The following is a 72,089-nucleotide window of genomic DNA, read 5'->3' as shown; positions in this document are numbered from 1 at the left end:
TGAATGCCAAGAAATGTAAGGTTGATAATGATAGTCCCACATACTTGTGGCACTGCCTCTTTGGTCACATTGGTGTCAAGCGCATGAAGAAACTCCATGCAGATGGACTTTTGGAGTCTCTTGATTATGAATCATTTGACACGTGTGAACCATGCCTTATGGGCAAAATGACCAAGACTCCGTTCTCCAGAACAATGGAGCAAGCAACCAACTTGTTGGAAATAATACATACTGATGTATGCGGTCCAATGAGCGTTGAGGCTCGCGATGGCTATCGTTATGTTCTCACCTTCACTGATGATGTAAGTAGATATGTGTATTTCTACTTGATGAAACACAAGTCTGAGACCTTTGAAAAGTTCAAGGAATTTCAGAATGAGGTAGAGAATCAACGTGACAGGAAAATAAAATTCTTGCGATTAGATCGTGAGGGAGAATATTTGAGTCACAAGTTTGGCACACACTTAAGGAAATGTGGAATTGTTTCACAACTCACGCCGCTTGGAACACCTTAGCGTAATGGTGTGTCCAAACATCGTAATCGCACTTTGTTAGATATGGTGCGATCTATGATATCTCTTACCGATTTACCGCTATCTTTTTGGGGCTATGCTTTAGAGATTGCTGCATTCACTTTAAAAAGGGCACCTTCTAAATCTGTTGCGACGACACCGTATGAATTATGGTTTGGGAAGAAACCTAAGCTGTCGTTTCTAAAAGTTTGGGGATGCGATGCTTATGTCAAGAAACTTCAACAAGAAAAGCTCGAACCCAAATCAGAAAAATGCGTCTTCATAGGATACCCTAAGGAAACTATTGGGTATACCTTCTACCTCAGATCCGAAGGAAAGATCTTTGTTTCCAAGAATGGATCCTTTCTCGAGAAAGAGTTTCTCTCGAAAGAAGTAAGTGGGAGGAAAGTAGAACTTGATGAGTTACCCCCTCTTCAACCGGAAAGTTGCGCAACTCAGGAAGATGTTTCTGTGGTGCCTGCGCCGACCAGAGAGGAAGTTAATGATGATGATCATGAAACTTCGGATCAAGTTGCTACTGAACTTCGTAGGTCCACAAGGACATGTTCCGCACCAGAGTGTGATATGTCTCCAATGTATCTATAATTTTTTATTGTTCCATGCTATTATCTATTCTGTTTTGGAAGTTTAACGAGCTTTATTATACACTTTTATATTACTTTTGGGACTAACCTATTAACCAGAGGCCCACCCCAAATGGCTATTTTTTGCCTATTTCAGTGTTTCACAGAAAAGGAATATCAAACGGAGTCCAAACGGAATTAAACCTTCGAGAACGTGATTTTCGGAACAAACGTGATCCAGGAGACTTGGAGTGGACGTCAACAAAGAACCGAGGAGGCCACGAGGCAGGGGGGCACGCCCACCTCCCCCAGGCGCGCCCTCCACCCTCGTGGGCCCCTCGTGGATCCACCGACCTACTTCTTCCTCCTATATATACTCATATACCCCGGAACCAATAGAACAGGAGCCAAAACCCTATTTCCACCGCCGCAACCTTCTGTACCCGTGAGATCCCATCTTGGGGCCTTTTTCGGCGCTCCGCCGGAGGGGGCATTGATCACGGAGGGCTTCTACATCAACACCATAGCCTCTCCGATGATGTGTGAGTAGTTTATCTCAGACCTTCGGGTCCATAGTTATTAGCTAGATGGCTTCTTCTCTCTCTTTGGATCTCAATACAAAGTTATCCTCGTTTCTCTTGGATATCCATTCAATGTAATCTTCTTTTGCGGTGTGTTTGTCGAGATTCGATGAATTGTGGGTTTATGATGAAGATTATCTATGAACAATATTTGAATCTCCTATGAATTCTTTTATGTATGATTGGTTATCTTTGCAAGTCTCTTCGAATTATCAGTTTTGTTTGGCCTACTAGATTGATCTTTCTTGCAATGGGAGAAGTGCTTAGCTTTGGGTTCAATCTTGCGGTGCTCGATCCCAGTGACAGAAAGGGAAATGTCACGCATTATATTGTTTCCATCGAGGATAAAAACATGGGGTTTACATCATATTGCATGAGTTTATTCCTCTACATCATGTCATCTTGCTAAAAGCGTTACTCTGTTCTTACGAACTTAATACTCTAGATGCATAATCGCTTCAGTCGACATGTGGAGTAATAGTAGTAGATGCAAAATCATTTCGGTCTACTTGTCTCGGACGTGATGCCTATATACATGATCATACCTAGATATTCTCATAACTATGCTCAATTCTATCAATTGCTCGACATTAATTTGTTTACCCACCGTAATACTTATGCTATCTTGAGAGAAGCCACTAGTGAAACCTATGGCCCCCGGGTCTATTTTCCATCATATAAGTTTCCGATCTATTTACTTTGCAATCTTTACTTTCAATCTATATTATAAAATTACCAAAAATATTATCTTATCATCTCTATTAGATCTTACTTTTGCAAGTGGACGTGAAGGGATTGGCAACCCCTTTATCGCGTTGGTTGCAAGGTTCTTATTTGTTTGTGTAGGTGCGTGGGACTTGAGCGTGCTCTCCTACTAGATCGATACCTTGGTTCTCAAAATTGACGGAAATACTTACGCTACTTTACTGCATCACCCTTTCCTCTTCAAGGGAAAACCAACGCAGTGCTCAAGAGGTAGCAAGAAGGATTTCTGGCGCCGTTGCCGGGGAGTCTATGCACAAGTTAAGACATACCAAGTACCCATCATAAACTCTTATCCCTCGCATTACATTATTTGCCATTTGCCTCTCATTTTCCTCTCCCCCACTTCACCCTTGCCGTTTTATTCACCCTCTCTTCCGTTCGCCTCTTTTTTGCTTGCTTCGTCGTTATGGCTAGTCCTTTATCCGCTCCTTTGTCCCCCGAGTTTGAAGTTCTTCACTTCAAACAAAAATTGGGAGAAAATCTAAAAGTTGCTTGTTATATAATGATAGAATCCTATCGTGGTTGCACCATAGAGGGAGATTTCAAGGTTTTACTTTGCAATTTTTATGTTGGGCTAACCGTATCCCATAGACAACTCCTTGATTTTGCCGCCAAAGGGAATTTTATTGATACTGATCCTAGTTTTGCTTATGATATTATAGAATGGATAGTAGGAATACTTCCCCCACAAAAGGGACCAACTCTTACTCAAGAGGGAACCCAAATCTTAAAAAAACTATGTGAATTGCAAAAGTCTCTTGAACCTCTTAAAAATGTTGGAGGAAACCTTAATCGCATGAATACTCTTTGCAACAAACGGCTGGATGCTCTAGATCTAAGAATCTCTGAGTATGAAGGGAAACATAAAGGACCTCCCGGATTCGAGCATAACTCCATTAAAAAGATAAATACCAAAGATGGCAATACCTAGATCTATCCTTGCTTTTATGCCTAGCTAGGGGCGTTAAACGATAGCGCTTGTTGGGAGGCAACCCAATTTTATTTTAGTTTTTTTGCTTTTTGGTCCTGTTTAGTAATAATTAGTACATCATGCTACTGCTATGATTGTGTTTTTTATGTTTTAATAAGTGTTTGTGCCAAGTAGGACCGTTAGGATAACCTACAGTGATAGTTGTTTGATCTTGCTGTAAAAAACAGAAACTTTGTGCGCACGAGATTAATTTACATAAATCACAGAAACATGCTTATCAGTTGATTTTTTTCTAGTAGATCAATTAAAAATTATCTGGGACTTACTAATTTGGTAGAATTTTTTAGGCTCCAGAAGTTTGCGTTTAATTCAGATTACTACAGACTGTTCTGTTTTTGATAGATTCTGTGTTTCGTGTGTTGTTTGCTTATTTTGATGAATCTATGGCTAGTAAAAGATCTTATAAACCATAGATAAGTTGGAATATAGTAGGCTTAACACCAATATAAATAAATAATGAGTTCATTACAGTACCTTAACGTGTGTTTTGTTTTATTATGCTAATGGAGCTTATGAGATTTTCTGATGAGTTTTGTGTTGTGAAGTTTTCAAGTTTTGGGTAAAGATTTGATGGATTATGGAACAAGTAGTGGCAAGAGCCTAAGCTTGGGGATGCCCAAGGAACCCCAAGGTAAAATTCAAGGACAACCAAAATCCTAAGCTTGGGGATGCCCCGGAAGGCATCCCCTCTTTCGTCTTCGTCTATCGGTAACTTTACTTGGGGCTATATTTTTATTCACCACATAATATGTGTTTTGCTTGGAGCGTCTTGTATGATTTGAGTCTTTATTTTTTTAGTTTACCACAATCATCGTTTCTGTACACACTTTTTGAGAGAGACACACATGATTCGGAATTTATTAAAATACTCTATGTGCTTCACTTATATCTTTTGAGCTATATAGTTTTTGCTCTAGTGCTTCACTTATATCTTTTATAGCACGGTGGTGGTTTATTTTATAGAAATCTTTGATATCTCATGCTTCACTTATATTGTTTTGAGAGTCTTGAATAGCATGGTAATTTGCTTAAATAGCGAAATTAGTCCTAATATGATAGGCATCCAAGTTGGGTATAAAGAAAAAAGGTGCATTAAACACTATGATCAATTTGATGCTTGATAATTGTTTTGAGATATAAAGGTGGTAATGTTAGAGTCATGCTAGTTGGGTAATTATGAAATTGAGAAATACTTGTGTTGAAGTTGGCAAGTCCCGTAGCATGCACGTATGGTAAAAGTTATGTAACAAATTTGTTGCATGGGGTGCTCTTTTGATTGCCTTCCTTATGTGTGGAGGTCGGGATCACGTGATGGTTAACTCCTACCAACCCTTCCCCTAGGAGCATGCGTAATAGTACTTTGCTTCGAGGGCTAGTAAACTTTTGCAATAAGTATATGAGTTCTTTATGACTAATGTGAGTCCATGGATTATACGCACTCTCACCCTTCCACCAATTCTAGCCCCTATTGTGCCGTGCAGCTTTCGCCGGTATCGTACACCCACCATTTACCTTCCTCAAAACAGCCACCATACCTACCTACTATGGCATTTCCATAGCCATCCTGAGATATATTTCCATGCAACTTTCCACCATCTCATTTATTATGACATGCTCCATCATTATCATATTGCTTTGCATGATCATGTAGTTGACATTGTATTTGTGGAAAAGCCACCATTCATAATTTTTTTCATACATGTCACTCTTGGTTCATTGCATATCCTGGTACACCGCCGGAGGCATTCACATAGTCATATTTTGTTCTAAGTATTGAGTTGTAATTCTTGAGTTGTAAGTAATAAAAGTGTGATGATCATCATTATTAGAGCATTGTCCCATGTGAGGAAAGGATGATGGAGACTATGATTCCCCCACAAGTCGGGATGAGATTCCGGACTAAATAAAAAAAGAGAGAAAAAAGAGGCCAAAGAAAAAAAGGCCCAAAAAGAAAAAAAATGAATGAGAGAAAAAGAGAGAAGGGACAATGTTACTATCCTTTTTCCACACTTGTGCTTCAAAGTAGCACCATGATCTTTATGATAGAGAGTCTCCTATGTTGTCACTTTCATATACTAGTGAGAATTTTTCATTATAGAACTTGGCTTGTATATTCCAATGATGGGCTTCCTCAAAATGCCCTAGGTCTTCGTGAGGAAGCAAGTTGGATGCACACCCACTTAGTTTCTTTTGTTGAGCTTTCATACATTTATAGCTCTAGTGCATCTGTTGCATGGCAATCCCTACTCACTCACATTGATATCTATTAACGGGCATCTCCAAGCCCATTGATACGCCTAGTTGATGTGAGATTATCTTCTCCCTTTTTGTCCTCTTCACAACCACCATGCTATTCCACATATAGTGCTATATCCATGGCTTGCACTCATGTATTGTGTAAGAGTTGAAAACGCTGAAGAGCGTTAAAAAGTATGAACCAATTGCTTGTCTGAAACCGGGGTTGTGTATGATGGGAGTATCTTGTGTGATGAAAATGAAGCATAGCCTAACTATATGATTTGGTAGGGATAAGGTTTCTTTGGCTATGTTATTTTGATAAGACATGATTACTCATTGGTATGCTTGAAGTATTACTATTTTTATGTCAATATGAACTTTTATTTTGAATCATTTGGATCAGAATATTCTGGCCACAATAAAGAGAATTACATTGAGAATTATGCTAAGTAGCATTCCACATCAAAAATTCTGTTTTTATCATTTACCTACTCGAGGACGAGTAGGAATTAAGCTTGGGGAAGCTTGATACGTCTCCAACGTATCTATAATTTTTGATTGTTCCATGCTATTATATATTCTGTTTTGCATGTTTAACGAGATTTACTATACACTTTTATATTATTTTTGGGACTAACCTATTAACCAGAGGCCCAACCCAAATTGCTATTATTTTGCCTATTTTAGTGGTTCGCAGAAAGGGAATATCAAATGGAGTGGACGTCAAGAAAGAACCGAGGAGGCCACGAGGCAGGGGATCGCGCTCACCTCCCCCAGGCGCGCCCTCCACCCTGGTGGGCCCCTCGTGGCTCCACCGACCTACTTCTTCCTCCTATATATACTCATATACCCTGGAACCAACAGAACAGGAGCCACAACCCTATTTCCACCGCCGCAACCTTCTGTACCCGTGAGATCCCATCTTGGGGCCTTTTCCGGCGCTCTGCCGGAGGGGGCATTGATCATGGAGGGCTTCTACACCAACACCATAGCCTCTCCGATGATGTGTGAGTAGTTTATCTCAGACCTTCGAGTCCATAGTTATTAGCTAGATGGCTTCTTCTCTCTCTTTGGATCTCAATACAAAGTTCTCCTCGTTTCTCTTGAAGATCTATTCGATGTAATATTATTTTGCGGTGTGTTTGTCGAGATCCGATGAATTGTGGGTTTATGATCAAGATTATCTATGAACAATTTTTGAATCTCCACTGAATTCTTATATGTATGATTGGTTATCTTTGCAAGTCTCTTCGAATTATCAGTTTGGTTTGGCCTACTAGATTAATCTTTCTTGCAATGGGAGAAGTGCTTAGCTTTGGGTTCAATCGTGCGGTGCTTGATAACCCATAAGTATAGGGGATCAATTGTAGCCTCTTTCAATAAGTAAGAGTGTCGAACACAACGAGGAGCTAAAGGTAGAACAAATATTCCCTCAAGTTCTATCTACCACCGATACAACTCTACGCACGCTTAACGTTCGCTTTAACTAGAACAAGTATGAAACTAGAAGTACTTTGTAGGTGTTTTTGGATAAGTTTGCACCATAATGAAGAGCGCGTAAATAAAAAGTAGGGGATGTTTAGATAAAGACACAACTAAATTAGTTTTAGTAGAGATCTTTTTGTCACGAGAAAGTTATTTGTCCCTAGGCAATCTATAACTAGACCGGTAATCATTATTGCAATTTTATTTGAGGGAGAGGCATAAGCTAACATACTTTCTCTACTTGGATCATATGCACTTATAATTGGAACTCTAGCAAGCGTACGCAACTACTAAAGATCATTAAGGTAAAACCCAACCATAGCATTATAAGGCATCAAGTCCTCTTTACTCCCATACACAAACAACCTACTTACTCGGGTATGTGCTTCTGTCACTCACGCCACCCACCATAAGCAAATCATGAACATATTGCAAACCCTACAGAGGGGATCCCTCATGCTTGCGCGACACAGAGAGCACCATAGGACAGCACCAATAATAAAACATGCAACTCAAACCAATCACGATCATCAATTAACCCATAGGACAAAACGGATCTACTCAAACATCATAGGATAGCCACACATCATTGGGAAATAATATATAGCGTTGAGCACCATGTTTAAGTAGAGATTACAGCGAGTAAAAGAAGGGATACACCACTGCATAGAGGGGGGAAGAGTTGGTGATGACGGCGGTGAAGTTGTTTGTGAAGATTGCGATGACGATGATGGCCCCGGCGGTGTTCCGGCGCCACCAGAAGCGAGGGGGAGAGAGCCCCCCTCCTTATCCTTCTTCCTTGGACTTCTCCCTAGGTGGGAGAAGGGTTCTCCCTCTGGTCCTTGGTCTCCATGGCATGGGAGGGGTGAGAGCCCCTCCGAGATTGGATATGTCTCTCTGTCTCTCTCTGTTTCTGCGCTCCTGGTTATGGCCCTTCACTGTTTCTTAAATTCCCGGAGATCCGTAACTTCGATTGGGCTGAATTTTGGACACGATCTCTATCCGGAAATTAGCTTTCTTGCGGCGAAAGAACGGCACCAACCGCCCTACGGGGTGTCCACGAGGGCCCAGGGCGCGCCTGACCCCCTGGGGCGCCCCCCTGCCTCGTGGCCCCCTCGGGCATCGTCTCGCGTTGATTCTTCTTCCCAAAAATCATAAATATTACAAAAAATCTCCGTCAGTTTTTATCCCGTTTGGACTCTGTTTGATATGGATTTTCTGCGAAACAAAAAACATGCAACAAACAAGAACTGGCACTGGGCACTGGATCAATATGTTAGTCCCAAAAATAGTATAAAAAGTTGCCAAAAGTATATGAAAGTTGTATAATATTGGCATGGAACAGTCAAAAATTATAGATATGACGGAGACGTATCAGCATCCCCAAGCTTAATTCTTGCTCGTCCTCGAGTAGGTAAATGATAAGAAAGATAATTTTTGATGTGGAATGCTACCTAGCATAATCTTGATCATATATCTAATCCTGGCATGAATATTAAGACACGAGTGATTCAAAGTAATAGTCTATCATTTGACATAAAAACAATAATAGTCAGGCATCCCAACAAACAATCATGTCTTTCAAAATATCAATGCTAAAGAATGCTATCCCTACAAAATCATATAGTCTTGTATGCTCCCTTTTCTTAACACATGGTACCCCTCATGCCTATCCCGGTTTTAGCCAAGCAATTGGTTCATACTTTTTAATGCGCTTTAGCTTTTTCAACCCTCACGCAATACATGAGCGCAAGCCATGGATATAACACTATAGGTGGAAAAGAGTATGATGGTGGAGGTTGTGTGGAGAAGACAAAAAGGGAGAAAGTCTCACATCAACGCGGCTAATCAATGGGCTATGGAGATGCCCGTCAATTGATGTCAATGCGAGGAGTAGGGATTGCCATGTAACAGATGCACTAGAGCTATAAGTGTATGGAAGCTCAAACTGAAACTAAGTGGGTGTGCATCCAACTTGCTTGCTCATGAAGACCTAGGGCATTTGAGGAAGCCCATCGTTGGAATATACAAACCAAGTTCTATAATGAAAATTCCCACTAGTATATGAAAGTGATAACTCAAGAGACTCTCTATATGAAGAACATGGTGCTACTCTGAAGCACGAGTGTGGTAAAAGGATAGTAACATTGTCCCTTCTCTCTTTTCTCTCATTTTTTTGCAGGCTTCTTTGGCCTCTCTCTTTTTTGGGGGGCTTCTTTGGCCACTTTTATTTTGATAACCTCACATGGGACAATGTTCTAATAATGATGATCATCACACTTTTATTTACTTACAACTCAATATTACAACTCGATAATAGAACAAAGATGTGACTCTATATGAATGCCTCCGGCGGTGTACCGGGATGTGCAATGATCTAGCGTAGCAATGACATCAAAAAACGGACAAGCCATGAAAACATCATGCTAGCTGTCTTATGATCATGCAAAGCAATATGACAATGAATGCTCAAGTCATGTATATGATGATGATGATGATGATGATGGAAGTTGCATGGCAATATATCTCGGAATGACTATGGAAATGCCATGATAGGTAGGTATGGTGGCTGTTTTGAGGAAGATATAAGGAGGCTTATGTGTGATAAAGCGTATCGTATCACGAGGTTTGGATGCACCGGCGAAGTTTGCGACAACTCTCGAGGTGAGGAAGGGCAATGCACGGTACCGAAGAGGCTAGCAATGATGGAAGGGTGAGAGTGCGTATAATCCATGGACTCACATTAGTCATAAAGAACTCATATAATTATTGCAAAAGTTTATTAGCCCTCGAAGCAAAGTACTACTACGCATGCTCCTAGGGGGGGAAGTTGGTAGGAGTTAACCATCGTGCGCCCCCGACCTTCACGCAAAGATAAACAATCAAAATACAATGCGCGCCAACACTACAAAAAAATACACTTCCGTGATGATACGTGTTTGTCACAGTAAGTAGCATTTTTTTCATGCATGTACATCCATGACAAATTTATGACAGAATCAAGATAGTCATACCTGTGTTGTTGTAGAAGTGTTCCATGAAATTACCAAAATTATCATCATGGAAGTGTCCACTTCCATGACGATAAATCGAGCGTCATAGAAGTGCTTTCGTCAAGGGTGACCGACACGTGGCATCCACCGTAGCGGAACACCGTTAAGCTATCGGGTCGGATTTTGGATCCGATAACCCGTTAACAGTCCTGACCAATGGGAAATTTCCACATGTAAAATTCTGATTGGCCGAAGGGAACACCTGTCAGCTCGTCAGTGGGCCAGATGTCGCCCGTCCATTGGAGGAGACATGCCTATGATACGTCGACACGTGGTTGGGCCCAACAGAGGTCCATATAGGTTAAAAAGGCCGGCCCAGTTGTAACACCCCAAACGACACAGTGCTTGGAATATTACCACATAACACCTCGCAACAATATAGATGGGCTATCATCCCCAATTGATTTGGTTAATCAAAGGAACTAACAAAGAGAAGGTCCAGTCTGGGTGTCAATACCAAATAGCTAAAAGCATGGAGATCACCAACGAATTTGCAAATTGGTTTAGGAATCCCTCTCCAAATCCCGAATCTAATTATAAACTATCAACTGCTACCCAAATCCCTAATTATGACCTAGGAGGTGCCATAGAAAAGGAGAACTGGGACGTACTGCTAGCGACACAACGCCCAGCAGCCACCCCTGCTCTGCAATGACCACGGAGAGGAGATGCGTCGGGGAGAGCAGCAACCTCGCGGCTCACGGCGGCGGCAACCACCACCAGCAGCAGCGACGGCAGCAGCCTCTGTCGGGAAGACCAGAGGAAGGCTTTGGTGAGGGGTAACATGAGAGAAACTGGATTTGGGCGCAGCGTACAGCGGCGCAAGGAGCGACCGATGGCTACGCCAAGTCTGACTGGGCCTTGAGCCCATATAGGATTTTCTTTCCTCTCGTTTTATAGAAGGCTTAAAGAGCTAAAATATGCTATTTTTAGTCAAAAGCACCACATAGGCCAACTGATATTCATCCTACTACTGAGAGGTCCAAGGTTCAAATGCCAGCACGCCTCTTCCATTTATTTCCCATAGTCTCTCTCTCTCTCTCTCTCTCTCTCTCTCTCTCTCTCTCATTTTCCTTTTCCTATTTTATATCATGGTCTACAAATATTGACTTTACCTTATTCATCTATATATTTAAGCATATTGACACAATCAATTAGCAAAAGAAATCTGGGGCATTACATTATCACCCCCTTAAACAGAATCGACCTCGAATTCTTCACCACATTACTACTCAGAAAGCAGGCATAACTGATAACTAAGAAATGGAATGAAAACCATACACCACGTACCGGTCTCGAACAATTCCGGATACTTTTCCTGCATGCGCGACTCAAGCTCCCAAGTCGCCTCATGCTCGGATTGTTGCGACCAGAGAACCTTCACATACTTGAGCATCTTATTCCTCAACACTCTCTCAGACTCTTCCAATATACTCATAGGGCGAACCTCAAAGGTAAGATCTTGCTCAATTGTAATTGGCTCCACAGTCAATTGTCGTTCGGGAACTCGGAAGTACTTACGTAGCATGGATACATGGAATATGTTATGCACACCTTTCATTGACTCGTGCAACTCAAGACGATAGGCTAGTTTCCCTACTCGTGCCACTATTAAGAAGGGTCCAATGTACCGTGGGCTAAGCTTTCCTTTGATATTGAACCTAATAACACCCTTGGTTGGTGAGACTCTCAGAAGTAACTCTTCTCCTTCCTGAAACTCCACATTCCGCCTCTTGGGGTCGGTGACGGTGTCCTAGACTAGGGGGTACTCAATGCATCGTCTCCCGATCAGTTGGATTGGGTCGAGGACCCCAATGGCCGTATACTCATGGGCCAGTCCGGACAGCTGCTGCATACAAGGAAGAATCAACAAGACTTGGCGATCAAGACAAGGACTCCTCCCCCCACCGGCGTATTCGGCTAGGACTCTTGTTATCCTAGGCCTCTCGTGCATTATATAAACCGGGGCCAGGCTAGTCGATAGAGATATATACAACAACAATCATACCATAGGCTAGCTTCTAGGGTTTAGCCTCCTTGATCTCATGGTAGATCAACTCTTGTACTACCCATATCATCAATATCAATCAAGCAGGAGTAGGGTTTCACCTCCATCGAGAGGGCCCGAACCTGGGTAAAAACATCGTGTCCCTTGTCTCCTGTTACCATTGATCCTAAGACGCACTGCTTGGGACCCCCTACCCGAGATCCACCGGTTTTGACACTGACATTGGTGCTTTCATTGAGAGTTCTGCTGTGTGATCGGCGAAAGGATCAATGGCTCGACTGCAGGTCAACTGCGACGTCAGCTTCTTCGTCACCAGCTTGACTGGTCACCTTGGCTTGACCGAGGACTGTGCCCTACCTCCGATCGTCATGTTCAGATGAGGGACTTCATCAACACCAACTCCGATCTCTATCAAGATCATGGAGGAGTCATCCATGGAGCTCGGGGGCTCAACGTCAACATTGCCCTTAGGCGACCGTGCTGTTTTTCTGGACAGCAAACTTGTATCCGTCGCCACCGCCTCCTCGAGTGTCGCCTAAACGATTACTTCGGTAGATTATGCGGAATTAAGTCTACAACAACCCTGCAAAAATTTCATCGAGTTCCGATGGAGGAATCTCCGGCAATCTCCGATATACCGGAGCCCTGTTGAATCTGGACGAGAATCCGGACGAGTTTAGGGCGTGGTATCCAGCATCTAGCTCGGATGTCCTTTGGAAGATCCAACCATTGATTTTCTGCGGAATTACCATATCTACCACCTGCCAAAAATTTGGCTCGATCCGACCGTCCAAACTCTGGGAAACTTCCGATTAGTGCATCACATTTTGGATCTGTTTTCTGCGCGAGAACGAATCCGACCCAAATTCATCTTCTTTATGAACGGGATCTTGGACATCCTTTTTGAAGGAAGTTTTCGTATGGGGTGTTGTGTTTTATTCTCAAACACATCCCAGTAGTATTAAAAGTATTCTTACAATACAAACTTCACCATCGCGCCGGTGTCAAACCAGCCCGACAACATCACTCCACGGCGGCCTACCTACGTTAGACACGTCGTCGCTTTGTTAAGCCGAGCTCAATTTCTTCGGATCGTCATCTCGGCCAGCCGAACAATAGTTCGACATCGTGAAGGATAAATCGTCACCAACATCGCCGCCCCACGGATTACACGGAGCGGACACACCTGCATCGACCACGTCACGACCTGCATCGCTGGACCGGGGGCTTCATCATCTCTTCATCAACCTACTCCGGAGACTTTGGCGTTGCTGGCTGACCAGCTCCGTCACGTTAGCTGGACCGAGGGCTTTGCCTCGGCGAGCCAACCTTTGCCAGCATCGCCATGCCATTGCTTTATCGCCCATCAGGCGATAGGTGTGCAGATCGAGTCCCAATTTTGGGAATCACCTTTCTTCAGATTGCTGCAACAAATAAGCCAGGTGCTATTAATCCTAGTATTTTTTGCTTGTTAGGGTTCATTTTTCCCAATGAATTATTACTCTGGTTTGTCCATCATATGTACGCAGGTCTATCAAATGGTGGCCGCATTAACGATGGTCGCATGGTGGTTCGGTCAGTTTCCGTACATAGTCCGGCGAACGCCGCATCCGGAACTCGAACCGACCTGTGAATTCAGGCCTTCCCATGCCTTTACCGCATCACGCCGCCGCCCTGCATCGACATTGACTTCGGCGCCAGGCCATATTTCTTTTATTACTCACTTTGCATAAATTATTTGTTATGCAACAATTTTTTTATTTTTATTATTATTACTATTATCTCCGGTTTGCACTATTTTTTGTGCACAGGAAAAAGATCCAGCCGGACTATATCCTTTGGCGTCACCTCGGCTGGACGGGGGGCTTCGTCAACACTTCATTACCCCATGTCGGGGACTTCGACATCACCCTGTCGTCCTGCATTGACCATGCTATGTCACCACTTCGGAGTGCCGAGCTCTTTGCTCCGCCACCTCGGGACCGGCTCTGGGATGGAACCTTGTCCCGCGTCAAGCTCGGACCATGTCATCAATACTGAACACATTAACCAGCTAAGTTGTCTTCATGCTCAAATTTTTAAATTTTTAACTTGTGTTCGGCTCGGCCAAGCACTATACTTTTTTGGAAAAAAGTTGCTTGTAAAAATTTCCTTGTCCAAAACTTTGTTTGTGACGCGCAAATTCAAATACCCCGTTTACTTGGGGGCTTCCTTCATGAAGCTTTTTCCTCTTGCATATGATTATACTTGTACGGCTTCGTTCCTTGTTCATGTATTACGCCACAATATGCACCATATTGACTTAAGCGATTTGCAAGCTGGGTTGCCTGGCTCCTGTGCTTACCCCTACGTTCCCGATTGTTCGGCTAGGGAGTAAAGGGAGCACCTCTGCGATTGTCACGATCGGGTCAACCGAGCCGGACCTCAGATTGGGTGAAGCCGAAAGCTAGCGCTCTTATTGTTTTCAATCATGGTCGGCACACAACGGAACTCATGAGTACAAAAAATCTATCGCACAAGTCTCATATTAACAATGAGCACCGAAGAAAGGTATCGGTGGGGGTACTATTTTCTTCAAAGATGCTTCTTACACTTTATCAGTAATATAGCATAAGTTCCCTGAGCGCGCTTTGTCTGTTACAGCCTTATGACCTGATTGCCTGGTTATTGGAAACACCGTTGATATTCTCGACAGATGGAGTACATAACACTTTTCGGTCCTTGACCGAAGATGGAGAAGCCGACGGTCGGTTAAGACGCGTTTAAAGTTCGGTTGAACATAGATATGATATACGTACTTCGGTACATACAATCATTCTTTTACCCAAGTCACTTGGGGGCTCTTATGTTTATTTGAGCCGTTTTATGATAAGTGTTTTTCTTCTTAGTCGTTGCATAGTTTTTATTATTATTTATCACTCCTTTTCTCGACACGAGTATGCGGTCACTAGCCGGGGAGCCTAATTTCTCTCTCAAAACCGCTAGAGTTTAGTTTTCTAAACTGGCCTAATGAGAAGTACTCCGTCTTCGGGATGGAAGACTGAAGCCGTAGGCTAACCCGCTTGAAGTCTTGAGATAGGATGTGTCATGTTAAAGCACGGCAGAAGCACTTTTTTTTCTAAAGTCCAATTTTCGGATTGGCACCGAACACTTGATCTTGTTCGGACGTCATGTTTTTACTGACATTTTTTGGTTTTCCAAGCTTTTGGCACTTTTAAACTATTTGTGTGTTTTCAGCACAAGTCTCGCAGTGCAACGCTGGACACCTTTAGAGATTCGGCAAAAACATTCTTGGATATTGCTATATATGCATCAGTTTCGAATTGTGTCTTCGGTCAATAGTTGGGTTGCCCAGCTCCCGCGCTTGCCTCCTATGTTCCGCTTTGTTCGGCTAGGTGTGCAAAGGGAGAACCACTGCGATTGTGCTTCCAGCTCGCATGGTCAAGCACCTCAGTGGAGAAAGCCGAAAACTGACTGTCACAATAGGTGTAAACTGGTCAGCGATCCGATGACTATATTAAATGACGGGCCATTCATAACATTGGCCGAAGTGTTTTCGGCTTGACCTCGACTGTCGCCGAACACTACCGGGGGCTATTAACTGGCCTCCCAAACTAAATCCTCGATATTTTTCTCTTATATTGGAGCTGAGGTTTCATGATCATGCTTAGCATGACAACCCAAAGAAAGGAACCGATAGCGGGACTATTTTCTTTGGAAGACATTTCTTCTGTTAAATAGTAATATAACATGTCTCTCCGTGTACCTTTGTTTATAAAAATTGTATGGCCAGATTGCCTTGTTTGTTGTAAATCTTTGCCCTCATAAAGGCTTTATAAAGTAGGACAAACACTCCTCGCCTATTGGCCGAGGAGGTGGAAGCCGATGGTCGGTCAACAAAGTTTTGTACAATGCGGATCCGAGCATTAATGACGTAAAGTACTTGGATACATAGAGTCATTACACATAATTTGTGATTTTACTATGGATATCGATCCTTAATTCGGCCACCCGTGCCCGCATTAAGCCTCGGGGGCTACTGGGCTTCGGGCTTATTATTTACAAATATTAAAGGGGCACATCGATCCCCTGATCTGGTGTTGCCACCCGACTAGTGTCTCAGGGGCTACTGCATTGCCTGTTCTATGCAGAAAATTTTAAGTGCAATACAGTTTCCGAGGAGATTTTGATCCTCAGGTTGGTCGGCCGCACCCAACCTGAGTCTCGAGGACTGAGCACGCCGCTTTTTGTGTCCCGAAGTATTCTGCCGAGCTAGGACTTGATCCTCACGCCGATTTTGCAAATCAACCTGAGTCTCAGCGGTTACTGGGATCAGCGGTCTTATGTCATCCTTCAGGTGCATCTCGGGTTTTATACCGATACACACCTTGAGGGCTACTGGCTATATATCTCCTCAAAGAATAAATTGCATCAATAAAAAATATTGACAAAAATTGGCCCACCTTCGGGGAGGTGCACCACCTCGGAAACAGTCCGGCATAAAGCTTGGGCGCTAGTGGCTGGCTCCATAGAGGGCATTTCCGGCATTAAGCTCGGCTAAACTCCTTCAAACTTCTTTGAACAAGGTGATTTACGACACCTCGGATAAAGTCCGGCGTTGGAGCTTGGATACATAGTCCGGCGTTGGAGCTCGGATACAGTCCGGTGTTGGAGCTCGGATACATAGTCGGGCGTTAGAGCTGGGAAGCAGTCCGGCATTGGTGCTCGGCTGCAAAAGATACCTCGAATGCAGTCCGGCGTTGGAGTTCGGACGCAAGAGGACGTTGCCGCCCGGGAACAACTTCAAACCCGAGGTGTGGCATAAAAATAACAAGGCATTGATAAAGGCCGGAAACTTAAAGGGGCTCCTCAGATACCCGACGTGTAAACTCGTCGAATGCATTTCGGCGATCCTCAAGATAGAAGATGAGAAGATTTGTTGAACCAGTTTTCAAGACCGGCAACCGAAGATGAAGAACAGTTCGGAAGAATCGAGGAGCGTCCCTAACTTGAAGACCGGTTCAGGGGGCTACTGACGGTGTCCTAGACTAGGGGGTACTCAACGCGTCGTCTCCCGATCAGTTGGATTGGGCCGAGGACCCCAATGGCCGTATACTCATGGGCCAGTCCGGACAGCTGCCGCATACAAGGAAGAATCAACAAGACTTGGCGATCAAGACAAGGACTCCTCCCCCCACCGGCGTATTCGGCTAGGACTCTTGTTATCCTAGGCCTCTGGTGCATTATATAAACCGGGGCCAGGCTAGTCGATAGAGATATATACAACAACAATCATACCATAGGCTAGCTTCTAGGGTTTAGCCTCCTTGATCTCGTGGTAGATCAACTCTTGTACTACCCATATCATCAATATCAATCAAGCAGGAGTAGGGTTTTACCTCCATCGAGAGGGCCCGAACCTGGGTAAAAACATCGTGTCCCTTGTCTCCTGTTACCATTGATCCTAAGACGCACTGCTTGGGACCCCCTACCCGAGATCCGCCGGTTTTGACACTGACAGTCGGCATAGCTCTTTTGCCTACTCAGGGCTGCTAGCATATGGTGTCTAATTTCAGCTATTCTGTCTGTAGTTCGTTGAACCCAATCTGGTTCCAACACTGCCTTCTCGCCCACTGCATTCCAACATACTGGAGACCTACACTTTCTTCCATACAAGGCCTCATAAGGTGCCATCCGAATGCTAGCTTGATAACTATTATTGTAAGCAAACTCCACAAGTGGTAGATGATCCTCCCTGCTCCCTTGCCACGATAGGATACAACATTGCAACATATCTTCTAAAGTTTGGATGGTACGCTTTGACTGACCATCTGTTTGGGGATGAAATGCCGTGCTAATCCTTAACTGTGTACCCATTGCACTCTGCCAGCTGTCCCAAAACCTTGATACAAGCTTGGCATCTCTGTCAGAAGTAATAGTTTTTGGAACTCCGTGCAACCTTACTATCTCATGCACATATACCGGTGCCAAGTCACTTGCCGAGTCTGTGGTACGGATAGGAATAAAATGAGCCACTTTGGTAAGTCGGTCCACCACCAACCAAATTGCATCCTTTCCCCTTCGGATGCGAGGTAGGCCAACAACAAAATCCATGGCGACGTCATCCCATGGCCACTCTGGAACCTCTAAGGACTGCAACAAACCCGCGGGTCTCTTATGCTCAGCCTTCACGAGCTGACAGACCCCACAAGAAGCCACATACTTTGCCACGTCAACTTTCATCCTTTTCCACCAATAAGTCTTCTTCAAGTCTTGGTACATCTTTGTCTCTCCAGGATGAACTGTGTATGGGGTACGATGTGCTTCTCTCAGAATATCCTCCTTAAGATGGGACTTTTGTGGCACACAAAGGCGGCCATGAAACCGAACCGATCCAGTCCCATCTAGAGTGAAATCTCCGGTTTTAACTTCTTGGATGCGCTCCCGCACCTGCAACAACAACCGGTCATTCTGTTGTGCTTCCCTCACTCTGTCTGGGATAGCTGATTGAAGAATGAATTGTGTCTCCTCATGTGCTACACCGGCAAAACAATATGAGATGCCCATCTGCTCAAAATCAGCAATGTGGCAACCTAATGTGGGAGGGACAATCTTGCGGCTAGGAGCATCCGCAACCACATTTGCTTTGCCAGGGTGGTACTGGATTGAGAGGTCATAGTCCTTTATCAATTCTAACCATCATCTTTGCCGTAAGTTTAGCTCCTTTTGAGTGAAGATATATTTGAGACTCTTATGATTAGTAAAAATATCACAAGATTCTCCGTAAAGATAAGGCCTCCATATCTTGAGTGCAAAGACCACAGCTGCAAGCTCTAGATCGTGTGTATGGTAGTTCTGCTCATGCTTTTTCAGCTGCCTAGAAGCATAGGAAATTACCTTGCCATCTTGCATGAGAACGCACCCAAGACCAACCCGAGAAGCATCAGAGTACACTGTGAAGCATTTCCCAGGTTCAGGTTGAGTGAGAACAGGCGCGATTACCAATCTATTCTTTAGCGTTGAGAAACTATTCTCACATTCAGCATCCCACCGAAATTTCACATCCTTTTGTGTTAGCTTGGTCATTGGCTTGGCGATAATAGAGAAATCTTTCACAAACCTCCGACAGTAACCAGCTAAACCCAAGAAACTTCTTACTTCTTTGACATTAGACGGTCTTGGCCACTCTACAACTATAGAAACCTTACTAGGATCAACTGAGATTCTTTCTTGGTTGATAACGTGTCCTAGAAAAGCCACTTCAGAAAGCCAAAATTCACATTTCTTTAGCCTCGCATAAAATTTATTCTTCCTCAGGGTTTCAAGAACAAGCCTCAAGTGGCGCTCATGATCTTCCTCCGTCTTTGAATAGATAAGGATGTCATCGATGAAAACAACCACAAAGTCATCAAGGAACATATGCAGCATACTGTTCATCATCTCCATGAAGATAGTAGGGGCATTTGTTAGTCCAAAGGACATAACTTTGAATTCATAGTGCCCATACCTAGTGGAGAAAGCAGTCTTTTCAATATCTTGTTCACGCACGCGAATTTGATTATAGCCAGACTGCAGATCAATCTTGGAGAATACCTTAGCTCCCTTTAGTTGATCAAACAAATCTTGAATGCAAGGTAAAGGATACTTATTCTTGATGGTCACGGCATTAAGGGCATGATAGTCCACACACATTCGCCAACTACCATCCTTCTTAAGTATGAACAACACAGGTGCTCCCCAGGGTGACACACTACACCGAATCAACCCTTTGGATAACATATCATCCAACTGTTTCTTTAATTCTTCTCGAAGTGGGCGTGCCAATCGATATGGGGACATGGAGATAGGTCGGGTACCAGGAATAAGATCAATGCGGAAGTCAACATTCCTCTCAGGTGGCATACCAGGCAACACATCAGGGAAAACATCTGCATAATCACATACCACTGGAATAGCTTCAACTGATAACACAGCATTCGGGGTCTCGGCAAGGGCCCATAGTAAGCCAGTCTTGACCGCTCGTTGGCCAGGGAACAAGCTAGCTAGGACAAGTAGAGAGTGTAGAGGAGCATCTCCCTGAAAAATCAACTCCTCGCCAGATGGGGCCTGAAGTGAGATGGTCCTCCAAAAGCATGATATCATGGCATGATATCGATGTAGCCAATCCATGCCAAGAATGACATCGAAAGGCTTTAGTGGAATAACCATAAGATTGGCTATAAAATCCTCATCATCTATAGATATCGCACACCCGGGACAAACTATGGATGAAGAGATTGGACCACTTGGAGTACTAACAACCACTGACTGAGCAATTTGTTGCCTAGATAAGTTGGCCTTATTTGCAAATTCCGACGATACAAACGAATAAGTAGCTCCAGAATCAAAAAGGACAAGTGCATCATGTGAGTCAACTGGAAGTATACCTGTCATGACATCCGATCGTCCCAAAGAAGCACTAGTGGGCATGACATAAACTCCAGGCTGTGGTGCAACAAAGGAAGACCCAACACCCTGTTGTGACGGTGCAGGTAGCTGAAGTGGAACTGTCGATGCAGGAAAATGGGATGAAGCCATCGGAACAGCCTGCCAAACATAGCCAGGAGGTGGCACGCCAGCTGGTGGAAGTTGGGGAGTAGTAGTGTCAGCTGCTAACACATGCATAGATCCCCGAGATGATGCAGGAGTAGTGCCAACAGGCGTCGGCTCCCACTTGATAATGCTGGCGGGGTTTTGACGACATACCACTCCCTTATGACCCTCACGATTGCAATGATGGCATTTCCCAGTCCAGGAACACTCAGAAGCACGGTGCCCTTCACCACACTTGAAACAAATCATGCCTTGCCCTGGCACCGGGCGAAGAGATGGAGCTGATGAAGAAGAACGGGGCACCAAAGAATACTGAGACCTTGACTGCTTGAACTTTGTTGTTTGTTGCGGACAGTAATTTCCTTTGAACTTCATGAAAGGAGGTCGAGGAGTAGACCCACTTCCACCGCGGTAACTCACCTTTGAGTCACCACCTGTGCCACCAGAACCTCTAGCATGATTCTCCTGGGCTTCTGTGAGGCGGACCTCCAACTCCATCCCTCTAGCCTGCCTAACCATTGCTAGGTAATCTGTAGGGGGGTTTGCTCCCATCACTTCTTTGTACTTTGAATTCAGCCCTCTAAAGAATGCCTTAGCCTTCTCCGCCTCATTACACTTCACCCGATCCACAAAGAGTACCATCTTAGTGAAGGAAATATGCCCTAGAGGCAATAATAAAGTTATTATTTATTTCCTTATTTCATGATAAATGTTTATTATTCATGCTAGAATTGTATTAACCGGAAACATAATACATGTGTGAATACATAGACAAACATAGTGTCACTAGTATGCCTCTACTTGACTAGCTCGTTTATCAAAGATGGTTATGTTTCCTAACAATAGACAAAAGAGTTGTCATTTGATTAACGGGATCACATCATTAGGAGAATGATGTGATTGACTTGACCCATTCCGTTAGCTTAGCACTTGATCGTTTAGTATGTTGCTATTGCTTTCTTCATGACTTATACATGTTCCTATGACTATGAGATTATGCAACTCCCGTTTACCGGAGGAACACTTTGTGTGCTACCAAACGTCACAACGTAACTGGGTGATTATAAAGGATCTCTACAGGTGTGTCCGAAGGTACATGTTGGGTTGGCGTATTTCGAGATTAGGATTTGTCACTCCGATTGTCGGAGAGGTATCTCTGGGCCCTCTCGGTAATGCACATCACTATAAGCCTTGCAAACAATGTAGCTAATGAGTTAGTTACGGAATGATGCATTATGTAACGAGTAAAGAGACTTGCCGGTAACGATATTGAACTAGGTATTGGATACCGACGATCGAATCTCGGGCAAGTAACATACCTATGACAAAGGGAACAATGTATGTTGTTATGCGGTTTGACCGATAAAGATCTTCGTAGAATATGTAGGAGCCAATATGAGCATCCAGGTTCCGCTATTGGTTATTGACCGAGAATAGTTCTAGGTCATGTCTACATAGTTCTCGAACCCGTAGGGTCCGCACGCTTAAGGTTTCGATGACAGTTATATTATGAGTTTATGAGTTTTGATGTACCTAAGGAGTTCGGAGTCCCGGATGAGATCGGGGACATGACGAGGAGTCTCGAAATGGTCGAGACATAAAGATCTATATATTGGACGACTATAATCGGAGTTCGGAAAGGTTCCGAGTGATTCGGGTATTTTTCGGGGGTACCGGGGAGTTACGGGAATACGAGGAAGAAGCAATGGGCCTCATGGGCCAAGTGGTGGAAGAGAGGAGGCACGGCGCGCGGCCCCCCTAGCCCAAACCGAATTGGACTAGGGGGCCGGTCCCCCTTTCCTCCTTTTCCTCCATCTCCTTCCTTCTCCTTATCCTTCCCTTCCTTCCCCTCTCCTAGTTGGACTAGGAAAGGAGGGAGTCCTACTCCCGGTGGGAGTAGGACTCCTCCCTGGCGCGCCCTCCCTTGGCCGGCCGCCCCCTCCCCCTTGCTCCTTTATATACGGGGGCAGGGGGCACCCCATGACACACAAGTTGATCTTCGTGATCGTTCCTTAGCCGTGTGCGGTGCCCCCCTCCACCATATTCCACCTCGGTCATATCGTAGCGGTGCTTAGGCGAAGCCTTGCGTCGGTAGAACATCATCACCGTCACCACGCCGTCGTGCTGACGGAACTCTTCCCCGACACCCTGCTGGATCAGAGTCCAGGGATCGTCATCAAGCTGAACGTGTGCTGAACTCGGAGGTGTCGTACGTTCGGTACTTGGATCGGTCGGATCTTGAAGACGTACGACTACATCAACCGCGTTGTTCTAACGCTTCCGCTTTCGGTCTACGAGGGTATGTGGACAACACTCTCCCCTTTCGTTGCTATGCATCACCATGATCTTGCATGTGCGTAGGAAATTTTTGAAATTACTACGTTCCCCAACAATGGCATCAGAGCCAGGTTTTATGCGTAGATGTCATATGCACGAGTAGAACACAAGTGAGTTGTGGGCGATACAAGTCATACTGCTTACCAGCATGTCATACTTTGGTTTAGCAGTATTGTGAGATGAAGCGGCCCGGACCGACATTACGCGTACGCTTACGCGAGACTGGTTTCACCGTTACGAGCACTCGTGCTTAAAGGTGACTGGCGGGTGTCTGTCTCTCTCACTTTAGCTGAATCGAGTGTGGCTACGCCCGGTCCTTGCGAAGGTTAAAACAGCATTAACTTGACGAACTATCGTTGTGGTTTTGATGCATAGGTAAGAACGGTTCTTGCTAAGCCCGTAGCAGCCACGTAAAATTTGCAACAACAAAGTAGAGGACGTCTAACTTGTTTTTGCAGGGCATGTTGTGATGTGATATGGTCAAGACATGATGCTATATTTTATTGTATGAGATGATCATGTTTTGTAACCGAAGTTATCGGCAACTGGCAGGAGCCATATGGTTGTCGCTTTATTGTATGAAATGCAAACGTCATGTAAATGCTTTACTTTATCATTAAGCAGTAGCGATAGTTGTAGAAGCAATAGATGGCGTAACGACAACGATGCTACGATGGAGATCAAGGTGTCGCGCCGGTGACGATGGTGATCACGACGGTGCTTCGGAGATGGAGATCACAAGCACAAGATGATGATGGCCATATCATATCACTTATATTGATTGCATGTGATGTTTATCCTTTATGCATCTTATCTTGCTTTGATTGGCGGTAGCATTTTAAGATGATCTCTCACTAAAAATTATCAAGAAGTGTTCCCCCTGAGTATGCACCATTGCGAAAGTTCTTCGTGCTGAGACACCACATGATGATCGGGTGTGATAGGCTCTACGTTCAAATACAACGGGTGCAAAACAGTTGCACACGCGGAATACTCAGGTTAAACTTGACGAGCCTAGCATATAACAGATATGGCCTCAGAACACGGAGACCGAAAGGTCGAGCGTGAATCATATAGTAGATATGATCAACATAGTGATGTTCACCATTGAAAACTACTCCATCCCACGTGATGATCGGACATGGTTTAGTTGATTTGGATCACGTGATCACTTAGATGACTAGAGAGATGTCTGTCTAAGTGGGAGTTCTTAAGTAATATGATTAATTGAACTTAAATTTATCATGAACTTAGTCCTGGTAGTATTTTGCAAATTATGTTGTAGATCAATAGCTTGCGTTGTTGCTTTCATATATTTATTTTGATATGTTCCTAGAGAAAATTGTGTTGAAAGATGTTAGTAGCAATGATGCGGATTGGATCCGTGATCTGAGGTTTATCCTCATTGCTGCACAGAAAAATTATGTCCTTGATGCACCGCTAGGTGACGGACCTATTGCAGGAGCATATGCAGACGTTGTGAACGTTTGGCTAGCTCAATATGATGACTACTTGATAGTTTAGTGCACCATGCTTAAACGGCTTAGAATCGGGACTTCAAAGACGTTTTGAACGTCATGCACCATATGAGATGTTCCAGGAGTTGAAGTTAATATTTCAAGCAAATACCCGAATTGAGAGATATGAAGTCTTCAACAAGTTCTACAGCTAAAAGATGGAGGAGGATCGCTCAACTAGTGAGCAAGTGCTTAGATTGTCTGAGTACTACAATCGCTTGAATCAAGTGGGAGTTAATCTTCTAGATAAGATAGTGATTGGCAGAGTTCTCTAGTCACCATCACCAAGTTAGTGGAACTTCGTGATGAACTATAATGCAAGGGATGAAGAAAACGATTCCCGAGCTCTTCGTGATGCTAAAATCGACGAAGGTAGAAATCAAGAAAGAGCATCAAGTGTTGATGATTGATAAGACCACTAGTTTCAAGAAAAGGGCAAAGGGAAAGAAAGGAAAACTTCAAGTAGAATGGCAAACAAGTTGTCACTCCCGTGAAGAAGACCAAAGCTAGACCAAAGCCTGAAATTGAGTGATTACATTGCAAAGGAAATGGTCACTGGAAGCGGAAATGCCCTGAATATTTGGTGGATAAGAAGGATGGCAAATTGAACAAAGGTATATTTGATATACAGGTTATTGATGTGTGCCTTACTAGTGTTTATAGTAGCCCCTGAGTATTTGATACTTGTTCGGTTGCTGTAATTAGTAACTCGAAACAGGAGTTACAGTATAAACAGAGACTAGCTGAAGGGGAAGTAACGATGAGTGTTGGAAGTAGTTCCAAGATAGATATGATCATCATCACACACTCCCTATATTTTCGAGATTAGTGTTAAACCTAAATAAATGTTATTTGGTGTTTGCATTGAGCATAAATATGATAAGATCATGTTTATTGTGATACGATTCTTCATCTAAGATAGAAAATAAATTGTTATTCTGTTTACATGAATAAAACCTTCTATGGTCACACACCCAATGGTGATGGTTTATTGAATCTTGATCATAGTGATACATATTCATAATGTTGATGCCAAAAGATGCAAAGTTAATAATGATAGTGCAACTTATTTGTGGCACTACCGTTTGGGTCATATCGGTGTAAAGCGCATGAAGAAACTCCATAAAGATGGATTTTCGGAATCACTTGGTTATGAATCATTTGATGCTTGCGAACCGTGCCTTTTTGGCAAGATGACTAAAACTCCGTTCTCCGGAACAATGGAACGAGCTACTAACTTGTTGGAAATAATACATGTCGATGTATGCGGTCCAATGAGTGTTGATGCTCGTGACAGGGTATCGTTATTATCTGACCTTCACAGATGATTTGAGCAGATATGCGTATATCTACTTAATGAAGCACAAGTCTGAAACATTTGAAAAGTTCAAAGAATTTCAGAGTGAAGTGGAGAATCATCGTAACAAGAAAATAAAAGTTTCTACAATCTGATCGTAGAGAAGAATATTTGAGTTACGAGTTTGGCCTTCATTTTTAACAATGTGGAATAGTTTCAAAGTTCACGCCACATGGAACACCACAGCGTAATGGTGTGTCCGAACGTCGTAACCGCACTTTATTGGATATGGTGCGATCTATGATGTCTCTTACTGATTTACCGCTATTGTTTTGGGGTTATGCTTTAGAGACGGCCGCATTCACGTTAATAAGGCACCATCAAAATCCGTTGAGATGACGCCTTATGAACTATGGTTTGGCAAGAAACCAAAGTTGTCGTTTCTTAAAATTTGGGGTTGCGATGCTTATGTGAAGAAACTTCAACCAGATAAGCTCAAACCCAAATCGGAGAAATGTGTCTTCATAGGATACCCAAAAGAGACTGTTGGGTACACCTTCTATCACAGATCTGAGGGCAAGATTTTTGTTGCTAAATTCGGATCCTTTCTAGAGAAGGAGTTTCTCTCGAAAGAAGTGAGTGGGAGGAAAGTAGAACTTGATGAGGTAATTGTACCTGCTCCCTTATTGGAAAGTAGTCCATCACAAGAACCGGTTCCTGTGACAACTACACCAATTAGTGAGGAAGCTAATGATATTGATTATGAAACTTTAGATCAAGTTTCTACTGAACCTCGTAGGTCTACAGAAGTAAGATCCGCACCAGAGTGGTACGGTAATCCTATTCTGGAAGTCATGTTACTTGACCATGGCAAACCTACGAACTATGAGGAAGCAATGATGAGCCCAGATTCCGCGAAATGGCTTGAGGCCATGAAATCTGAGATGGGATCCATGTATGAGAACAAAGTGTGGACTTTGGTGGAGTTGCCCGATGATCGGCAAGCCATATTGTATAAATGGATCTTCAAGAGGAAGACAGATGCTGATAGTAGTGTTACTATCTACAAAGATCGACTTGTCGCAAAAGGGTTTTCGACAAGTTCAAGGTGTTGACTACAATGAGATTTTCTCAACTGTAGCGATGCTTTAGTCTATCCGAATCATGCTAGCAATTGCCACATTTTATGAAATCTGGCAAATTAATGTCAAAACTGCATTCCTTAATGGTTTTCTTAAAGAAGAGTTGTATATGATGCAACCAGAAGGTTTTGTCAATCCTAAAGGTGCTAACAAACTGTGCAAGCTCCAGCGATCCATCTATGGACTGGTGCAAGCATCTCAGAGTTGGAATATACGCTTTGATAAGTTGATCAAAGCATATAGTATTATACAGACTTGCGGTGAAGCCTGTATTTACAAGAAAGTGAGTGGGAGCTCTGTAGCATTTCTGATACTATATGTAGATGACATATTGTTGATCGGAAATGATATAGAATTTCTGGATAGCATAAAGGGATACTTGAATAAAAGTTTTTCAATGAAAGACCTCGGTGAAGCTGCTTACACATTGAGCGTCAAGATCTATATAGATAGATCAAGACGCTTGATAAGATTTTTCAATGAGTACATACCTTGATAAATTTTTGAAATAGTTCAAAATAGAACAGTCAAAGAAGGAGTTCTTGCCTATGATGCAAAGGTGTGAAGTTGAGTAAGACTCAAGACGCAACCATGGCAGAAAATAGAAAGAGAATGAAAAGTCATTCCCTATGCCTTAGTCACAGGTTCTATAAAGTATGCTATGCTATGTACCAGACCTATTGTATACCTTGCTCTTTATTTGGCAAGGGAGTACAATAGTGATCTAGGAGTAGATCACTGGACATTGGTCAAGAATATCCTTAGTGAGGACTAAGGAAATATTTCTCGATTATGGAGGTGATAAAAGAGCCCGTCGTAAAGAGTTACATCGGTGCAAGCTTTCACACCGATCCAGATGACTCTAAGTCTCAATCTGGATACATACTGAAAGTGGGAGCAATTAGCTAGAGTAGCTCCGTGCAAAGCATTGTAGACATAGAATATTTGCAAAATACATGCGGCTCTGAATGTGACAGAACTATTGACTAAGCGTCTCTCACGAGCAAAACATGATCACACCTTAGTACTCTTTGGGTGTTAATCATATAGCGATGTGAACTAGATTATTGACTCTAGTAAACCCTTTGGGTGTTGGTCACATGACGATGTGAACTATGAGTGTTAATCATATACAGATATGAATATTGATGTTAAATCACATGGTGATGTGAACTAGATTATTGACTCTAGTGCAAGTGGGAGACTGAAGGAAATATGCCCTAGAGGCAATAATAAAGTTATTATTTATTTCCTTATTTCATGATAAATGTTTATTATTCATGCTAGAATTGTATTAACCGGAAACATAATACATGTGTGAATACATAGACAAACATAGTGTCACTGGTATGCCTCTACTTGACTAGCTCGTTTATCAAAGATGGTTATGTTTCCTAACCATGGACAAAAGAGTTGTCATTTAATTAACGGGATCACATCATTAGGAGAATGATGTGATTGACTTGACCCATTCCGTTAGCTTAGCACTTGATCGTTTAGTATGTTGCTATTGCTTTCTTCATGACTTATACATGTTCCTATGACTATGAGATTATGCAACTCCCGTTTACCGGAGGAACACTTTGTGTGCTACCAAACGTCACAACGTAACTGGGTGATTATAAAGGAGCTCTACAGGTGTCTCCGAAGGTACATGTTGGGTTGGCGTATTTCGAGATTAGGATTTGTCACTCCGATTGTCGGAGAGGTATCTCTGGGCCCTCTCGGTAATGCACATCACTATAAGCCTTGCAAGAAATGTAGCTAATGAGTTAGTTACGGAATGATGCATTACGTAACGAGTAAAGAGACTTGCCGGTAACGAAATTGAACTAGGTATTGGATACCGACGATCGAATCTCGGGCAAGTAACATACCGATGACAAAGGGAACAATGTATGTTGTTATGCGGTTTGACCGATAAAGATCTTCATAGAATATGTAGGAGCCAATATGAGCATCCAGGTTCCGCTATTGGTTATTGACCGAGAATAGTTCTAGGTCTTGTCTACATAGTTCTCGAACCCGTAGGGTCCGCACGCTTAAGGTTTCGATGATAGTTATATTATGAGTTTATGAGTTTTGATGTACCGAAGGAGTTCGGAGTCCCGGATGAGATTGGGGACATGAAGAGGAGTCTTGAAATGGTCGAGACGTAAAGATCAATATATTGGACGACTATATTCGGAGTTCGGAAAGGTTCCAAGTGATTCGGGTATTTTTCGGGGGTACTGGGGAGTTACGGGAATACGAGGAAGAAGCAATGGGCCTCATGGGCCAAGTGGTGGAAGAGAGGAGGCAGGGCGCACGGCCCCCCTAGCCCAAACGGAATTGGACTAGGGGGCCAGCCCCCCTTTCCTCCTTTTCCTCCATCTCCTTCCTTCTCCTTCTCCTTCCCTTCCTTCCCCTCTCCTAGTTGGACTAGGAAAGGAGGGAGTCCTACTCCCGGTGGGAGTAGGACTCCTCCCTGGCGCGCCCTCCCTTGGCCGGCCGCCCCCTCCCCCTTGCTCCTTTATATACGGGGGTAGGGGGCACCCCATGACACACAAGTTGATCTTCGTGATCGTTCCTTAGCCGTGTGCGGTGCCCCCCTCCACCATATTCCACCTCGGTCATATCGTAGCGGTGCTGAGGCGAAGCCCTGCGTCGGTAGAACATCATCACCGTCACCACGCCGTCGTGCTGACGGAACTCTTCCCCAACACCCTGCTGGATCGGAGTCCAGGGATCGTCATCAAGCTGAACGTGTGCTGAACTCGGAGGTGCCGTACGTTCGGTACTTAGATCGGTCGGATCGTGAAGACGTACGACTACATGAATCGCGTTGTTCTAACGCTTCCGCTTTCGGTCTACGAGGGTACGTGGACAACACTCTCCTCTCTCGTTGCTATGCATCACCATGATCTTGCGTGTGCGTAGGAAATTTTTGAAATTACTACGTTCCCCAACACTTACTAAATTCTGCCTCATACTCATCCACACTCAACTTCCCTTGCTTAAGGTAGTTCAACTTCACCGACATCTCCTCCTTGAATGAGTCTGGATAATACTTTGCGGTGAATTGTTGCACAAAAAACTTCCAGGTGGGTTGCCCATAGATAGGAATATGAGTAGCACGGACTCTTGTCCACCAATCATCAGCCAGATTCTTAAGGTTGAAGCGCACAAACTGGGCTCTCTTTTGCAAAGTCAACTCCATAGCATCCATATATTTCTCCATGGTATTCAACCATGATGCTGCATCCATTGGCGTCCCAGTTCCATCAAAGCAATCAACTTTCAAACCTATCTAGTCTTTTAAGATCATCCCTGGATCATTGTGCCCACCACTGTTAGCAGATTCTCTTGCAAGTTCTTCTCCATGATGGCTATGCTCATTTTCCGCATAAGGTTCCTCTTCCTGATTGTTGCGTCCTCCACGACCACGACCACGAGGACCACGACCACGACCTCTACCCCTTGGCATAGCTATAAGTAACATAATTAATCATCAACCAAAAGTCATGATCATATGCCAACAAGTATGTCAACATGAAGAGAAAACATAAACTTAAGCGTAATGCAATGCATGGCCTGACCCATCCTATTGTGCATCAGTGTGTCAATTTTAATGTTGTTCATCCTATAGTCAGAATCTTAATCAATCCTAAATTCATAACTAAGTTAGGCTCTTATCCCAAATAGATACACCAGGACCTAAAGCCCGCTCTGATACCACTGTAACACCCCAAACGACACAGCGCTTGGAATATTACCACATAACACCTCGCAACAATATAGATGGGCTATCATCCCCAATTGATTTGGTTAATCAAAGGAACTAACAAAGAGAAGGTCCAGCCTGGGTGTCAATACCAAATAGCTAAAAGCATGGAGATCACCAACGAATTTGCAAATTGGTTCAGGAATCCCTCTCCAAATCCCGAATCTAATTCTAAACTATCAACTGCTACCCAAATCCCTAATTATGACCTAGGAGGCACCATAGAAAAGGAGAACTGGGACGTATTTCTACTAACACGACGCCCAGCAGCCACCCCTGCCCGGCAACGACCACGGAGAGGAGATGCGTCAGGGAGAGCAGCAACCTCGCAGCTCACGGCAGTGGCAACCACCACCACCAGCAGCGACAGCAGCAGCCTCTGTCGGGAAGACCAGAGGAAGGCTTTGGTGAGGGGTAACAGGAGAGAAACATGATTTGGGCGCAGCGTACAATGGCGGAAGGAGCGACTGATGGCTACGCCAAGTCTGACTGGGCCTTGAGCCCATATAGGATTTTCTTTCCTCTCATTTTATAGAGGGCTTAAAGAGCTAAAATCTGCTATTTTTAGTCAAAAGCACCACATAGGCCAACTGATATTCAGCCTACTACTGAGAGGTCCAAGGTTCAAATGCCAACACGCCTCTTCCATTTATTTCCCATAGTCTCTCTCTCTCTCTCTCTCTCTCTCTCTCTCATTTTCCTTTTCCTATTTTATATCATGGTCTACAAATATTGACTTTACCTTATTCATCTATATATTTAAGCATATTGGCACAATCAATTAGCAAAAGAAATCTGGGGCATTACACCAGTCAAAGGCCTGTAGAACTTAATCAGGTACTAGTGGGCCAGCCCAATAACGACCTGCTTAATAAAGGCCCATTTACGGCCTGAAGCCAAATCTGGCCTGTTAATTGTTCGCCCAATATTTGGGCCCATTTACGGCCCGAAGCCAGATTTGGCCCGTTAATTGTTCGCCCAATATTTGGGCCCATTTGCGGCCCGAAGCCAGATCTAGCCCATTAATTGTTCGCCAAATATTTGGGCCCAACTACAGCCCAGTGACTTTCGGCCTGTTAGAGGCCTGATGTAGACATGGGCCCATTTCAGCCCGGTGTGACTTTCGGCCTGGGAATGGCCTGTGCTGCCCATGGGCCATATATGGTCCGACGGGACATCGGGCCCACTAATGGCCCGTGCTAAAGGTGGCAACAGTTAAGCCCAACGTGACTTTTGTCCTGTTAAAGACCTGTCACGTAATTCGGCCCGTTGATGCGTGTGCTAAGCTTTCAGCCTCTTAAAGGCCCATGATATCAGTGGGCCAACTAAGCCCCGAGATATGTTTTGGCCTGGTAACATCAGTAAACGATAGGGAGTATGAGCAAATTAAACAGCAGTTGAGGATAAAGGCTTTAGAAGGACTGACTTACATTAACAGTTAACACCGGCTTTATAATGCCCTTCTCCATGTCAAGGGAAGGATAACTCAAGAATTTCAGCATAGAATCTTCTTCATAAGCATTACCTGTACTCTACATTTTATACAGAGTAATTATTGATATGATAATACTGGAAGGGATAGAGGATAATGAAGATAAGATGCAGATTGATGCTACATCTTATCTGGAAGTACAAGCGTTACAGGACAAAATGTACTGACAAGAGCAATGGGCTACACTTCTGCACCGGCATTGTCTGTGTATTCTACTTGTTGGTAAGATTAAATATAGATCTGGTCTTCTTTAGTAAATGGTGGGCGATGGAGATAAGATGTAGAATGCTACAAAATGAACCAATCCCTCTTCCCATAATACAAGAGTGTCTTGAACACTGGTGTACTGTACAAAACGTTCTTATATTATGGGACAGAGGGAGTAGCTGTTAATGTAAGTATAGTGATAGACCACGTTCAGTCCTTACAAGAGGACTGCAGAGCTAAACCTCTTCAAAAGCATTGGGTTGATTCTAAATTTATGTAAGAATCCATACGGATCTTATAATGTCCACCAAATGGACGACTACGAGGCTAACATGTGCAGTGATGCTACATAATCAAACAACTATGAAAGTAAGTATGGTCATACAAAGCAAGAGGTACTCACAAGAGCAATGCAGTGTGCAGTATAGTTGCGAGATTTTGTGGTCCCTTGAGAACGAATGTTCTTCTGCTAACAGTTTTCGTACAAGTGAGACATTAAGGCAAATGCAGAAATGTAGTTCAAATTGTGATGTGATATCATAGACAGTACCTTACGCTGCAGCCGGGACCAATGTGTAACAAGATTATTCCAGTCACCGTCGGATAAATGTAGCACCGGAGACTTTACAGAAATTTCATTCAGAGGCTTGCCATCGAAGTGCGCTTGCCTCAGGTAGGAATGATACTTCATCAACGAGTGCTTGAAAAGCGCAACCAACCCTTGCTCGTCATCACAATCCAGTTTGCTCCTCGCCTATTTAAAAGAATGAAATCTTGTGTCTTCTGTCAGCAGAAACATATGCAGTAATGACCATGAATAACATTAGTACATTACTTACGCATAAGTTGTGGAGGAAGACTGGAAATTATTCTGTGTCTGCGGTGTAATCTTTCCATGAAGGAAAGATACGCACAAAGTTCCTGACAACAACATAAGCTTCGTCTTCTAAACTAGGAAGAAATGGAATAGGGGTCCTATTTGCTGCAATTGGGGCTCTCTCTGGTTCGAAAAGGGATTTGGCAATTGGATTTGGTGTACTCTTTGCTGGAATGGGGGTTTTGCATCGTACAGCTGGTGCTATGTCAACTCGCATAATCATACTGTTTGCTGCAGTTGGGGTCTGCTGAGTTGGGGCATCAAAAATGACCAGTGTAGTAGGGCTAGAGTCTGCTAGAGTTGGGGTATTTTGTGGGTCAGGTGATATTGCAACTACACCTAATGGGCTATTTGATTTATCAGGTGCCACTACCTTTTCCAAATACTTTGCTTGTGCTCCTCCACGATCAGCAATCGCCCTCTTCCTTTTGAACGTCTGATACACAAGAACAACATTTGAATGGATAAATATGGTATGATGACAGATGGAATGTGTACAGAAAATGGATAGGCAGGGCGTATTCACATACACGGTGTGTAAACTAGGCTAATGGCAGTTCCACAAAGTGGAAGCAATGCAAAGCATCAGTTGCAAGATATGTGCGAGCAATGTAACCTTGGAAAGTTAGAGCAAGTACCTTGATGGGTGAATAAGATATGGCATCTTCCTCTGACTCCTCCACTAGGGAGCTACATTCACTTAGGTCTCCCTCTAGCTCAGAATCACTGTTAGGATCATATTCTGAGCATGAATCTGTAGGTGAGAGCGTTTGCATTGCATTGCATCCAGACTTGATTTCAGTCCCTTAATGCCAAGTTTGACAACCATGGCATTGTTCTGCTTTATTCTTTTCATGCGCGCAAGATCATAATCATTATGATGTTGTTCAGAATCTGAGATTCATGAAAAGATAAAAAGTAGTCGGATTATCTATGGAATGCATTGCGAATTCAACTCGGAGAGTGTCTCCCTATAAACCCCTACATATGCAAAGTTCACCTCCCCAACCATGCTGACCAGACCACATACAGAAATACAAACCCCTTATGTCTCTATAACAGGCAGACACACATTTCAAAACTGAAGTAGGAACATTAGAATCATATGAAATTCGTATTTGAACAAATAAACTAAGCAATTATGAGTGGCGTAATGTTTAGCTTCAAGGGTGGAGTGTTGGTAGTGCGACACAAAGCAAGTAGGCAGATTGTATTCCATCTAAAACATCGAAACCTATGTAAAAATTGGAAATGACACTTTCTTTCTATAGAATGCAGTGTTCGTTACCCACACATGATGGAAGAGATCACATAGAGAAATACTATTCACTCATGTCTACGATTCCAGTATTTAGAAACAGGGTGGTCCACCCTAAAAGAATATTGACAACAAATATGACAAGGCAAGCATAGATGTAGTGAATCAATCATTTACTTGTGAGCTTACTAGGACAAGTATGCAGAATTGTAACTGCAGTAAGAGACCGTCCAAAATCTGAATGAAGAAGTTTATCTAGCACTTATTGTTTGCAACTAATCGACGTGAATAATTGGATATTATTCGAATGAGTAAGAAAGACAAGTAAAATTGTCAACAAACCTGGCTTGCAGTAGTAATCTGGGTCAATGTCACTACGACCAAAAATCCAAAATGACTAGTTTCTGTTCCGAGGGCCGGAATTTTGAAAACCCTGTGAACTTTAGAGGTACTAAAGATTACCGAAATACATCTGAACCATTAAGTGTAGGTAGCACTGAGCACACAACAAACCCTAATGACAGTCCTGCCTAATGAGTAATGAATCAAATAGAAAATGGGTGATGAGGAGTGGCTGCTGAGTGTTGAGGATGTATCTCAGGATAAATCGGGTTGGCTTGGTGGGTGCTGCACGCCTGAGCCCTGAACGGATTGGGAAGGTAGGTGAGGGAGTCCTGGACTAGGGGGTGTCCGGACAGCCGAACTATCATCGTCCGCCGGACTCCAAGACTACGAAGATACAAGATTGAAGACTCCGTCCTGTGTCCGGATGGGACTTTCCTTGGCGTGGAAGGCAAGCTTGGCGATACGGATATGTAGATCTCCTACCATTGTAACCGACTCTGTGTAACCCTAGCCTCCTCTGGTGTCTATATAAACCGGAGGGCTTTTAGTCCGTAGGACACAACATACATTACAACAATCATACCATAGGCTAGCTTTAGGGTTTAGCCTCCTTGATCTCATGGTAGATCCACTCTTGTACTACCCATATCATCAATATTAATCAAGCAGGACGTAGGGTTTTACCTCCATCGAGAGGGCCCGAACCTGGGTAAAACATCATGTCCCTCGTCTCCTGTTACCATCCGCCTAGACGCACAGTTCGGGACCCCCTACCCGAGATCCGCCGGTTTTGACACCGACATTGGTGCTTTCATTGAGAGTTCCTCTGTGTCGTCACCGATAGGCCCGATGGCATCTTCAACCAACAACGCTGTCCAGGGTGAGACTTTTCTCCCCGGACAGATCTTCGTATTTGGCGGCTCCGCACTGCGGGCTAATTCGCTTGGCCATCTGGAGCAGATCGAAAGCTACGCCCCCGGCCGTCAGGTCAGATTCGGAAGTCTAAACTTCACGGCCAACGTCCGCAGAGACTTGATCTTCGACGGGCTCGAGCCACAGCCAAGCGAGCCGCACTATTACGATGGGCACGATCTAGCTCTGCTGCCAGACAGTGCCTTGGTGGCCGCGCACGAATCCGCTTCGGCCATTAGTCCAGAGCCGATCGCCCAGTCCGAGGATCGGTGGATGGACACCGCCTTGGGGGCTTCAACTTCCACGGCGATGGAGCCGAACACTAATCTTGTCCCTCGAGAAACTCGTGATTCCGAGGTGCCGGACTCCAGACCTCCCACGCCCCTACCAACCGAATCGCATTGGGCGCCGGTTATGGAATTCACCGCCGCGAACATCTCCCAATACTCGCCTTTGGGCGACATCCTGAATTCGCTAAAGCATCTCTCGTTATCGGGAGAGCCCTGGCCGGACTATGGCCAGGATGGTCGGGATACGGACGACGAAGAAATTCAGAGCCCACCCACCACCCACTTTGTAGCCACTGTCGACGATCTAACCGACATGCTAGACTATGACTCCAAAGACATCGACGGCATAGACGACGATGCCGGAGACGAACAAGAAACAGCACCCATAGGGCACGGGAGGACCACCTCGTCATATGACATATACATGGTGGATACCCCAAAAGAGAGCGATAACGAGGACCAACGGGCCGCGGCAGAAGATAACCCCGCCGATAAACAACCAAAACGGCGGCGCAGACGCCGCCCTAAGTCCCGCCTCGACAACAACAACGCTCCTAAGGACCCCGCAATACAGCAAGGCACACAAGTGGACGACAAACACGCAGATAAGCAACCGTCCGAACAGGACGAGTCAGATAATCAGTCCAGGCCCGACGAAAACGACAGTCCGGATGATCTCATGCCGGACACGCCGCCGGAGAGTAAAAACCTTCGGAAAAGACTCGTCAACACTGCAAGAAGCTTGAAGAAGGAAAAGCGGAAGCTCAAAACAGCGGAAGACACACTCAGAATGAGGTGGAGCAAAGTGCTCAAAACCGCGGATAAATACGGCAATGGCCACCAATCAAAGAGCTACCCGAAGCGCAAGCTGCTACCAGAATTCGACGAGGAGGCCATAGAGCCCCCACAGTCAAAAAATAAAGAGGATGCCTGGTCGGATAGACGGCCAGATGATAGGCCAAATTCTGAAAGCGGCGCCGCACATAAACCAACTAATGAACCTGGAAAGACAGATGGCCCAGCCAGGTCCATTTACGGGCCAAAGAAGAAGGCCCCAGGAAGCAAGGCAACACGTCAAGTGTCCGAAGATAGTGGCACACCCGAATACAGGGGCGCCGCACACCCACTATGTTTCACCAATGAGGTGCTGGACCATGAATTCCCAGCAGGATTTAAACCCATAAACATAGAGGCCTACGATGGAACAACAGACCCTAGAGTCTGGATAGAAGATTATATACTACATATACACATGGCCAGAGGAGATGATCTCCACGCCATAAAATACCTACCCCTCAAGCTCAAAGGGCCAGCCCGTCATTGGCTTAAAAGCCTCCCAGAAAACACTGTGGGAAGTTGGGAAGAGCTCGAGGACGCGTTTAGAGCAAATTTTCAAGGGACTTATGTCCGCCCTCCGGATGCAGATGATCTAAGTCATATAACTCAACAGCCCGGAGAGTCAGCGCGCAAATTCTGGAACAGGTTTCACCAAAAAGAACCAAATAGTCGACTGTCCGGACGCCGAAGCCTTAGCATCTTTTAAACACAATGTCCAAGACGAATGGCTTGCCAGACACCTCGGCCAAGAGAAACCGAGGACAATGTCCGTGCTAACAAGCCTCATGACCCGCTTCTGTGTGGGAGAGGATAGCTGGCTAGCAAGATGCAGCACCAGCGACCCAAGTACATCCGAGATAAGAGATGGAAACGGAAAATCACGGCGCAGGAAAGAGCAGCGCCGAAATAAAGAGAAAAGCCCAAAGAGCACGGCAGTCAACGCCGGATTCAAAAGCTCGCGGCAAAACAACAAAACACCTCCTCTTAAGGATGACAACGATGAGCTGTCCAACTTAAACAAGATTTTGGGTCGGATATGTCAAATCCACAGTACCCCCGGAAGACCTGCAAACCACACCCATCGAGATTGTTGGGTTTTTAAACAGTCCGGCCGACTAAACGCCAAACACAAGGGGCTCGACGCGTCAAGCGAAGACGATAAACCCCACCAGCAGAGCACCGGAAAACAAAAGACTTTCCCACAAGAGGTCAAAGCAGTAAACTCACTTCATGTGATAACACGGAAAAATAGTGCGGCACTTCCTAAAAAGAGCCTCGCACGGTCCAACCCAGCAGACCATAGAGATTGGATATCAAAACCAATCACTTTCGACCACCTGGATTATTCCAGAAGCGTTCGAAACGCAGGACGGACTGCCCTGGTATTAGATCCCATAATCGATGGACTACAATTTACTAAAGTCCTAATGGACGGAGGCAGCGACTTAAACCTGCTGTATTCAAACACAATTCGCAACATGGGGATACACCCTACTAAAATTCGACACAGCCGCACTTCCTTCAAAGGAGTGACGCCAGGCCCTTACGCCAAGTGCACAGGCTCCCTATTACTAGAAGTTGTGTTCGGATCATCGAACAACTTTCGACGCAAAAAACTAATTTTTCATATCGTCCCATTTAAAAGTGGATATCAAGCACTCTTGGGACGAACGGCTTTTGTCCGTTTCAACGCCATACCGCATTACGCGTCTCTTACACTCAAGATGCCCGGTCCACGTGGCATCATTTCAGTGCGAGGGTCACTTAAAGACCCCAGACGCGGATAGACGAGTCCGGCTTCAGTAGGCTAGGGGCTTCCTAGCCGCACACCCCTTCACAGCGGGCTGCGCACACAAATAACCGCGAGTTCATACAAACCCCGCTTTACTTATTTATATTTCTTCTTTCACACATACCTTTTTCGCACGAATTGTTTTCAAACTAAGTGTTCCTCTCTTTTTACAGATGAACAACGTGCACACCCGTCCAGGATAACGGCACAACGGAGACACAGGCGCAAACGTGCAGTAGGGACCCGTTGCGAGGATTCTTTTCAGATTAAGACCCTACGTAAACCTTTTTTACTGTCTCTTATTGTTATTCTCCCTTGGTTTCTTCCTATAACCAAAGTGGAGCCTGACGTTTTGGCATCGGCCGCGTCAGAGAACCATGCCCGTACCTGGACACTAGGGGCTTAGGGCATTGTTCTGCCCATTATTATAAAGACCGAACACCTTAGGGAGTGTTCGGCGTCTCGAGTTATGCATTATATGCATCAACTCCGAATCATGTCTTTGGTCAAATGTTGGGTTTGCCCGGCTCCTGTGTTTTGCTGCCTTACGTTCCGTATCATCGGCTAACGCGGCACCAGGAGAACTACTACGATTGTGCCCCAGTTCGGCTGGGCGAGCACCTCAGTAGAGAAAGCCGAAAACTGACTGTCATGATATAGCGAGAGACTGGTCAACCACTCGATCGACTACCGAAATGTTTAGAATTCCCCGCTTTGACGAAGGACCGTTTCCCGGTCAGGCACACACGCGCCCCGAACTCGGAGAAGTGTGGTGCCCCAAGGGGCTATATCGTAGCCCCACCCTCGAGCTCCACTGGCTAAGTGAAAGTGATAAAGCATTATAGTCCGGATTGCCTCGTTTGCTACGCTACCACCTCCTTAACAGGACCGAGACGTCGGATTAAGTGTGAAAACGCGCTATTTTTGCGAACACCCCCGCATCTTGTGCGTGGGGGCTGAAGCCGAAGACTGCAATCTTTCAGGTTATACAAATGTATACGCAAACGGCCGCATAGGAGAAATTTTACTACTTGGGACGCACAAGTATAAAAAGCAGTTATAGCATAATAATCGTTTTACAAGCTAAAACGTTCATTTGAACATGACATTTCTCGAGCACTGCGACTCTATTACACGAGCGCCACGCATAACTTCCCCAAAATAGTGCTTGGCAGGTAACCGGCTTTCATCCAAACCCTAGGCGGCAATAGCGGTGGCATCCATCTCTGTCCATTGTGTCTTCACACGGGCAAGAGCCATCCGCGCGCCTTCGATGCAGGCCGACCGCTTCATCTCCTTGATATGCGGCACCGCTCCAAGAAATTGTTGCAGTAAGCCGAAATAGCTCATCGCCTTGGGCCTCTCTGGCCAGACATGAGCCACGATGTCAGTCATGGCAAGTCCGGACAATCTATTTAGCTCGGCCCATTCGGCCAACCGGTCGGTCAACGGAAGTGAATGATCCGGACTATGGAATTGAGACCAAAATAGCTCTTCCATCTTGTGATCCTTCTGGCTCCGGAAGTTCTCAACGGCATCAGCAGCACTTGACACTAAGTCCATATACGGATCCTCCAGACTCCACAGCTGGCCAAGTTGAGCATACTTTTGATCCGTAAACCGGTGACGCAGCAGAAAAGGCTTGCCAGCCGCGATATCTCCGGCCTGGCGCAGCTCCTCCTTTATGGCCCGCATTGCAGAACGGGCATCCTTGGCCTCGGCGGTGGCCTTCCCCAGGTCTTCCCGCTCCGATAAGCGCTCCTTTTCAAGAGCCTCAGTGCGGTCGGCAGCATCTTTTAATTTCACGGCCAATTCGGCCATCTCTTCCCTGCTTAGGCAGTGTGCAGCCTTCTCGGCTTTCAACTCCTCGGCCGCCCTCGAGGCAGCCGCGTCACTCCTTCGGGCTTGCTCCTTAGCTTGAGCAAGTTCGGCCCGAAGGCTCTCCACAACAGCAGCACCGTCTGTATCACAGCATATAATTTATCAGAGGAGGGCTTTGACCCCCTTAATAAAGCGACTGTGGAGAACTCATTTACCTTGCGACTTGTCAAGTCGCCGGTTGACAAGTGCGATGTCCGCATCCGCCACGTCAAGTTGCCGCATTAACTCAGCAACTCCACTAGTCCGGCTAGCCCTCGGACTATCCGCCACCTGCATAGGAACGGCGACATTCCTTACTTGCGATTTTGATCCTCGGCACGCTGTCGTTTTGGACAACCTACCGAGTCTCAGGGGCTACTATCTATACAGGGCGCACTTTTATGTGCAAAACTGTCAAAAAAAAGAGAAGGGTGCGTCATTCTCGCGTACCTCAAATCCCGCTAGCAAACTCGTAGCGACATTATGCAATCCGCTCTCGGCGGACGAAATCCTTCCAATCACCATACGCATCAAAGCACGGTGATCTTCTGAGACGGACGCCCTCTCAAGCAGATTCTTCAGTTCTCCCGGCCGGATACTAGTAGGCGCCGAACTCTCCGGCCCCTCCGGACTCGGGGATACCCTACGTGATGATACTTCAGGCTCGTCTGCCTTATCTGACGGCGCAGCAGACGGAGGCGTTTCGCTCTCCATCATCTCCGGAAGAAGGTCCCCCGAAGATGTACTCATCTGAGAAGGCTGCAAATCCAAACTGCAAGACAAAAATTTCGGTTACCCACAGAAGCACAAATGGAGGTATTTTCCTACTAATGAACTCCCCTTTTCATACTCACGGCTCGCTGGAGGGCTGATCCTTTGGCAATGATTGTACGTCCGGATTCTCCTCGGACGCCGGACCCCCCGGTGAAGATCTCTTCCCCCGTTTAGGGGCTTTGGCCTCCGGATCTTCGGAGGCGGTCCTCTTCTCCCCCTGGAAGGAGGGGTTTTTGATTCCCCCCTCTTCAGACGCCCCTCTGGGCGAAATAATAGCTCCTCTATTTTCCCCATCGCTCCCTTCTATGGGCGCGACCTCCAACATTCTGACCAGCACGGGCTCCAGTGCGGTCTCTGGGAGGGGAGCCGGACACCTTATCAGCCTCGATCGCGCTACCCACTCCTGTGAAGAGTAATGGGTCAGGAGGCGAACTCTAGAAAAGCAGATAAACAGAATGTCCGGACTCTGAGCTATTTACCTGAGTATCCGGGCGATTGCGGCTTAGGCCTGCGTCCTCGGTCAATTCCGGACACGCTACCTGCGGTCCGAAGAACAACCTGTACATCTCCGCGGGTGTCGCACCCATGAAGTGCTGGAGAATTCGGGGTCCCTCCGGATTGAACTCCCATAGACGGAGAGGATGGCGTTTGCAGGGCAGAAGACGCCCGATTAGCATAACCTGCATCACCACGACCAGATTGATCTCCCTCGCTTGGAGGTCTCGAATCCGGCCCTGCAATAAGGGCACGTCTTCGGACGGCCCCCAGTTGAGCCCTTGGTTGACCCACGACATCAGTCGGCATGGAGGTCCCGGGCGGAATGAAGGCGGCGGCTTTTGCTTGCTGCCCTTCGGAGCGGTGATATAGAACCACTCCTGCTGCCACAGTCTGAGTTCCTCTTGGAAGGAACCCTCGGGCCACGGGGCATCGGCCCTTCTGCTTATGGCCGCCCCGCCGCACTCCGCTTGACGCCCCCCGATCATATTCGGCTCCACATTGAAGGTCTTCAGCCACAGGCCGAAGTGGGGAGTGACGCGGAGGAAGGCTTCGCAGACGATAATGAATAAGGAGATATGGAGGGTGGACTCCGGAGCCAAGTCGTGAAAATCCAGCCCGTAGTAGAACATGAGCCCTCTCACGAAGGGGTCCGTCGGGAAGCCTAAACCTCGACGGAGGTGGGATACGAAGACAACGTACTCACCAGGCTCGGGGGCGGGCACGGCCTGCCTTTGGGCAGGCAACCTGTGCGAAATATCGTAGGACAGATACTTGGCCTCACGCAGCTTTAACACGTCCTCCTCCGTGACGGAGGAGGGCATCCACCGACCTTGGAGGTCAGAGCCGGACATGGTTGAGAATCCGAAGTGCTCGAATCTGGGGCTCTGGGTGTTGGAACTGGGAGCGAGAAGGAGATTCGATGCGAGATTGAAGAAAAAGAACGAGCCTTGGTCCTCTTATAAAGGGGAAAATACCAAGAGTCGTCTCCGTGACCGTTTGGGATTCACCTTCGATAGAGGAGGTGTGGCGACGGGCACGGTTGGGTTACCCACGCACGTATTGATGAGAATCCCGGAATAAGGGGAACATGATCTCTGCTTCGACAAGACGTGCCAAGGAAACCGCTTCGCTAAACGTGCTGAGGTGGTATAATAAAAAATGATTCAAGTAAAAGCCTGGTAGCGGTGTGATGTCATGCCGCATAATACGTCAGCAGATTGGAATAGTGTACATTTTATTCTCTCTACGATGGAATGTGGAATTTATTTTGCAGAGCCGGACACTATCCTGGTGTTCATGATCTTCTCTGGATTATTCAAGGGAGGAACCCGCCTTGCAATGCCGAACATTATGCGCGCCGGACTCATCGTCATTGAAGCCTGGTTCAGGGGCTACTGAGGGAGTCCTGGACTAGGGGGTGTCCGGACAGCCTGACTATCATCGTCCGCCGGACTCCAAGACTACGAAAATACAAGATTGAAGACTCCGTCCCGTGTCCGGATGGGACTTTCCTTGGCGTGGAAGGCAAGCTTGGCGATACGGATATGTAGATCTCCTACCATTGTAACCGACTTTGTGTAACCCTAGCCTCCTTCGGTGTCTATATAAACCGGAGGGCTTTTAGTCCGTAGGACACAACATACATTACAACAATCATACCATAGGCTAGCTTTAGGGTTTAGCCTCCTTGATCTCGTGGTAGATCCACTCTTGTACTACCCATATCATCAATATTAATCAAGCAGGACGTAGGGTTTTACCTCCATCGAGAGGGCCCGAACCTGGGTAAAACATCGTGTCCCTTGTCTCCTGTTACCATCCGCCTAGACGCACAGTTCGGGACCCCCTACCCGAGATCCGCCGGTTTTGACACCGACAGTAGGCACGGTGGCGCGCCCGGGCAACGGTGACGCTGTTGGGCGAGCGGCTCCTGGCCTCCTGTTAGTCCGGCGTCTCCTCTTAGAGTCATGCCGTCCGGGGACGGCAAGTCGCCGGCGAGGCAGGCGGCTGGGGGCGAGTAGAGATCGGAAGCGTGCAGCAGAACACAGGGGAATCGGTCCTGGGATGACCCAAAAACCCAGGGTGGGCCGGCCCACCGTGGGCACCCTGTAGAGATACACACCCGAGCGGCGAACATGCATTTTCGAAACTAATTTAGGAACATTTAGCTAACCAATTAAACAACTTTGTTTTAATAATATCAGATTCGTATTTGAACAACTAAGCTTGTTTAGTTTGATGGGTAGAGCAGTGTTATTATGACACGAAGCACGTATTCTGATCGTATAGTGATCATAAAAGGGGGAAACTCTAAGCATATTTTTTTTAGCAAAAGAGGGTTTCCCCTCCGATTTCTATTAAAGGAACCACCACGGAACCAACATGATCAATTAAACCCTAAGCATGATTAATTAAACCATATTATGGCTGTGCCATGGCAGATTTGAAGCTGGAAACCGGAGAAATGATATTTAGCATCCATTGTTTGCTTCAAACTAAGAACTAAATTCTAAGAGCTGAAAAGAAAGTAGAGTAACCAAGTTAAGATCTATTTTCTGGTTGAGATCAAAAAGTTGAGGAGATATGAAGTACCACCTCTCTTGTGGCGCCGTGTAGGCATCGGGGGTGCGATGGCTGTCGGTGGCGTTGAAGCAGATCTGCAATGGTAGACGGGTGCATCGGGGGATAAGTCCGGTTGCGGTGGAAGAGAAGGTCGTGTGAGCGGCCCCGGCAAAGAGGACGACGACGCCGATGAAGCGAGAGGACGCGATGCAAGGCTATTGGTCCGTCGCCGTGGATGAGAAATGTCCATCTCTAGCAGTGGACGACGTGGTCTTGGTAGGCGCTCCGGCAAGGTGGAGGACGGTGGCGATGGATGTGGTGGAGGACGGCGGCGATGGATGGGGTGGCGGACGGAGGCTGGTGTGGGGATGGGGTGTTCTAGTGCGGACGGTGTATGAATGGGAAAATGGAGGGAGAGGTACAGGGAACCATGTTTTTGGGACGCGCCTGTCTAAAATATGGGAAAGTTACGAACTTAGCCCCCGTTTAAAATTTGGACGTCTCCTCGGTTGGGGATAGGATGGTAATTTCGCATCTCGCTAATATTTGCCCAGAGCGATTTCGGGCGAGGAGAGGGTGGTTGGCGCCCATGGTTGGCGCCCACGATGTATGAATGGGGCTGACATGTAGGGCGATTGTGTCACGTCTGAGTGAAGTTACAAACCTGCCCCTATTGAAAATATTTGCCTACCTCGATTTCGGCCGAGTCGAGTTTGTTTTGCCGCCCACCGTGTATGAATGGGGAATGGAGGGAGAAACAAAGGTCTTTCGGACGAGCTTGAATCAAATGAGTTTTGCCGCCCATGTTTGACACCCACCGTGTCGGAATGGGCTCAGAGGCGGTCGTGTCACGTCTAATTGAAGTTACTAACCTACACCTATTTAGAGCAGTGGAAATCGGGCCGATGGATTTTCCGTGTAATGGGTAGACAGTAATTTCCATCTCCCAAACACTTGGCTTCGGGCAGCCGACGTGGGAGTGGACATTTTGCTGCTTCTTTCGAATTTTGGGACAATAAGCATCCACATTTACCCTGGCAACTAAATTCGAATCCATTTTGTATTCCTATATGAATCTTTATAAATCATTCTATGTGTTTTTATATATCTTCAAAAGGACGACAAAGATGTATTCCACTGTCATATACGAATATGGTTTACAAATGTCGATACTCAAATTCAGAAACTAGAATCCAGTTTAAGGTGAATTCAAATATTTGGAACACTTCATGTCCAACTCAAATGTCACACGCAGCATAATGTGTACTCCCATTTAGATATGTACACAAGCGATGTATCAAGATTCAAATACCGAGTCAATCAACCAAGAATGTATAGAACTAACAGACATATAAACACTTATAGAGTATATGGATCAATAATATTAACTAACATATATAAGCCAGGCCGTTGTACTTTTTTTTGGCTACAACAACATCCTTTTTTAGCCAGCATCTTGGCCCTTTCCGATGCGTGCCACTTATGGTCCATCTATACTACTACTATTGCTAAATGCACATTCAGCCCGATTGGCATATTTGTAGGTCTAGCATAGCAATCCAAATGAAATGTCTCCGAGTCTTATCAATTAATACATACTTGTGCTCAAATAAAATTACAAACAAAAAAACAATTATTACATGATCTCTAAAACAAATGGTTTGATTGATTACATGAATAGACAACACAAAGGTTATTCAACTATGGAAAGAACATTTCACCTATGATTTACCAAGTAGGAATTTAATTTCCTTTTTTCCTTCAGGACCTTAACAATCTGGTCAGTCTCAGCTTGCTTCGTTTTGAAATCTACCAAATATTTAATGGTTGTCTTGAGTACTGCTTGTGATTGTGCTGTTTGCTTCCTCAACATGTCAACTTCATCTCTAAGTGCAGAAGCAGAATATCTTTCTACCACTAGTTTAGCCTCTAGAGCATCAGTAGTTGGCAATTCATAATGCACGATTGGGCCGGGGCCACTACTGTGGGATGATGCAAAGTCCATGGGGACCTCGCTCTTTGATCTTAGGCTAACCTGTTTTGCCATTAAAGTTCCGATTGGATTCAGAAAAGTTGAAGTTAGCAAAACATCTCAACTGGGAGTTATAACAGCAAACCAGTTAAACAAACAAGGAATTAAAGAGTTTCAGTTGGATGCTGAAAAGTAGTTATTAACATCATTGTAACCCGTTGTTGCAGCAGCAAAGTAGTTAAACAAACAAGTAGATATTTAAGTTAAGGAAAACAGGTAATTCCTAACAGTAAGTATCAAACACATAGATAGGCGCAGTCTACAATATGATTAACAGGCTATGCCATTATGTAATCAGTAGCAAACTAAATTAAGCCAAGCAACATAATTGAACAATTTTGCAATAAGTGGCTAACTAAAATTCTGAGAAGCAGGTAACTGAACTTACGCTAGTTCTTTGTACAGGCACACTGCAACTTCTTTTTCGCTTACAAGGTTGTACGAAGGAGTCCATGGCATCAATTGCTTGGATACACAGTCCCAATACTTCTTTCTTCCCACACTGCACGGGTAAGTCGAATGGTTAATCTGGTAAGATGGTGCGTCCTTGATATGTTATATGAGGACGTGTAGTCAGACTAGTTGTAGCCAAACACATCACACTGGCTTTTACTATATATTTCATGCGATTACTTTTGGCATATCGAGATCTAAGCAATCTACAATAGGATGAAAAGACTGGCATCCTTCACATTATTGGCGAACTCAGTTCATAGAAACAAGCAATTCAACCATTTCGTGGGTAAATCAAAAGCGCCACTCGAATATTTTTCACTATCCAATCATACATGCAAAAAGGGGCGACGCCACCATAGGGGCTGGTATGGGCCGCCACCTCAGGTGGCTGGAAAGTGTGCACATAGTTTGAGTCGTCCAGGTTGGCCCATGCTAGTTTTGTTCGTCCGAACGCACGAGCAGGCAATGTAAAAAATGAAGAAAAATGTTTCAATTTGGATGGGCCAATAACATAAGTGCAAGGCAGTCCCTATAGCAGGCTCGCGGCCCAAACGAGCGCCTCCCATATTGATCGACAGTAGGAAAAATCCCAATTCATTCGCTAGAGCCTCCACTCTGGTTTGCGCCTAACCTAGCTGCCGCTGGACAGACCGACACAGCACTTTCTCGCGCCCTCGTTGGAGGGCGGTCTCCGAGCTTCAAGCGAACGGAAGTATAAGAAGATGAAGATCCAACCCTGGGTGTAGCCTGCGTGGGAGGCAGCGGCGGCAACACAGGCATGGCATCGAGCTTGCACAAACAAACAGTCGCTGCTTGCAAGAGTAGCATGTGCAACGAGCAGGTACATCATATCCCTGATTATATCTAATTCAACTCTTGAATTTCTGGCCAATACTTAAACCTGACGGTGTTGTAAAACTGCTTGTATGTAGGGAATCTATGAGAAAATGAAACCAATTTCTACTTATTTTACAACTCCCCCAATCAATACTGAACTGACTGAATCTGATGTATCTAATCAAGTTTCCGGTGCAAACATACAAGCTCGTGTTGTTCTTGAGCCTGAAGTGTCTAATGAACAGACTGCTAATGAAGGATTTGATGCAAACATTTTACATGCTCCTGGTGATGAACATATAGTGTCTAATGAGGGATCTAATGCAAGCATTTTGCAAGCTCATTGAAGGATTTAGTGTCTAACGATGATCTACTATGTTGAGAGAGACAGAGATTTGCAGGCATTGATGACAAGCAAATTATAGTGCATTTTCATAGCTTGAGGAAACGTCGAGGCCATCTACCAGAAAGTCCCTGTATCATGACAACATAGCATAAATACTTTTCTAATCTGTTGTTTGAAACTATTGGCATACTTGTGCAGGATAGATATATTGATATGTAGTTTGCGCACTGGTTATACGTGCAATTACACTTCGATATTTTCAGCCACAGAACAAATAATTCAAGCAGGTATTGACCATGTTTGTAGTCCTTGTACACCATGTTGCATTTTGTGTTTTTTGGTGCTTGCATCATTTAGTGTTTATAATCTGAACTACTTTGGATCATTAGCTGGTTTTCAAAGTGCATGTAGCTTCACATTTCTCAAGTTATGTTGATTTCCGGAGTGCAAGTGCCTTCGTATTTTTTAAGTTAAATGTTCGCCCCTGGTAACTTGAATTCGTGGATCAGCCATTGCACACAAATCATACACGAATGCCAGTATGAATCAAATGAAATGCAAGGACTTACGCTAGCTCGTTGTACAGGCTCACTGCAGCTCTGCTTGCGCTTGGGATGGTCCATGTACAAGTCCATGTTACCACTTGCTTGGATGTGCAGGCCTTGTGCTCCTTGCATCCCCCTCTGCATTTTTCACACGGCGAATGGTTGATCAAATAAGAGGAATCGACCTTGATGTTGTACCGGAGGACAGATACTTACAAGGGTATACGGGTGTGCAGGATGTGTACCTGATCCCGTAGCACCGTCATGCTTCGCTAAAAAATGGATTTGCTTGTTTCAGATGATATCTCCAGAAGAAATAAGAGTTAAAGTCAGAGTTGCATAGGCATGTAATCTAAGAGAGCAGTGAAAGGATATCCAAACATTGTCGGAACAGTGCACAAGGGAGTGATGTGTGGATACCTAGTTCGGGCCGGCGTTTGGGCATGCTCGCCTAGCTAGAGTGCGGGTCACTTCAGAGCCGTTGAGGGTGATTCGCTGGCATTGGCTGGCCGCGCACGGATGCAGATCTTGAGTGGCAGTGGAGCGCTACGATGCGGTGGACGAGACCGTTGGTGAAGCCCCAACGGCCTCGGGGGGGCGGAGGTGCGACGATGTGCTCGGTGAAGTAGCCCCGGTGAGCTGGGAGACGGCGTCGGTGAAGCGCACCTGATGCGGTGAACTCGGTGTCTGTGAGGCACGTTGGTTGCGGCGGCCGACGTTGTCGGTGGACCACCCGGTGCGGTGGACGAGGGGCACAGAGGTGGGGAACGGTGGGGAAAGAGACGAGACGAGGGGCGATTCGAGGGTTGGCGGCGAATTAGGGATTTGAGCAATCTGGGCGCAGAAGGGGACGGTGGAGAAGATAGATTTTGCAGGGCTGGAATTGGGGCCGCCAGATATTTCAATCCGAAACGTGGAAGCGCGAACTTATATTGTCGTCGTCCTTTTTTTGGGGGGGAGGGGGGTGGGTGGCTGGGTGCTACGCGTCAGTTTCTCTTAGAGCAGCCAACCAGCTAGTGGTTGTAGGGGGCGGCTATTTATAGCCTAGGGAGCAGCCCGACATGATAAGATATAAATGCCCTTCAATGATATGACCGTTAGGTGGGTAGATATTTTGGGACAGCTGGCGCATAGCACATCAACGATCGGAAATTTAAGGTTCAAATTCCTCAAGGCTATCATGTTCCTCACTGTGTAGGCAATCCGCACTAGCAAATTCCTAACTCCTTAGTCAGAACAAATTCCTCAGAGACCAGAAGAACTTCGTCTCTGTCACTAAAGAATATGACTGAACTGTATGAGATTTCCAATGACTTCACTCGAAGGGATTGGTAGGTGTAGGATTTTGAGTTGAGCATCACTTGGAAATTTTTCCTTAGTATTTCCTCGACCCCCTTTAATAGTATGGTGTTTCATATGACTCAAGAAAGAGAAAATGAAACTACGAAAACAAAAGTCTTCACACTTCATGTTCCTCGAATGAATACCAAGTCTTCAAGGTCACACCAATTTCTTCACTTTCAAAGTCTTCAGAAAGTCTTCAGAAATGCAAAGTCTTCAGTCAAAGAACTTCATTTTTAGGGGTCGACTTTCTCTGTAAATATCAAACTCCTCATAGACTTATAGACCTGTGTACACTCATAAACGCATTAGTCCCTTAACCTATAAGTATTCAATACACCAAAATCACTAAGGGGCACTAGATGCACTTACAAGAAACATCTACAGGGGGGCTTTGGCAGTAATCTGTCGAGATGGGGGTGGGCGCTTCTGCTATAACTTTTGAGGATTTGGTCGATCCAGAAATCCTAGAAGCAATGGCAAGCTTGGAGGCCTTGCCTTTAGCTGCTGATTTGGGCTATCAGCGAATTGTTGTTGATACAGACTGTATGGCAACGATCACACATCTAAAGGGTGAATACAATGGACCCTCAGCAGTAATGATCCAGGATATTAAGCAAAGGATGCAAGCCTTTTTCATGTCAGTTGATTACGTCCATGAGAAGCGGGAGATGAATCTTGAAGCTCACAAGCTTTCAAAAGCAGTGACTACTTTAGCTTTTGGCCGCCATATTTGGCTTTCTATCTTACCTGACATTATTTGTATCCCAGACCTTGTTGTTATTTAAGTTAAGTGGCTTTCACCCCTCAAAAATAAAATAAAAAATACTACTACTTTGTTCGATCGATGCCCAGCCATTATCTGCGTCCTAATAAATAATGGATGTCGATAACTGCCACACGTGTGGCACAATGGACACCCGCCCACATGGCCGTGTGTGGCATATCCAGCAGGTAGCCCACACGACCATGTGTGGGCGAATATTACAACAGCCCACACGTGTGGCAGGAGGAGCACCCTACCACACAACTCGTTCAGTACGAGGGATCGATTCCCTGCACGAATTCATTCGTCAAGCTGAACCCACAGCCCCACACGCCTCGATCACACCAGGCCCTTTTCCATGTGAAAAAAGAACAAAAATCCCACTGACAACGAATTAAATGAAAAGGCCCAGATTTTGTTTTTTTAATGACAAAAAAAGCCCATATTTTTCTCAGCTACTGAAAAAAGCAGAAAAATTGACATTCAAGTTTGACGAAACTATTTGCCATTATATTGTTTTCAACAATGGAAAAGGTATATAAACACATATTTAATCCCCTCAAATGAAATGTGGCAAATCTGCCATGACAAAAAAATCAATATTGCCATGTGAAAAAAAAACAAATAGTTGAAAAATTCATGTGAAAAAAAAATTGACAGGACAACAAAAAGATAAAAATACAATGGCAATTAACATTGTAGTGTTTTCAAGGAGATTTTTTGTCGTGCGTGAGAAAAAACATAAAAGGTTGAAAAATCAAGTATGAACAAAAGAGATTTTCCATGGCAGATTGGTATCAAAGAATTGCCATGTTTTGTATGATGAATTTATCGTGTGTGAAAAACATAAAAATTGGAGATTCAAGTATGAAACAAGAAACTTGACATGGCAAATTCGTATCAAGAATTGTCGTGTATTTGTATGATGAATTTGCCATCTGTGAAAAAAATAAAAAGTTGAAAATGAAGTATGAACAAGAAAAATGCCATGACAGGTTCATATCAAAACTCGCCCCGAGAAATTCACGTAAGCTAAATTGGCATGGCAGAAACTTGCCATGACATAAAAATCATGTAAACTAAATTTCCATGATTTGAAAACTAAATCTGCCATGATCAATAAACTAAATTTGCCATGAAGCAATGAACTAAAATTTGCCATGATCAATAAACCAAATTTGTATCAAAACTTGGCATGGCAGATTTGTATCAAGAAAATTGTTGTGTTCCTGTATGATGAATTTGCCGTGTGTGCAAAAAACAAACAAAAGTTGAAAATAAAAAAATGAACAAGAAAATTGCCATGGCAGATTTGTACAAAAACTTGCCATGGCAAAATTCGTATCAAGAATTGTCATGTGTTTGAATGATGAATTTGCTGTGTGTGAAAATGTAGGACCTTGAAGTATGTCTAGAGGGGGGGGGGTGATTAGACTACTTGACCAATAAAAACTTAACCTTTTCCCATTTTTAGAGTTTGGCAGATTTTAGCTACTTTAGGATAAGTCAAGCAATCATCACACAATTCAAGCAAGCATGCAAAGAGTATATAGGCAGCGGAAATTAAAGCATGCAACTTGCAAGAAAAAAGGGAAGGGTTTGGAGGATTCAAACGCAATTGGAGACACGGATGTTTTTGGCGTGGTTCCGATAGGTGGTGCTATCGTACATCCACGTTGATGGAGACTTCAACCCACGAAGGGTAACGGCTGCGCGAGTCCACGGAGGGCTCCACCCACGAAGGCTCCACGAAGAAGCAACCTTGTCTATCCCACCATGGCCGTCGCCCACGAAGGACTTGCCTCACTAGCGGTAGATCTTCACGAAGTAGGCGATCTCCTTGCCCTCACAAACTCCTTGGTTCAACTCCACAATCTTGACGGAGGCTCCCAAGTGACACCTAGCCAATCTAGGAGACACCACTCTCCAAGAAGTAACAAATGGTGCGTTGATGATGAACTCCTTGCTCTTGTGCTTCAAATGATAGTCTCCCCAACACTCAACTCTCTCTCATAGGTTTTGGATCTGGTGGAAAGAAGATTTGAGTGGAAAGCAACTTGGGGAAGGCTAGAGATCAAGATTCATATGGTAGGAATGGAATATCTTGGCCTCAACACATGAGTAGGTGGTTCTCTCTCAAAAATGGTAAGTTGGAAGTGTAGGTTCGTTATGATGGCTCTCTTCACGAATGAAGAGGAGGTGGAAGGGTATATATAACCTCCACACAAAATCTAACCGTTACACACAATTTACCAAACTCGGTGGGACCGAATTGTTAAACTCGGTCGGACCGATTTAATAAACCTAGTGACCGTTAGTGATTTTCGGTGGGACTGACATGCATCTCGGTGAGACCGATTCGGTTAGGGTTAGGGCATAACGTAATCTCGGTAAGACCGATTACACAAACTCGGTGAGACTGATTTGGTAATAAGCTTTCTAGAGAGTTGGTTAGGTAAACTCGGTGGGACCGATTTGCTCTTTTCGGTGAGACCGAAATGTTACAAAAAGGAAATAGAGAGTTTACATTGCAATCTCGGTGGGACCGATCGCTCACTTTGGTTAGACCGAAACGTTACGAAGGGAAACAGAGAGATTAAAACCCCATCTCGGTGAGACCGAGATCCCTATCGGTAAGACCGATTTGCTTAGGGTTTGTGGCAGTGGCTATGACTTTTGGAATCGGTGGCGCCGGATAGGAAGTTTAGGTGTGACCGATTTTGGCTATGGGTTTAGGTCATTTGTGGATGTGGGAAAGTAGTTGAGGGTTTTGGAGCATATCACTAAGCACATGAAGCAAGAGGCTCATTAAGCAACACCTCATCCCTCCTTGATAGTATTGGCTTTTCCTATAGACTCAATGTGATCTTGGATCACTAAAATATAAAATGAAGAGTCTTGAGCTTTTGAGCTTGAGCCAATCCTTTGTCCTTGGTATTTTGAGGGATCCACTTTCATCATCCATGCCATGCCATTCATTGAGCTTTCTTGAAATAATAGTCTTGGAATAGCATTAGCTCAATGAGCTATATGTTGTTATGAATTACCAAAACCACCTAGGGATAGTTGCACTTTCAGAAAAAAAAACACAAAAAGTTGAAAAATCAAGTATAAACAAGAAAAAAATTCGTGGCAGATTCGCATCAAAACTTGCCACGGCGAAACTAACTAAATTCGTCATGAACAAGAAAAATTGCCATGGCAGATTCATATGTAAACTAGATTGCCATGATTTGAAAACTAAATTTGCCATGATCAATAAACTGAATTTGCCATGATTTGTAAACTAAATTTGCCATGAACCAAGAAACTAAAATTTGCCATGATCAATAAACCAAATTTGCATCAGAACTTGGCATGGCAGATTTGTATCAAGAATTGCCATGTGTTTGGTATGATGAATTTGCCGTGTGTGTAAAAAACACAAAAAGTTGAAAATCAAAAAAAATGAAGAAGAACTTTGTAAACTAAATTTGCCACGCTAGATTCGTACCAAAACTTGCCATGGCAAATTCGTATCAAGAATTGCTGTGTGTTTGAATGATGAATTTGTCGTGTGTGAAAAAAAGTTGAAAATCAAGTATGAACAAGAAAAAGTGCCATGGCAGATTCGTTTCAAAACTTGCCATGGCAAAAATCACATAAATTAAAATTTGCCATGATTTGAAAACAAAAATTGCCATGACTAGTAAACTAAATTGACCATGGACCAAATAAACTAAATCTGACATGATCAAATAAAATCAGTTTTGCAGTGACCAATAAACTAAATTTGCCATGGCAATAAACTAAATTTGCCATTATCAACAAACTAAATTTGCCGTGGTTAAGTAAGAAACAAAAGCATAAAAGATTGTCGTGGGCATGTTAAAAAACCTAAATTTGCCATGGCAGATAAACATGACATTTCTGCGATGGCAAACTTTGAAAAAATGGGTCACGGGAACAATTTCTAAACTTGCTATGGGATCAAGTGCAGAAAATTGGCATGCTATGTACACATAGTGCGATAACTTAAAAAAACAAGCATGGCAAGAACATGAGAAACGAATTGCCATGAATAGTTTACAGCTAACAGGAAAACTTACTTGCAATTGCCATAACAGAAAACATAGCTAAAAGAAGTTTGTAGTAATTGAAGACGAACTTCAGTAACCGTTTCAAATTTGCCATGGTCAGTACTACTCACACGGCAATTAGAAAAAGCTAATAAAGTTCACAATGGTCAATGTAATAAAAATGCCATGTTTCGTAAGGTAATTTGCCGTGCTAAATCCAATAAAATTGCAATGTCAAAGCATATTACAATGTATAGCATTTCAGTTTTCACTGAAAAAAGAAGCACTGAAAAACTACGCATGGTCATATTGCCGTCTGGCCATTTGTGAATTTCGCATGGTCGGTGAAAAAATAATTTGCCATTGTCAGTATAAATAAAAATGCCAAAAAAAAGTAGAGATAGACATCATCTAAGCTTAACGATTGTAGCCATGGAAATTGATGAACAACATCTGAGCTTAATCATGGTTGCCATTTTCATACAGTTTTAATGTTGTGGGAGTAATTTCAAAAGGATAGTTGTGATGAAACATGGCAAAAATGACATAAAAAGTAACCATGGCTCAGTGGATGTAAGTTGCCACACACATATGATAGAATTTGCCATGTTTGTGAGTCGGAGGACCTAGACATCTAGAAAGTGTGATTTATCAGAAAAATGTCATGCTACTGCTCTACCACACACCAAAGGATTGGCTAACACGAACAGTCCGCTACCCACGCTCTTCCCAGAGCCATAACTGCCACCTCTGCTAGTCGCCGGAAACAAATGATGGATGGAGTCATGGAACTCACTCGCCTAGCAGCCCGCCGCTGATACGCCGCCGTGGAGCTGCACTAGATCCGTGTCTTTGGGCTGGTTGGAGCATGAACGGCATGGAGCACGCAGGCGGGAGCACCGACCCGCTACCACGATGCTCGCGCCAGGCGTGTTGCAAGCCTCCATTGACAGGATGTCGCGCCTAACGCTGGCGAGCCAGGATCCCCGCTCCTCACGCCGACGATGCGAGCGACCAACAACAGGATTGCCGACTGGTGAGTAAGAATCCAAGGATGGAGGGGTGAGGGTGGCGTTGCTTCAGAGCAGGCAAGTAGAAGATGAGCAGAGGCCGGCGAGTACCTATAGACAGAGGCGGAGGCGCGCGAGCTGCCGTTCCATGGCCATCGGATCCGGCGCGTGATGCAGATCGGCGGAGCTGCAGATGCGCTAGGGCACCACGAATATGCCCGTCGTCAACGACGACCAGCTGGTCCCCGGCCTCCGCCTCCAACCTCGATGATGTGGAGGCGGACGGCGAGGTGTCGACTCCCGGCCTGCCGCCGCGCGCGCCCAACCAACTCTCCAGCTCGGCGGTTGGAGACCTTGAGGCGCAGTCTCTGCTTCCCGCCGTCGTCGTCTCTGGAAACAGCAACAGGAACCGGCCTCCCCCACCAACCTCGGCGAAGCGGAGGCGGTCGGCGAGGTCCCGCGCGTTGATGGAGATTGGAGTGGGGAGTGGCGAGAGTGACGAGGAGAGAAGGCAGTGGGGAGGGGAATGGGTTGGAAAAAGCGGTGGAGCTGCGAATGGATAACTCGTCCGGGCGAAAGCGTCAAGTGCCACACGTTCGGGCGAACGCTCTACCACCAGCACCCGCCTCGCTATGCCTACGTGGCACGAAAGATGCCGGCTGATTCTTGTAAGATTCACGCACTGCAAATCAACGATGATTAGCGCGTATGGGCGAGATGCAGACGCCCACACATGTGGGGTTAGTGTTTCCGTAAATAAATTGGTAAAAAAGAATCAGAGAATGCGAGGCGGATACGGCAGCCCTAGGGATCTCTGTGCTTTTACCCCTCTTGATAACCCCTCTTGCCCTCCCTCCTATAAAAGCCGCCCGCCTCCGTCTGCCCCCCGCACTCCATCGCCTCGCCGCCGTTCCCCGCAACCTGTCGACCCAATCTCACATCAATCACCCGACGGCGCCTCGTCCTCTCCAGATCGGGATCTTACGCCCGCCCGCCCGCCCGAGGTGAGCACTTGTACATCCCGATCAGCTTGGAGTTCGTTCCGATTGGTTGGTAGTGTCTGGTTCATAGGTCTCGGATCCAGCCAGCGTGGTCTCCCTCCGGAGTTGCTCGTTCCGATTGTGGTTGGTAGGCGCGGCGCGGCGCGGGTTCATACGTCTCGGATCCAGCCAGCGCCGTCTTGTATCCTATTCTATTCGTATGAGGAACCTACCTCGACTAGGATAGGATTTAATTATTAATTAGTTAGGGTTTGTTTGGTAACACCACCTAGTTAGGGTTTGTTCGATTATCCGTAATAAGGAATCAATCTGACGTTTTAGTTAGGGTTTGCTTGGTTGTGGTCAGATTTTGGTTTCTCAACTGTGCCTGTCGCGATTTTGGGCGGAAATTGATGATTTCGGGGGCAAAATTGGAGGGATTTTGTGGATGAAAGATGGGGAAACTTGGGGAAATGCTAGATCCACTTGAAACCAAGCAAATCCATGGATCAAAATAAACAAAACTTCATCATGCCAACAAATCACAAAAAAAAAAATTGGGGCTATTTTTGGTGGGGAAATTTCGAATTAGGACGAAAAACAACAAAATCAAGCTAGAAATCGAATATTAATTTGGATGGAATTCATGCTATGTTGTTTGATTTCAGTTTATGCCAGAATGTTAAATTTTTTTTATCAACTGTGTTTGAGCGTAGTAGATTTGTTGCATATTCATGTTCTAGCTCTGTTTGGATAGGTAACAATATTTTTTTGGATCCTAAAATATTTATGCACAGCACTTAACCTGCAGCTGCTGATTAATGTTGTAGTCGTATGTGCTGCTTTCCAGCTCTGTTGTTTGGATAGGTATTTGGTTATCGTTTGGGTTTATTTATTATATGTGATACTAATATTTGCCAATGATGATGTATCTTTTGCCAACCAATCTCTAGTCTTCTTCTTGAGGACTGTAAATGCTGGTTTGGTTTTCTGTCCTCACCTAAAAAGCACGGACACGCCAGGAATCGCCGAACTGCCGTCCTGATACGGCGGGATACGGGGATACGGCGGGATATGGCGGGATACGCGAATTTTGGAGTATCCCCGAAATTCGAATTAAAAAAAAAGAAAAAACGACTGGGATACGCCGGGATACGCAGGGACACGTTAGGGATACGGCCTGGCCCAAAAACACACCCCCGGGCCAGCCACGGCCCAATATGTAACCCTATTTTGCAGGGTCTCCAGCGTGCCATACGAGCTGCTCCCTGCTTCCCAGCTCGAACAGAAGGAGCCGCCACCTTCTGGATCGAAGTTCCCACCACCTGGGCTCGCCGCCGCCGGCGCCGGCGACTCCTGGATTCGACGGCGACTCCTCCATCAAGCACCAGCAGCAGCAGTCTCTCTCTCTCCTCGCCTCCTCGGCTCCTCGCAGCTGTAGCCTGTAGGTAACCCAGCAGCTTCTCCATTCTTCAACCTCTTCCTCTTTTATTCTTCAGATTCAGATTTTGTTCCATTATTAAGGGATTAAGCTACTGGGTCTGGATGCTTGCTAGCTTGTTGTTGACTTGTTGTTGCTACCTCTCTGCTTGTGCTGCTGCTGTTTGTTATGCTGTTGCTGCTCGCTTGTGCTGCTTGGGCTGCTGCTGCTGCTGCTAGCCTGCTAGTGCTATTGCCTATTTCTGAATTTAACAGCTTTTGTTGCTGCACACTTGTTGATAGGTAGCAACTAGCAAGTGGCATGGCATCTGGGAGCGCCACAGCTGGTAGCCAATTTGTGTTTGATGTGTTTTGCAAGATGCAACTTACAATGAGATGGGGGGACGAGGATCGATCAAGCACTTGATAAAAGAGACACCAAATGGGGCAGTACTCTAGTCTATTCTTTATTTTGATCTATTTCTCTTTAATTTTCTGTCTTAACTCTATATTACATGGCATATTTTTATTTTATTTTATATATACTCCGTATCCCCGAATGGCTGTTTTTGGAAAATCCCCGTATCCGTATCCCCGTCTTTCCGTCCCCGTGTCCGTGCTTTTTAGGTCCTCACTATGCCCTTGCACATGGGATTCAATTTTTTATTTCCCAGCTGTTTAGTTTATTGTTTCCTTTGATGGTGAGGCATTAATTCTGGAGATGCAATTTTCTTGCTCACAATAATACAATGAATGATGGGATCTCTACCTACTTTGAACCAAATTATATTATATTCCCTCTGTTAATTATTTTTCTGTTTTGGTTATTCATTCATTTTGTTTAGTTGCCTATCAGTATACATGGTTGAATTGCTTTCACTTCATATTAATAACTATTCTCTCGCACAATGCAAATATGATGCTGTCCTAACTAATTAAGTAGAAGCTTGGATTGGTGCTGTATGGTCTCTTCCTGACATTAAATCCTCCTCTGTTTGTGCTGTGTGTACCAGCTGGTAGCAGCAACTCTTCTGCTGCAGTCCGCCAAAAGGAAATGATGGTCTACAAAATCCACTCCCATGCCCACATCCTAGACCTGCAGGCCAGCGCCGATCAGCTGGGCCACTCCAATAAGTCCATGCTTGTGAATCTTGTCTCTCTGGAGTCGGTGCGCATAGCGTGCGAGTCGTATGCACTCCTCCGCCAGCTGATCAACGAGTCGTGGATCTGGGCATGCTCGGAGCTGAAAATCCTCTTGGTTGTGGCAGGCTTGTCGCTGGAAATCCAAAAGCTTGAGCATGATGTGTTACCCCAGCTCATGGTTCAGGAGGCCAAGCTGGAAGAGGGCGCCCTGGAAGCCCTCCTACTCATGAAGAACTCAGCAATTACGCTCTTAGATCTGAGGAAGTGCTTTCAGTTATCCTTGGGCGTATTGCTTGCCGAGGAGGATCTGGTCTTAGCCCGAGTCAAAGAGCTGAGCATAATGCTAAAGGATACTGCTGATGATGTACTCAAAGGTAATTGCGACATTGTCTGTCTTCAGGAGCGTGCCCAATCGCTGGTCAAGCTGGTCACCGATGTGTTGGAGACCCCGGTTCGTTTCTGTGATCCTGATGAGTATTCTGATGAGTAGACTTATCAGCCAGCTAGAGGCTGTTGTGATGAGCATTTCTTAGGGGCGTGGCAAACAGTTTAGAATCAAATGTTGCGATGTATTTCTTGGACCCTCCTTTATGTTTGGATGTGTTATTAATGGATTTTAAATGATATGTATCTTGGGTAGTGTTTTCTCATTCTGTGCTAGTAGGTTTCAACTTGCAATTACTTTCAGTTTTTTTTTTGAAACATCCATTCTGTGTTTTGCTGTACAGTCGCATAGAGGTATTCGCTCTTTTTGGGGAATATATGCCAAAAGAATATAGTATGTTAGAAAAGAAATCCCAAATTTAAGTCTTTTAAGAGGTACTACATACGGATGAATATAGACATACTTTAGAACGTGGATTCACTCATTTTGCTCCGTATGTAGTTTTTGCTCCGTATGTAGTTTCCTAGTGAAATCAAGACTTGTATATTTAGGAACTTTGTATATTTAGGAACGGAGGGATATGTGAGTGTCCATGATTAAAGCTTTGCAAATACCATAAACAAAACATCACCTTGTACATATAAAGTGATGATTATTTTTACACTAACCGGTTTGGCAAGCAGTACTTCCTCCGTAAATAAAGAAACATAAGAACGTATGGATTATCATTTCTTTAGAGAGGGAGTAGTATATATATATAATTGAATTAATAATGTGAGTAAGGATGGAGATGAAGATGGTGTGGCGACAAGGATATAACAAAACACCTGGTTCCTTCAGCCAAAAGTTGGCGACGTTCCTTGTTACACACGCTCCGCCCAACAAACGCTCCAAAAGCCAAAATACAATTCCTCAAACAACGGCCGAAGACTACTTCCCCACATGGAAAAGAAATACGCACATGGCGTTACAATGTTGGCTACTCATGCCTGAGTTCCTAAACCCTCGCAAAACAGAAAAAAAGGTTGTTTGCTAAACAAAAGAAAGGCCAACACAATCCTACCCAAACACTCCACATGTTTACTATGTGGCAAAAATATGCAACTTTTTTTTGTTTTAGGTACATGCCAATTTTAAAAAAAACACGCCAAATTTATAATTTTTTTAATGTTCACACGCCAAGGTATTTTGTACACATGGCAAAATTTTCCGAAGAAGAAAAATCTCACGACCCCATGGATAATTCATAACTTTTTGTCTTTCAAACAGGGCAATTTTAAGTCATTTTGTAATGCTATTGTGGCAAACGGTGGGATTTTTAATCAATTTTCTTGGCGAATTCGGGATTTTTTCCCTACTTTTCCACATGGCAATTTTATTATGATTAACATGGAGATCTCATTATTCAAAACATGGCAGCTTTACTATTAAGAGCATGGCAATTTTATTTTTAATGGCATGTCATTTTTACCTTTTTTTTTGAGAAAAGCATGTCATCTTTACTATGTCCTTCTCGCCTGCTGTATGAAGTAGGCGGACCCTAGATGGGTTTTCCCAATATGGGTTCCTGGGACCGGGTTCCTGCAGAGTTTTTTTTTCCTTTTCGTCTTGTGTGTTTCCTGGGCCAGTTTTCATCTTTTTTTTTGGTTTTCTGTCTTATGTGTTTTTTTATGGATTTTATTTCTTTCTCAATACATGTCCATTTTTCTAAATACACACTGTAAAAAATTACACATCTTGAACATTTTTTATTAATTGGCATAAACCTATTTTTGGAGTGTGTGAGCATTTTTTAATTGTCATGTACATTTTTCTGAAAGGCAGTATTTATTTTGTTGAATTACGTGAGCATTCTTTCCACATTGTATGACATTTTCTAAAAATGTCACGTATATTTTTTTGAAACACATGAACATATTTTTGAATGCTACAAACATTTTTTTTATATCATGCTGCATTTGGTCTATATTAGTTTAAACTAAGTCAGTGGCAATTAATATGGATCATAGAGAGTACAATTTTGTACATGATGTTTATACTTTTATATTTCACTTTCAACATTTTTTATTTGTTAAACTCTACTGTGTTTTTGGAATAAGTGTATTTAGAATATATTTTTTTAAATGTAAATAAAATGGAGCGAATGAAGAAGCGGAGAAGAAAAACGAAGGCCGGCCAAATGTATGGCGTTCCCTGCCTCATACCTGCAAATCAAGCTAAGCAGCGGGTGATAATTTTTTACACAATGTTTATAGTTTTCTATTTCACTTTGAACATTTCAAATTTAAGGAAATTATTATTTTTAAATAAATGTTTTTAGTTTTTTAATAAAAAGGTGAAAAAAAGGAAATCGAGCGAATGAAGAAGCAGAGAAGAAAAACCCTTTCTTTCATCAACTGAACTGCGTGCGTGCATGGAAGGGCTATCATCTGCACTTGAGAGGAGTGACTTTTCTACCATTATGGAGATGGACTCTATTCTTGCAGTCAAACTGATCCAATTGAGGGATTTGGACAAATCTATTTATGCTTGGATAGTTAAGGTGATCAAGTATGTTTTGGGGATTCGTGGTTCTTGTATTACTCATGTAAATCGCTCTCAAAATAAAGTTAGCCTAGATTTGCTAAATTAGAGGGACGAACCATGACTTGGGTTGGTTCTGGTCCAGATGTTGCCGTTGAGCTAGCTGTCGCTCAATGTATGGACACCATGAGTTGAGTAATGCAAAAAAAATAAAAGTTTGCGCAGAATTATTTTCATTTTTTTTGAAATTTTTAAATATGATTTTTGTTTTTTCCTTTTCAAAATAAAATAAAATTACCACACAAACTTGGCATTCGTTCCCTGCCTCATATTTTCCTTGCAGCGCTCCTCAACCCTAACCCCAAGCCAAGCGCTAGGGATAGGGTTCTGCCCGCCGCCGCCCACCTCTCCTCCTTCCGACGAGCATCCACTGCCGGCCCTCCGCCCGGGTCCGAGAGTCCTTCATCGGCTTCTTCGAGTCCAAGGGGCACACGCGTGGCCGTCCAGCCCCGTGGTGCCCGTGGACGACCCCACGCTCCACTTCGCCAACGCCGGGATGAACCAGTTCAAGCCGGTCTTCCTCGGCACCGCCGCCCCGGACTCGCCGCTCGGCCGCCTGCGCCGCGCCTGCAACACCCAGAAGTGCATCCGCGCCGGCGGCAAGCACAACGAACTTGACGACGTCGGCAAGGACACCTACCACCACACCTTCTTCGAGATGCTCGGCAACTGGTCCTTCGGGGACTACTTCAAGGATGGGGCCATCGCATACGCATGGCAACTCCTCACCCAGGTACCTACCTACCTACTCTTGCTTTCAATCAATCAATTAATCAATCAATCAATCAAATATAAGGATGATGAAAGAGTGACATATAATTGCCCGTTGATAGAAATTTCTATTTCATATGCATGTATGTATGTATGTGCAGGTCTACAAATTGCCCACTGATAGGATTTATGCAAGCTAACATACTAGAATATGTATATCCCCGTTGCAATACACGGGCATACTAACAGGGTTAGATTTTCGCCGAATCACCTCGGAGTCACTAGTAGGCCGGCCCACTTTGACGCGTCGTGGAGCCCTACATGTTCAGCAATATACATTCAGTTGGATGTGTAGACTATTGTACATACAATTTTCTAGTCATTTTCTCTAGATAACCCGGCTATGGGTTTTGTTTCGACATATTTGAAAATTATATTAGTGTGACAATAAAAAAGATTTAGGAAAATTTAAAAATGTTTACAAATTAAAAAAATCCTAACCAAACTAATATTTTCATTTTCTCTAGAAAATCCGTATATGGGTTTTGTTACGACAGATTTGAAAATTATATTAATTTGGTATTAAAAAGGTTAAGGAAATTTTAACTCTTTTTAACAAATTTAAAAATCTTAAGAATACTTATGTGCATGTATTCTAGAGAATGTACTAATTTAAATAATGTTCCTAGATTATTAAATGTTTGTGTATTTTAAAAATATTTATGGATATGAAACATATTCTTGGATTGAAAGAAGTCCATGTATTTATAAAAAATCATCGAATTTCAAAAATATTTATGAACAAGAAAATCTTCATGAATTTGGAAAAATGTTATCGAATTTATAAATGTTCTAAATTTTAAAATATATAAATACTTCAATAAATCTTCACATATTTTCGAAAAAAGTTTTTGTTTAACAAATATATTTATGAATTTTATAAATGTTCATAAAAAGACAAATATTTCAAAATGAATGTAATAATAAACAGAAATAAAAAAATCCATAAAAGGTAATATATATAAAAAAGAAACTTTAAATGGGAGAAAGCCCACTAAAATTCAAGACCCCAGATTTTTTTTTTTGATAAAAACAAGTGGCGCCTGCTTGATGCTAGCCTAATTGGGTCGGGCATCGCTAGTTCCATTGCATTTGAGCGACAATTTGCCGAAGAGAGCAACTAATGAAGGAGTACTCCCTCGGAAGCCCCGCAAGGGGTCACTTCGGGTGGACCGGGAGCGCGCCACTTGGCGCACTCTCAGCCGCCGGCACGTGTCATGCTCTGGACGCTCCTTCCTGATTTTTTTTCTGAATGCGCTTTCAGCTTTTAGATAAAAAAAATTGTTATTTGGATTTTCGGTTTTCCCACGGGTTTTCTCAGGAGTTGGACAAAAGAAAGTTCAAAAAAATTGCGTGAAAAAATATGTTTTATTTTTTTGCCTTCCACGAGAGGCCCATATTTACTTCTCGTGAAGGCACGGATTGGCTAACGCGAGTTGTGCCTCTCGGAATAGGAGAAAAAACTTGTTTTTTTCCTTCCGTGAGAAACACAAATTTATTTCTCATGGAGGCACATATTTACTTCCACAAGAGGCACGGTCGAGCCTCTCCGAAAGGGGAAAACACATTTTTTTACTTATGCAAGAGGCATAGATTTACTTCTCATCGAGACACGCATTTGCATCCGCGAGAGGCACAATCTACCTCTCAGAAAAGAAAAAAAAAGTGTTTTTCCCGTTCACGAGAGACACAAATTTATTTCTCATGGATGCACGGATTTGCTTCTGCGAGAGGCACATACGTGCCTCTCGGAAAAGAAAAAAAAATGTGTTTTTCTGTTTTTACCTTCTGCGAAGGCACAAATTTATTTCTCGTGAGGCACGGCCACGCCTTTCGAAAAAGGGAAAAACGTGCTCCTGATTCGGTTTTTTGTCCAGGTTTTTTCCTGAAAAAGGTTCATCGAAACCTATCAACATGGGTCTAGTTTTGGAGATCTCGATGCGAGGAATCTACCAGTGAAAATAGTTTGACATTTGGACATACGGTTTGAGAGATAAAATATTTTGAATAAATAAATATACGAGAAAAGCGAAAACTCATAGTTTGCGACAAGTGACGCAGATGTAATGCAATACTTGTCGCAATCTGAAGAGGTGGGAGTGAGCTTTGCAAATAGTAATTCTTAGTTAGTGATTTCAAGAAGAAAGCGGCAAATAGGATCTGCATAGAAATTACAGCCCGTTCAACGCTTTAGGCACTGAATAGTCCCAATATCACACGCTTGGGCGAGGCCCAAATAGCACTTGCTCGCTCCTTTTGTTGCTTATTGAATCATCATTATCATTAAAGGAACTCACTCGAGACATTGTGTTAAATTCTCTTTTTTATCACTTCGTCACAATTATCGGAATTCATATTTTTAAGAAAGACTTTATAACGAGAAAGAATTTGATGCAACTTCACTCCTATTTTTTGTACTTTTTTCTAAGCCAAACTAGTGGTAAACAAGAAACCAAAACATTCAATTGCAAGATCTTGAGATATACCTTTAAGCACCCACCTCCCCGGCAACAGCGTCAAAAATATCTTGATGTCTAGTACACAACTTTATTTTTGTAAACTCTGTTGGGCCTCCAAGCGCAGAGTTTTGTAGGACATCAGCAAATTTTCCTCAAATGGATGACCTAAGCTTAATCAATCCGTGCGAGGTGTAGAATGAAAATGGTCTCTCTCAAACAACCCTGCAATTAAGTGCAAGAAATCTCTTGTGTCCCCAACACACCCAATACAATGGTAAATTTTATAGGTGCACTAGTTCAGCGAAGAGATGGCGATACTAGTGTAGTATGGAATCTGAAATAACAAAAACAGCAAGGTAGCAAGTGATAAAAATGAGCACAAATGGTATTTTAATTGTTAGAAATAAGGCCCAGAGTTCATACTTTCACCAGTGCAATCTCTCAGTAGTGCTCTTTACATAATTAAATCATATAACCGTTCCTCAACATGCAATAAAAAATCACTCCAAAGTTCCTACCGGAGAAAGTAGGATAAAAACGTGTATCAACCTCTGTGCCTAGATTACCCCAACGTCACCACTGGAATCCGCAAGTTGATGACCAAAACATATATCAAGTGACTAAATAGAATACCCCATTGTCACCACGGGTATCCACATGCAAGGCATACATCAAGTGATCTCAAATCCAAAATATTCAATCGGATAACAATGAAACCTCAAAGAGCAAGACTCAATTTATAGGAATTTTTAACATTGGAATCACGCCAAAAGGAGTCCCGAGGGGCCACAAGATCGCATGGCACTTCCTAGGGGGGAGGGCACACCATGTGAGCTTGTGGTGTCCTCGTGGGTCTTCTGGCCCTTCCTCGAAGCTTCGGGGTCCCTCATGTTCAAAAAAAGCGTAAACTTTTATCGCGTTTGAACTTTGTTTGGTATGGTTTTTTAGCGAATCATAGAAATGGGCAAAAAATGGGAACTGGCATTGGGCACTAAGTGAATAGGTTAGTCCATAAAAGTCATATAAAAGTGCACAAAAACCATATAAAATTGTTGTAAACATGACATGAATAGTGCACCGAAACTAAGTTAATAGTTATGTTGGAGATGTATCAGGCACCGGCAGGTGCGTGGCACTGGCTTGGAAGAGGGGCGCTTCCATTCGGTGCTCAGGTGGCACCATATATGAGAGCGCGGTGGCCGGCTTGCAGTGCTCAGGCGGCAGCCTTTTGCAATTGTTCTTTGCCTATTTTGTTGAGATCCGTGACAAATTTTGATGTTAATTTGTACATGCTTGTTCTTGCCTCTTACATTTTGTCACTAAATATATATGATTGCGTATATATAGACTACTATGTCAATTACCACTAGTGCAGACCCGGACTTTAGCGCCGGTTCGTAAGGGCCTTTAGTGCCGGTTCTACAACTGGCACTAAAGAGTGGAGACTAAAGCCCCCCCCCCCCCCTTAATACTGGTTCAGCACGAACCGACGCTAAAGTGGCACCACGTGGCACGAGCTAGGCCCGGGTGCTGGTAGACCATTAGTACCGTTGGTAACACCAACCGGTACTAAATGTTTGGGGGGGTTGGTTTTATTTTTTATTTTCCATTAATTTTGTGTTTTCCATTTAATTCTTTTTTGTTTGCTGGTATTTTACAATACTACATATTGTACACGTTATGCATATATATAAATAGATTTTCTCGTAGAATCGCATATATATATAAATATATATCATCGAATGTCTCACAACCAACACCATTAATTATTCACACATACACATGTATATATATATATATATATATATATATATATATATATATATATACAATTTCTCCTACATGTTGCCTTGGTGCCTTCGGAGCACGATGACAAGTGGTTCATGGGGGCGGTAGCGGGTAATAGTATTCTCCTTTGGGATCTATGACCTGGTCGAGCAAAAATCCCGCTATTTCCTCTTGAAGTGCTAGTATGAGCTCCGTTGGTAGGAGCTGCTCCCGCACCTCTCTGAACTGTTAAGAAGGAGATCAATATGCATGTGTGTTAGTTGTGTGACTAGATATCGATAATGGTGTAAAAATTTGTGAATAGTGTTCTGACAAACGTACCCAGTCCTGTCTTTGAGATCTGCTCCTTTCGGACGCCATCATGCGAATGTTCTCGCAAACGTAGCATGCACACAGATCAGTCCTCGACGCCTGCTTCAGGGCCTTTACGAGAATGGAATTGAATCAGATAATGATTAATCAAGCATGATAATTAATTAATGGTATTGAAACAAGAATTAAAGAGATGGTAGCTAGCTAGCTAGCTAGTACTACTTAATTACTTACCTTTGGTCGATACCAAAATAGCTTTTTTGCCTATTTGCCTGGAGTCACCTTGATGAACTTTGCCCAAGCCCTGTCCGCCGGCAAAGAAAATTAATAAAGGGGTTATTAAATAGTTCATATCAGAAAATGACGAACTAAATAGGCCGAGATATAGTTAATAATGATTGAAATTACCTGTTGACTGTCCCAAACAAGATGGTGTAGTCACTTTCTTTTTTAAGTAGCGAGTCCAGTACTTCAACTTTTCCTTCTTCAACTTTAATGTCTAACAAGATCCAGTGAAAACTGCATGCACACACGTTTGCATGTCTTAATTAAGCGGGCATGTGCATAACAATAATCAACTATCGTAAACCCTATACACTTAATTATTAACATCTAGCTAGCTAGTAAGCAAAAACAGAATTTGTAGTACAAGACAGTGTGACTCACAGGAAGTTGTAAGGAAGTAGTATATCTTCATTGGTATTGAGGCGCTTGAAGAACTCTAGCATGCTTTCCTCGAAACTTGCTCGACAACTTGGAATATTCCATGTGTACTCATTAATGGTATTTGGGTCAATGAACCCAATGCCATAGCATCCAGATTTTTTCATTTCATACATCTTTATCCTGCATATAATACCACAGAAAAGAATATAGTGAGGATAATTACATGTAATGATTGATCATAATGATCACTACAGCTAGCTTGAGACTTAAATTACAAAAGAAATCACTTACAGACAATAGCAACTCACGATAGATTTGTCGAATGCGTCTTGATTGTATAACTGAAATAGTTCTGAATACTCAACGGACACAGCTTTCTCATGGTAGTAGTGCTCCTCCTTGACATTCACCATTAGGGACTCTCGATTGGAAATCTTGGTAATTTTCATGTACCATTGATGCAATTCATACATTCTCGTTGGGAGGTTCTTGACCTCGTCTGGCTCGACCAAAGGTTGGCCCCGAACATATTTCCGTTTCATTTCCTCCTCTCTAAGCGGAGACATGGGCTCGATTTCGAGGAGTTGTCCAACAGTGATCTTGAGCATTTCAGCTGGCATTATATGCTCCTCGGTTATTACCACACCGCCCAGCTGGGGAACGTTAACGGTTTGCCCACAATAATATTGGGCGCACGTACTCTCATGTGTTGTTGGCACAGCAAGCGGGGAGGGGGGGATCGATTGCGCCGCCTATTCTCCTAGCCGGGGAATGGTTTTCCCGCATTTTTTGACAGCTGCTTGTTGGCTCGAGCTCGAGCTCGCTTCCTTCTTTAGTCGTGCTTGATGTAGCTTCTTGAGTTGGCGCTCATAGTCTGAGTCAACAGGCTTGGGAGCTGGTTTTCTTGCCATATGAATAAAGTGGTCCATAACTTTCTCAGGCACTTTCTCCCTTGGCGGCAGTGCCAGTTTCGGTCCAAAATGGGCGTCCACTTGGGCCCGCACTATGGCTGCGTTTTGCTCCTCGGTCATGTCATAAGGCCTCTGAGAAAGAGGAGCGAGGCTTGGACCATATTTATATCGCTTGTCTCCGCCTGTACTTCCTGTACTACCTCGACTCGTACCGCTATGCACCATAGCTGCGGCGTGTCTCTTCTGCGATTGCTGAGACAGTGGAGACGGCTGACATGGCTGACATGAGGAGTGGCCTGACGCTGTGCCGGACTTGAAACAGGAGGTGATGGTCTGACACGGTGTCGGACTTGAAACAGGAGGAGTGACCTGACGCTGTGTCGGACTTGAAGCAGGAGTCTGCTCATGTGTTCGTGGACTTGGAGGAGGTGGCGGACTCCAAGGAGGAGTCGGCTCACGCGTTCGTGGACTTGGAGGAGCAGGAGTCTGCTGACTCCGTGGAGGACTTCGAGGAGGAGTCGGTAGACGCGGTGTCGATGGACTTCGAAAGATGATGCAATCCTTTCTCCATAGGATGATACGATGTATGGCCTCTCCCAGTGTGTGCTCGTCGTCACCTCCAGGAGTGTCAAGCTGTACCCCCAAATATGGGTCCACAACTTCATCAACCAAGACATGACCATAGCCCACTAGAATCGGGGTGCAATGGAAGGTTGCTTCGGGGGTAATTGTAAAAGCAACGGCGTCCGCCACCTTCATGGATATGTTCTTCATTTTGAAGTGTAGCTCACAATAGTGTTCTCTATGATGTCATCCATAGGGTATGTATCCAGCGGTGTGTCGCCCGGGGCGGAACCAATGCTGCTTCTCGGCATGGATGCGATGGTGCTATCCAATGCTGGACAATCATCCGCTTGCTGCTGCCGCTGCCGAGACCCCCTTTCCTGGCTAAGTGAGTCGATCTGCTACTGCTGCTGCTGGAATTTGAGTGCCAAGTCCGCGTGCCTTGCTTCTAGGCCTTGAAGGCATTCTGCGTCCTACTTCCTCTGCTCCTCCTCCAGCTTCCTCTTCTTCTCCTCCTCCATCTTCTTTTTTGCACGGGTCCTATAGTCGTCGTTCCATTCTGAAAAGCCCTCATACCAGGGAATAACACCCTTGCCTCGTGTTCTTCCCGGGTGTTCTGGATTTCCCAGGGCGCGCGTAAGCTCGTCGTTCTCTCTGTTGGGCGTGAACACCCTCTTTCGAGCATCTTCTATTGCGTCAAGTAACTTTTGTTCGGCTCCTTTTAGACTTGCCTTCTTCGAAACCAGGCCTGTCTTCGGGTCCAACGCCTCCCATGCGCATAGAACCAAGTTCTACACCTGGGGGGCCTGCTCCTAGTAACCGGAGTGACCCCTACATCCTCCATCTCTTGCTCAGACTTATCCCACTTAGGCATTGCCACCGCGTAGCCACTTGGACCCAGCCTATTGAACTGCGTCTTTTTTGCGGCATTGGCCTTGTTTTTTCTCGACCGTTCCTTAGATAATTCTGATTCCTTGAATTTCACGAAAGCGGGCCAGTGTTCTCTTTGCTTCTCCAGTGTTCCCTTGAATTCTGGAGTCTTCCTTTCTGCAGCGAGGTAGTTGTCCCATACAGTTTTCTTGTGGGTGTTGAATGCAATTGCCATCTTCTTAAGAGCAGCGTCCTTGACTTTCTGTACATCTGCATAAGTGAAATAATGTGGTAGGGTGAAATGATCCATCAGAGATTCCCAAAGCTTTTGTTTTGCTCCGTCGTTGACCCAAGTAACATCTGGACGTTTAGTTTTTGGCTCTTTCCATTCTTGAATGGAGATCGGGAGTTGGTCCTTCACAAGAACTCCGCACTGACGAGTCCACTTGTTCGCAATTTTCTTAGGCGTGAGGGGTTCGCCATTAGCTTTGATGGAGTCGATGTTGTACTTTACACCCTCCTTCAACTTTTTTCCCGGGCCTCGCTTTGTCCCGCTGTCTGTAGAAGCAGATTTGCTCGATCCGTAGGGCTGAAAGAAGAAAGATCGATTCATTAATATATCTTCAAATAAAAAAACATGTGATGATCACCAGATGCCTGCTTATATAAATATACCTCGCCGGTAGTCTTTGTTTTTTCAAGATCAACATTGTCCGTGTCATCATAAACATTGTCTGCGTCATCATAATCATAATCATAGTTCATGAATTCATCAGCTCGGTCGTCGAGATCAAATATCTTATCATCACCCTCCCCAGTATTGTTCAGATATTGGGAGCCATCATCTGCTTCATTCAGATCATCTAACCTGCGAGGGCTGCGTATGATCTCGAACAATTCCTCTTCTCTCTCTCTGCCGGTATTATCCGCCATAGCTTTTACTTAACTAATACAGAAGAAATATAAAACAATTTAGTATTCAAATTACAATGCATGGATGCAATCAATAAGGAAAAACTGAATCATATAGTACATAATATGCATCGTCTCGATTAATATATAATCTCGAATACGTCGTCTCGAATAATATATATAATCTCGAATACATCGTCTTGAATATTATATATCGAATACATCAATGGCTAGGTACCTAATAAAGATTGAATACTACAGAAGAATCTAGGCCACTCGCGGTTCCTCAAGCGCGGGCGGTGAACACCCAAAGAGAAGGAACCATCACAGGATCATATCTCCGGTCATCTGCCCAAAGAACCTGCC

At 44.3% G+C, this 72,089-nt stretch overlaps 1 protein-coding gene across 1 annotated transcript; it reads left to right on the top strand.

Annotated features, from left to right (window-relative positions):
• Positions 1-56,824: 56,824 nt before the first annotated feature.
• Positions 56,825-60,152, top strand: LOC123093475 (uncharacterized). Its single transcript, XM_044515452.1, has 2 exons — positions 56,825-56,964; positions 59,373-60,152. Exon 2 carries the CDS (start codon positions 59,414-59,416, stop codon positions 59,990-59,992), a length of 579 nt encoding a protein of 192 aa, XP_044371387.1. The 5' UTR covers positions 56,825-56,964; positions 59,373-59,413; the 3' UTR covers positions 59,993-60,152.
• Positions 60,153-72,089: the final 11,937 nt, after the last annotated feature.

Source organism: Triticum aestivum, chromosome 4B (genome assembly GCF_018294505.1).
Source record: "Triticum aestivum cultivar Chinese Spring chromosome 4B, IWGSC CS RefSeq v2.1, whole genome shotgun sequence".
NCBI lineage: Eukaryota > Viridiplantae > Streptophyta > Magnoliopsida > Poales > Poaceae > Triticum > Triticum aestivum.
Note: the sequence above shows the minus strand (reverse complement) of the source record. Positions and strands in the feature narration are given on the sequence as shown.

What these genes read in the sequence shown, in the direction of transcription:
- LOC123093475 (XM_044515452.1), top strand. Translation starts at nt 59,414, where the DNA reads ATGATGGTCTACAAAATCCACTCCCATGCCCACATCCTAGACCTGCAG.